Raw genomic sequence first — 72,089 nt, 5'->3', positions numbered from 1 at the left:
ATGGTAAAGTAAAGGAGATCTCTTTTCTTGATCATGTGACCACACTACAGTAGGTTTAAGATATCATGGCCATACTACAGGACTGTGGTTTGTGCTCTGTAAAGTCTCTTTAGCTAGAGCTTTAGTATAGAGGCAGAGTGAAAAGAAGACAGATGGACATCCACATCTTCAAAAAACATGTTTATGAGGTCAAAGCCATGGTACCTGATGAAGAAGAGGGAGAACGGAAGGATGAGAGAGAGGGTCACAAAGCAAAGGTCCTAATCTAAGTCTGCCTCTGGAGCAGATAAGATGAGCTGGACAATTCAGCCTTTGTCATGTGACCAGCATAGGATGTGGTTCCCACAGAGATCAAAAGTGGGTGTGCAGGGGGGCAACTACAGGTAAATTCCAGCAGTCAGTCTTTCACAGAGAGGTCCTTTGATGGAGACCCTGCACCAGGTGAATGAGGAGGCGGGGCTCACGAGCCTTTAAACTCACTCACTGTGCTTTTGAATGCAGTCTAATTTAAAGAAAAATGTGACAGGGAATTTTCCAGCCAACCATTATTCTCAGCAGTCACACATTTGTTTATACACTGCAACTTGAACCAGAACCTTAAGAGTTTAAAGGCAGATCTGGATAATTCCAGGTGCAAACGACACACTGGTTTTATTCAGTTAAACCTTTTGTATATGCCTTTGCACTGTAGCAGTTTGTTTGAGGTTTTAATGACTCAGGAAATCACTTGTCAGGAAGTGAAACAATTGCAGATTAACTTTCACTGCACATTTAGCTTCCACATTTACAGAAGACGATTGGGGCCCGCATGTGGGGCCACACTCACTCACGCAGAAAAGGGAAGAAACAAAAAAAAGTCAGTCCATCTCAATTTAGAACTTTATTGAACTTACAAAATGCAAAATTCCTGATCTAAAAGCACAATCATGTTTACATTAGTCACATTTTTCCCAGCTGTTTGAAACAAAAAACTTTAAACTTGTTTACAATGACTTTAAGGTCTGAAGCCTGAATCAAGTATCCATAATATGATTTCTTTTAAGGAGCACAGGTAGCACGAATTACATGTTAAAAATATATAGAAGACACCTAAACCAAGAGACGGGTGTTGAAGCTGAATTTTAATGTAGTCCATGAAAGGCCCCTGCAAGAAGTGGCTATAACGACTAAGAGCATCAAGGCGTGTCCTCGGTTGTTGAACTGCACGTCCCAACGGCAGTGTGCGCTCCTTCCAAAACAAATTCCTCAGGGTGAGTAAAAAAAAAAAAAAAAATCTTTGAAAGAACTTTGATTAACTCCGTGCCTCCAACCTTCACGACGGTGTATAGTGTGGAGAGCCATCAGTCCGGTTACTGGGACCAACGAACGTGGAGCACAGAAGCCAGAGCCAGCGGGAGCAGCAGCATGAGGTAGGCGGTCCTCTCGGAGCTGGCGTGGTTCGTCGCGTTTGTGGCCGTCGCGTTTTTGTCAGACGCCCAGGCCATCTGCAACACAGGACCACACATCATTTCCTCTTACACATACAAGGGAGTTCATGCGGGACGGTGGCCGTAGCACATTTGGTATAATGAGAAACGTAAACTATGCCTATAAATCTTTTAAGGAAACTTTCGCGCACATGCGTAACTTTTATAGGGCGCAGCCGTGATGCCAGATATGGTCATTCACCAGCAGACAGTGGGTGAAACTGTTGCCAAATACATGACCCAAAAAAATAATAAATAAAAATTAAATTAAAATAAATCCACCGACTTATAAATTGTTTAACATTTTTCTCAACCCATAATGCACATCATAAGTCTTCAACTTATGAAAAAATTCTTAAGGGGTCTCAGTGACGCCTTAAGAACGTGGCGCTCAACATTCAGGAATAGAGTTTCTTACTTACGGAATAATTTACTTATACCATCAAAGCTTCTTCTAAAACCTAATATAAAAAAATGAGGGTTGGTTGTTCTTGAAAATCCAAATATATTCCCAGATGAAATTAAAAACAAACCTTTTAATCTCATCTCAACTTCTTTACGATACAAGCAACTGAATCGCATTTTAAAGTTTTTTTCTTTTTTTTTTTTTTTTTTAAAGCAGCCTAGAATGAAAGAAATGTTTTTTAAAATATCTACAGACTTAATACATACCACTCATTTACAGCCAAAACATCCTTTAATTGGAAATGAAGGCCACCCGTGACACTGGATCTTGTTAGGAAGTCTACCGAGATTAGTAAACCCTTAAAAGTTCTAAAAGTTATACTAACCTCTAATGACAGATGGAAAACCAGAAGCAGAAGTCCAAGGGAAGCGATACCCAGCTTATTCATCTTTGCGTCTTGCTGCTCCGCTCACGTCCAGTGGTTCAGAGAAGTGATGAATGAAAGGAGAAAGGCTGCAGAGTGTTTTTTATATCCCCGGTGACATCATCAGCCCAGTCAGTACCACCTGCTGCTGCAGCCTACATGATGAGACATTCAGGTGCTGTTGGAAATACCCCCCATCATTTACATTTCTGTATGCACACATCTGGGCTAGTGTTGTGTGGCATATAAAGGTGTTAGTGTGAAACTCTCACATTAGGTTGTTGTTGACTCTAAACAGCACCTAATCACAAGATACCTCGGAGGAAAATAACTTTAAAAAAAACAGAAAACTTTATTTAAAAATTCGTATAAACTATATGTAAATGTTAGATACATCCCACTAAACATTAGACGTCTGATGGACGTGCAGATCGTGTCTATATTGCGTCCATCGGTCCATGACCAGTTCTGGACATTTACAGGACGTGCAAACTAGGTCCGATAATTGGACGTCTAACCACGACCCCACTTGGATGTCAATATGCAGATCAACATTTGAACGTCGGACTAGGTAACTTTTTTGGACGTCACGTGGACGTCTAAGACAGGTGCAGGAAATTGGCATTATTAATGAATGTAATTTTTTTAATGACAAATATCAACATTGTTGTTATCAACATGAGTAATGAATACGATTATAGATTATTTGTGATCAAACATTATTTGTTAGTAATTATTTATTTATTATTTGTTTATGTTTTTATTCATATTTTTATTTGGAAATGCAACTTGTTGGAAATTAGGCTTCAGAAAATAATTTCATGGTACATAGGAGCCTTGATTTTATAACTCTTATGAGTTCAACCAGTTAACGCCACTCCGATTGGATGAGGCAGCATGTCGTCATGAGCCAACCAGTAAACGGCACCCTGATTGGCCGAGGCAACACGCCAAGCTTTTGGCGCGATTCTTTAAATTTCATCACCGTCCCTCCGCCTCTGGTTTCATCTCTGTGGAAGCAAGTGGCCGTTCGGCTCTGTTCAGCGTACACCAAAACCACCGTTTTCCCACTAAGTTGCAAGTAAGTTGGTCATGTTTGATCATTTTATGTTCATTTATGTATTTATAGTGTTAGCTGTTCTAGCTTTGTTGTTTAACTACCTAAAACTGCTGTGGCTACAATTAGCATTGCATGTCATCGTATCAGCTAACGTTAGCTAAACATTGGCCATAGTTTAACCCTCCTGTTGTCGAAGACAACAGGAGGGTTAAATGGAATTGGAATTACTTTTGGAAACGACTGTGCCTAAAAATATTCACGTTAGCTGAAGCATTAACGTGAACAAGCATTGTTAAGTCGCTAAGTCACTGCTCACTAACCAGAGCTAGACTGATAGCTAGCTTAAGCTAAATACGCTAAGCTAGCGAAAAGAACAAGCTGTAAACTTTATATCTAGCGGCTCTCTCATGGCAGGGAATATGCTTTTTACATGCTAGCGAGCCACGAAGATATAGGCAGGTGGTGATGTAGCTGTATTATTCCAGTATTGGTAGTGGATGCACAGGTAACATATTTTTGCTTACAAATATGGGGATTTGGTGTACGCGTGCTGTCTTTAAAGGTTAAAAGTAATATTTAAAGTTCATAAGTTAAAAGTTATAAAAATGTAAAATGTGTATTTTCTTTTGGTTCATGGAACTTGTATCAGAGTGAGTGTTCTGTACTTTTCTTAGTTTTTGGAAACGGCGACATAGTGATTGCTCTTTCTGTTAATGATCCAATTCGCATCTTTGCCGCTCTGCTCCGTTTCTTCAGTCAGTAAGTTAGGTAACATAGAGATGGGCTCGTAAAGTTGAATGTGGTTGCACACATTTCAGCCAGGGAACGTACAGTCTGTAAGTATTGTGTGCATGCAGTTTTCAAAGTGGTATGTTTATTGTGTTGTATTGTTAGCATTGTTTAGTGGAGTTTGTTTGCTAGCCGCATTACATTTTGCGAAATGTCCTGTTATTTGTGTATTTATGTAGTCACCGTATTTTTGCGTTAGGGTACGCGTGGTGAGAGCAGTACAGTATGAGTGCAGACTGCCTTTACATATTTCTAATTATTTGTCTTTTTCTGCTCGTGCAGTTGGATTTATGAAATTTGATGACACAGAGGACAGAGGATGAAGCAAAGGACCGCAAAGAAGTGGAGGTGGAGGATGCACAGCAGTCACCCAGGACTGATTATCCATTGTGGAGAATGTTGTCACAGCTTTTGTGCATTGTCTTCTGTATTCAGAATAATTCTGGTTGGATTTTACCTCAAAACACATTGTTTAGCAGTTTTTATTGTTTAAATTTTCTGTTGTTGTATATGTATCTTTATTTGTTGTGATACAGACCCAAGCAAGGTGGGCTGTGTAATTTATTTAATAGTTTTTATATTTATTTATTTATTTATTTGTATTTTTCTATTACTGGTAGTTATTGGCTATCACTTTAATTTAGTTTCGGCAGATAATCAAAAGTAAAGCATGTTGGCTTCAACTGATGAACACTGAAGCAATGTCCACATGCAAGCCATGAAATTCATGTTCCTTGTCTTACTGCTAGTTGGCAGGAAATTCAACAGAAGTCAAAAGCTTTATTATTGACATGCTTGTGCCAGTGATTGACAAAAATAAAAATGGAAATAAATAAGTGGGGATTGAATTGTGATTTATTGTAAACCTCTGTGTATAACTGTAGTCCCACGTGTTTCCAAAAGGTGGAGGACCCGTTTCATGTACCAGTTAATTTTCCTGTAGCTTCGTTGGCTCGGCAGCAGGTTTAAACTGGAAATGCATTACGCCTTTGTATGCATTTCCAGTTGTCACCTGCTGCTGAGACAAATGAAGCTATAGGAAAATGAATTGGAACAGTGTGCCAATACTGGTATTGACAAATAAGGGAGCGTTATTATATTAATATTCATACCAGTGTACTTTATACCGGTATCTATAACCCTCATGCATAATAATATTCTTGTTTATATCACTGTTAATGTAAATATTACAAATGCATAAACAGCGCACCCCAGCGACTGTTTGCACGACATTACAGTTAAAACGTCAGTGATTGCATTGCTGTGACCCCACTGGGTTTCCGTAGTTGTCCGTTCTTTTATTTCTTCCGGAATGAACACGGTACTCCTGGAAGGGCGGAATACAGCCGCACGGTAACTGCACATTGTTACAATAAAGAAACAATCGCAAAGTTATTTTTTTGTGGTTTTACTTCAGTTTTGTGGTCACCGAGCTGACTCACCTCTCCATGCTGCTGTGCCGGGTTTCGGCAGTAAGTCATGCGCTAGCGAGATGGGGACGGAGGTCACACCGGGGAGACGGCCTCCTCCTCCGCGCTCTCTCCTTCAGCTCCAGCCGCTGTCGTGGTGTCAGTTCAGGAGAAGGCAGCGCTCAGCCCTCAGAGACAGGTTCTGCTCAGGCACTGTACCGAGACACAGTTCTCCTTCCCCGGACTGAGTTCCCAGCTAAATTGACCGGACAGAAGCTGCTGGACCGAGAAGTCGAAATACAGCAGGTGAGACAACCAACAGAGGCTGCCGAGCCTCCACTCAAAATCTCTCAAGTTAAGTTTTCCTTGCTTGCTGACAGCTAGTCAGACATGTTAGCTCATGACCTAACATTTTCTACATTTCTTTAGAATCCAGCTTTTAATTCGGCTTTATTCACATATGGCAGGTGGCTCTTATATTGAAGAGAATCAGACATGAAGCTAGACTATGCAGACTGGAAATAATGACTATCACTTAAGTGGCTTATCACATCTTCTGGGTGTCTTTGGTCTGTGTGTGTGCATGTTTATATTTTCATAACAGATAAATTAAGGAGTGAGAGCTGTTACAGACATCTCCTTCATTATGATGTTTTGTTTTTGCAGTATCAAAAATATAAAACCTCTCCTCCTCTGTGTGTTGCAGGAGTGTGGATTTGCAGATTTGTACTCCTGGCAGAGACAGAGGAAGGCCAAGAAGGAGTTCTGCCTTCATGATGGACCTCCGTATGCCAATGGAGACCCTCATGTAGGACATGCACTCAATAAGGTGATATATTTATAGCGATCTTTTCTTATTTCAGGTATTTTCTCTTGACTTTTAATACGGGTGCTGCTGACAGCTGCAACATGATGTGATTTCTCTTGTAAAAGTGAAAGCTTTCTGGCAGCACTGACTGCTCAAACGCTGGCAAAGTAATTATTCAGTTCATCTAATTGTATCTTGTTTGATACAGATCCTGAAGGACATCCGTAACCGATTTGAGATGTTGAGGGGGCGACAGGTCCACTACATCCCGGGCTGGGACTGCCATGGCCTGCCCATCGAGCTGAAGGCTCTCGGAGAGCTGGGGAGCAGCGGCCTCACTCCACTACAGATCAGACAGAAAGGTTAGAAAGGACAGATAGGTGCCCAAACATGAGCCCAGTTAGATTTGCGACTGCTGCTCTAATGTTTTGTTTCTATCTCATCCAGCGCGGGACTTTGCGAAGGGGGCCATAGCTCGTCAGAAAGCTGCTTTCCAGCGCTGGGGGGTGATGGCTGACTGGGACCAGTGCTACTACACTTTTGATGGAGCCTACGAGGCAGCTCAGCTGAAAGTCTTCCAGGAAATGCACAGCAAGGTAGACAATAATAAACTGTACAGCCAGTGCTTTTTGCCATGGTTCATGCCCAGATTTAAAATGTTCAGTAGTTATTAGCCTTAATAGTAACATCACCAGTGACAATCTAAAACCAACAGGAAACTACGGTAGTAACCAAAGAAATGGAACTGAAACTGACTTTCGCCTCTCAGTGGTTATTGGTAGATTTCACCAGACTGTTTGATATAATATTCTTTTCCCACTGTGTTTTTCTTCAGGGGCTCATTTACCAGGACTACAAGCCGATCTTTTGGTCTCCGTCATCAAGGTACTGAGTTGATATGCTTATCACATTTGAATTTCTCTAGTCTATATCAACGTTTAATAACTTCTTGTAAGCTTTGATCCTGTCTCTGTGCCATGTCTAGAACGGCCCTAGCAGAGGCAGAGTTGGAGTACAACCCTGAACATGTGAGCAGAGCCATTTATGCCACGTTTCCCCTGATCACACTTCCACCCAAGATAGCTTCAGAAAAAGGTAACACAGACACACACACGTACAGGTAATTCAGAGCTTTAAGGGCAGTCTCTTATTTGTGTGTGGGTGCATGTGTGCCTCGGCAGGTCTGGAAGGTGTCTTTGTGTTGGTGTGGACCACCCAGCCTTGGACCATTCCTGCGAACGAGGCCGTATGCTACATGCCCAATGCCCAGTAAGTACCTACATGTAAAAACTACATTTACACATTGGCTGTTTTGGGACATCTCAAACTCTAATCTTAACCTAAGCTGTGCTTTGTCAGGCTTAGGTAAACACTGATGTGCCTCAGCTGTCCTCAGCTCTCAGACTCCACTGTCCCCCTGTAGGCCTGCAGCTTATTGTCATCATCATAGATTAATCTGCCAATTATTGTCTCAATTATTGTTTTTTTTTATATATTATGAAATGTCAGGAATTAATGTAAAATAAATACTTTAAATGTCTTTTATTATCACAAAAGACCAGGAAAAACATCAAATGTTTGTGTTTGAGAAGCTGTGTATTTTTTTCATCTTAAAATTGATTCAAAACAATTAATCAGTTACTTGAATAGTCGCATCACATTTACTGATGTGCCACACATGACCACACATCAGTGGTATTGATGGGCTTGTTTTTGGCTACCCTGGCTTGTTTTTCTGTCCCAAAGAGGATGTTGCAGCATTTCCTCTTTCTCCTCTGGTTGCTGCTGCAGTACATTTGTATTGAGGATTAATAGGAGCTGAGAAATAGCTGAGGGACTTTGCCCCTTTTTAAAAATAAAACCTTTGATCACAGTGGAAGAAAAGCCCCCCCTCTTCTTGTTTTGTGCCATGTAGGTACTCAGTGGTGAAGAGGGCGGACAACTCACAGCTACTCCTGGTGGCCACTGAGCGCACAGCCAGCACGGCAGCACTGCTGGGCACAGAGCTGGAGACCGTAGGCACCTTCACAGGTAATGTCTCATTAACACATACAGTCACACAGCAGAGTTTATGGCGTGTCTTGTCAGTTTCAAACGTAACCATGCAACCGTCCCCTGTCTCTCTCCTCCAAGGCTCCCAACTTGAAGGTGGGATCTGCAAACACCCCACAATTCCTGACAAGGAAGTGCCACTATTGCCAGCCAATCATGTGACTATGGCAAAAGGAACAGGATTGGTCCACACAGCACCAGCTCACGGCATGGAGGATTACAGTGTGGCCTCACAGTTTAAACTGTCTGTGGTATGTTCTGTTTTTTTAAAAAACTCCACCTCTCAGGAATTAGGGAAAGCTTGACCATTCATACAACTGGTTTTTTTTTATAGTTTACAGACAGATATATTGGGTCAGATTTAGTCCTGAAATGATTCACTGGTCAACAGAAAAGTTGTCAACAACAATTTTGTCAATCAGTTAATTGTTTCAATAATTTTTTGAGGAAGAAACAAAACCTTTCTTGGTTCCAGATTTGCTGCATTTCTCAGTTTATTATAAATTGTTTTTTAAACCTAAGATTCAGCTTAATCAAAGAAAGATGACTTGGGACCTCTGTGTGATGTTTTTTCGGTTGTACATATTTTGGTATAATTATGCTGCTGATACACTGTATGTCGTGGTTGAATGTTTTGCTTCTGCCTCAGGAGTGTATTGTGGATGAGGATGGCAAGTTCACGGAAGCAGCCGGCCCTGAGCTACAGTATCTGTCAGTGATGACAGAAGGCACTGATAAAGGTACAGACTAATATAAGAAAGAGAATGTAGCGCTCTCTCATAGCCTGTGTGTGTGTGTGGTGTTTGTTTTTTTTTTCAGATTGTCTGTGTGTGTTTTCTCTTTCATGCATGTATCTGTGAATCACCTGGCTGCCTCTGTTAGTGATCTCCATGCTGAAGGAGTGTGGGGCTCTGGTGAAAGAGGAGCAGTGTGTCCACAGCTACCCATACGACTGGAGGACAAAGCAGCCTGTTGTCATCAGGCCCAGTAAGCAGTGGTTCATCAACACAGCATCACTCAAAGACAAAGCCAAGGTAAGACAGACAGCCATATTATTGCCAGACTGTTTTTTTTTTTATTGAGTTCCTGTTAGCCATGAGAAAAAAGAAGTCTGTTCCTGGTGCACAGACAGGAGAGCTTTGTAATTTTCCAGGAGATAATGTGGTATATGCTTCCAGGAAGGTTCTTGCTTCACATTTACAGTTTGTTTCCAAAGACAATAAAGTCTGTGTGTGTGTGTGTGTGTTTTTCCAGGAGGCACTGCAGAAGGTGCGTGTTTTGCCAGACTCGGCGAAGGGCAGCCTGCTGGCCATGCTGGACAGACGGACGTACTGGTGCATCTCCAGACAGCGAAGCTGGGGCGTCCCAATCCCCGTCTTCTACCACAGAGAGACCGGAGAGGCTCTCATCAACAAGTAAACCAATACACAGCACACATGCAGGCAAACAGGCTCGGACGCATATTTGAATGCACACACATCCACTGTTTTTTTTTTTTTCTTCCTGTCTCCGGTGTCTGCAGATACACAGTGTCCCACATAGCAACGCTCTTCAAAGAAAAGGGCAGCGACTGTTGGTGGGAGCTTCCCACTGAGACTCTGCTGCCACCAGAGGTCCTGAAGAAGGTGAGTATACGTGTGTCAGTGTGTGTTGAGGTGTTTGAACCAGTGTCAGTTTCCAGTCCACTGGTTGCTGCACATTGTGATGAACTGATCTCACCACAGTGTTTAGCCATTTAAATGCTGCTGTCACTGGACCTTATCAGCAGCTGTTTAAAAGGGTTAAAATGAACGAAAGGATTAAAGCTGCATTAATCAATGAATCACTTTATATGTTAATAATGAATCAAATGGCCACGTGTAACGTTAAAGAGTTTGCTCACTGTCACAAACTCACTTTGAGCTCATGAGTTTGGTTTAATGACACATTCAGTGAATGATAAAGTCCTGCAGAAAGAGACAAACAGTCGCTAAAGACAGATATTCTGGTCAGAGTGAATGCTGGGAATTATACAGGGTGAGAATGTCAGGGCTGGGGATGTGTTTTAGAATTCTTCTGCCCCTAGTGGTCAAAAATCAACCAATGTAGCTCTAAGTAATCCATCATCCAAACTCTGATCTGTGTGTTGAGTAATTAATAAACCGTTCACTTGTGTTTTGTCTCTGTCAGAGTAAAGCCGGTCCAGTGACTGACTACATTCGTGGAGAGGACGTGCTGGACATCTGGTTTGACAGTGGAGCATCATGGGCTGCTGTTCTAGAAGGTACAGCTGACACCTCTTCAGTCTGTCCTGTTCATACTAATAATCCTCCCCAGCTGCAAATGTTTTCTTCTCCAATTTTCATCATCTAAAAGAAAGTGACTACTTTGATGTAAGATTGTGCATTTATATTTTATATTGTACACTGTTGTGGTAAAGCTGCTCCTTCACACTCCTCCCTCTCCTGTGACATTCATCAGGGATGTTCTGAGAGTAGCAGCAGTTAAGTCTCCAGCTCTGTTCCATGACAGCCAGCTTTCCAAACGCCTTTAATCGGGTCTCCTTTAATTAGTTTTATTGGAGAGAAAGCTACTTAAAGCCACCGTGCATAGTCCACCGTATCAGTTAAGTTGCTTTGCGTAGTGTATTGTAAGCAGAAGCAGTAGCTTGCTGACCACAGACCTGGATTAGAAGCCAGTGCAGTCTCAGCAAACCAGGGTCACCGTGCTACGTGTTTTCACCTCAGCAGCAGTCGAGCTGCACTGTGATCACTCTGGTGATCCCTTAACTTTTAAGTTTACTTTGGTTTATGAGCAAAAACCTGCAAAACTCATGATTTTCCCACCAAGCCTCTGTGCTTTGTGCTTAGTGTTACTTCATGTCAGGCTAAACCGAGATGGTGAACAGCTTACCTGCTGCTAGCATTTAGCTCAAAGCCCCTCTGTGCCTGTGTGTACGGCCTCGCAGGGCCGCATGGCTGTCGACTGTTATTCCAAGTCATGGTGTTGTAGATAGACATCAGGCAGATAGACATGATACCAAATGTCTTGCCAAAGCAGACATATTTTGCATTGTCTGTATTTGGTTGTGTTTTCATTTCCAGAGGAGATGGAGGGAGATTCTGAGGAGCCTGAGTCACGCCTCAGCTGGCTCCCCGCCTCGCTACGCAAACCTCTGGTCACAGGTTATTTGACCATCCGCCTGCTGTGGATGACACAGCAGCGTTACATCGTCTTACCTGTCGTTTACTCCTGTTGTCTCACTCTACTCTTCCTTCCTCTTTTTGCTTTCAAATGGTCTTGGACATGCTGTAATCATGAGTTGGGAATGACACAGCACCTCTCCTGCATCTGGTTATTAAAAATCAGGCGTTCTGTTCCAGTTCAGCAAATTAAATCCAAAAGCATTTGAATGTGGTTTGAGGAGTATTTAAGAATACCAATCAATGGAAGTAAGGAGATATAAAGGAACTCCTCAATGCAGCATGGCCTTCAGCCCACCCTCTGCCTCTCCTTCTCTCCCTCCTTTGCATGCAGGATTTAAACAGAGCGTCTGGCTTTGAAGAACACGGTGGGAGTTTGGTTCTTTTTTTTTTTTCCAGGGATGGCCCAAAGTCTTCCTCTCTGCTTTTATGTTTTCTCAGGTTGAAAACTGTTTATGTCTGTGATGCCATGGCTGCAACACCTGTCTGTTTGAAGGGCTGCCTATAGGAAACCTATAACCATCCTAGATCATTTGGACACAGCATGTTTGTTGAGCCTCGAGCAGCAGTTACCTTTCAGCGCACACCATAAGCTGTAGCAGTTTCCCCTCTAACACTGGCTCGTCTCTCTTATCTTTTCTAGATGTTCTTCACAAATGCTAACCATTTGTTTTACCAAATAGTTTATTTGTGTGGTGTATTATTGACTTATTTCTTTTTTGTTTGCCTCGTTTGCCACCTCCTCCTCCAGAGTCTGACTCCAGGGCAGATGCGTACGTGGAGGGAAAGGACCAGATTGGAGGCTGGTTTCAGTCGTCACTGCTCACCAGTGTCGCCGTCAGGAACAAGGCACCTTACAAGTGAGTAAGGCTGATTAGAAATGCTTGTGTATATGTACTGTGAATATTTGTATCACAGTCATGGAAAAAAAAACCTACAACAGTGTAATGTACTTACACTTATTATTCACAAGTAAATCAGTTCAGAGTTAATGAATTAGCTTTAGTGACAATTTAATGTAACTTATTTTATTTAATAAACAAACAAGACACAGAAATAATAATTAAAAGTGTTTTTAAATGTATTTGCCATAAGTGAACTAATGATATATGAATCATGAATGTATGTATGTATGTATGCAGGTCTCTGGTGGTCCATGGCTTTGCTGTCAGTGAGAAGGGAGAGAAGATGTCCAAGTCTCTGGGCAATGTTGTGGATCCTGATGTAGTCATTAATGGAGGGAAGGTGAGCTGATGAAATGAAATAACATGTTTTAGGCTTTTGATAAAGTCTCCGTTACTTTGCAGAAATGTGCAGCAGGAGTGTTGAGGCTCGTCCTCCCTGTCACTGACAACCTTCCTTTTTCTCTCCGTGTCTTTTGTCTTTCTCAGGACCCAGCTATGCCAGCCTACGGGGCGGACGTGCTGCGTTGGTGGGTGGCAGAGTCAAACATCTTCACTGAGGTCCAGATCGGGCCCACTGCACTCAACTCAGCCAGGGACAGCATCAACAAGGTACCACTGCAGTGGAACATAACCTTTCGTGTGGATTTTTTTCTGAGCGTGTTTACTCACTGTTTTCTGTCCCTCTGTGTTTCTCTCCCAGTTAAGGAACACTCTGAAGTTCCTGCTCGGCAACCTGCGCGGCTTCGATCCACTGTCTCAGGCCGTGGACTCCAAACAGATGCACTACATTGATCAGTACATGCTGCACCTGCTCCGTGAATACAGTATGAAGGTGTGTATGAGAGCAGGGCAGTGTAGCTTATTATTCTGCGTCCAAACGTTTTGAGCTCAAGCGAGTGTAGCAGCGAAAGCCACTGAAGTCTGCGTGTGCGTGTGCGTGTCTGCATTTGCAGGTTACAGACGCCTACAGTGAGTTCGATGCCGGCAGGGTCATCCGTGTCCTCCAAGCCTTCATCGCCAGAGACCTCTCCAGTTTTTACTTCAGCATCATCAAAGACAGGTAAAAGTTTTCCCCCCGACATGAAAACCACTCCTGGTTTCGGCTGTGCTTGTGTGCCGCCTCTTTAACCTCTGACCTGTCTTTAAATCAGGTTGTACTGTGATGCGGAGGACTCGCTGGGCAGGAGATCATGTCAGACCGTTTTAGAGGAAGTTCTGGACGGAGTTACCAGATCCATAGCTCCCATCCTGCCACATCTGGCTGAAGAGGTCTATCTGCATGCACCGGGACATGACAGTATGTGCCTGTTGCCTTGTGTTGTGTGACTTTTGCAGTGACCCCTGCGTTGCTGCACTATCCATGTAGATGTGTTGCATTTGCTTTCTAACAGAAGTATTGGCAAACTGTGTGTTTCTGCAGAAGGGGAGGCGTTATTCAAGAGCGGCTGGATAAAAAGCAGTTCTGTGTGGCGGCGACCAGGACTGGAGGAGGCAGTGGAAGGAGCGTGTGCCATCAGGGACTCCTTCCTGTCCTCCATTCCGGGCAAGAACGCCGCAGGGTACGACCTCACTATTGCCATTGAGCCTGGTTTGCTGTTTGAACTGATGGAGGTAAGTTTAATCTCGGCTCTAAAACATTTTATATAGGTGTGAATACAGACTTCCAGTACTATAATATTATCATACACAGAACATGTATATGTACATATTATTATTTTGTAAGTCCATTTAAATGGACAATACAAACCTATACCCTCCCTGACCTCACTTCCAGTCTCTCCAAGAGGACCCTACGTCCACTTCCTCCCAGCTGGCTGAGCTGATGATGGCAGCGCGCGTCAACCTGACCAGTGAGCTGCCCCGCGACCTGCCCCCAGACGTCCTACAGAAACACGGCACCTTCCTCATCAACCTGGAGGGTGAGGAACGTCGGCACTAATGTTAATCAACCAGAATTAGAGTCAGTGTGATAATCAGCCTTTCTCAGCTGTCAGACACAGGTCTAACTGATAACACTGCCAGCTTCACTGGCCTTTTAAGCACAGCTGAACATACTGAAAATATCAGCCATGTTTTAAACAGTAATAATTACTCTTATTTACAACCTTATTTTTTTTTTTTAAATCGTTGGATATTACTCCCCCTTCATGCTCCGTATGTGTGTCTACCTGTCCTGTCAGGTGGTGTTATCCGTGAGGACAGTGCCTACAGTATAGCAGTGGTGCCCACCTCTGCCGCCCGGTGCCCACGGTGCCGACGCTACACTGCTGAGTCAGCGGACTGCCTGTGCCCGCGCTGCCAGACCGTCGTTTCACAGGTTCGCTGACAGGGCCAGACACTCTCACCTTAATGAGCAGACAACATCACACCAGTGCTACTTCATCTCGCTGCTTTTGGTTTTTACTCTTCCTGTCACCATCAGGTTGAGAAGTTAAAAAAAAAAAGTGACTCCAAATCAGATTCCGCCTCAGTCAAGAGTTTTCCTAATTGTTAACGAGAAGGGAAAACTGGTTTGGCACAGGGTTAGGCAGTGTGAGAGAGTGCACTGATAGCAGATAACCAAACATACTGTTTCTAAATGTGCTTCAGGCTTTACCTCTTTTTATTTATCCATCTCACACACTTTGTTAAAAACAGCATGTGGGAACTGGCAGTCCAAATCCAAAATATTCGGGTCAGTCCCAGTCACTTGGCCGGTTGGAGTGCCGGTTATACATTTGATTTTGAACCACCAAGCAGCCAGATGCAGCATGGGAAAGATCGTTTACTGTATCATTTGTAATTGAAGACACGGGGGGGGGGGGGCTTTCAGAGGACTAACTGTTGTTTTCCTGTGTAAATATATAGAAAGGGAATTCACTACAATGGGTGTCACTATGTGACAACAGTAGAGAATCTATAGTCCAGAAAAGGTGACACTGGTGAGTTTTCATGAACGTATACCTTTGTCTGATAAATCCTGTTCCTTGTTAACTTTCCTATAAAACTGAGGGTATATGGAAGAAGTGTTTCTGAATTCTAAATAAATGGAGTCTGTATCTGGAACGTGTTTTGGAGTCAAGCAGCCACGGACGTCTAAGCTTTTCAGAAACCTCTTTATTCTGCACTGGATAAGCCCAGTGAGAGCAGCTGGACGTGGGATTACAGAAAAGGAGGCGTACAGGCACAGCTAGTAAAGTACTGTCTGCTTATATAAATAAAAAATAAAGGTCCATATTTCTTTATGATACATTTCTTGTCCATGAGAGGGGAAAAAAAGGAGAAAAGTTAAACAGAAGTCTGATATGGCACACAGGACACCCACATACTGAATTTAAAGGCAAACAGACTGAAAATAAGGGTGAGGTGACAGAAAGGAGACATGCCCTATTCCTTAATAACATCTCAGATACTTATCCTCCTAACAATACTTTTCAATAACAGGTATTCAGTCTAATTTATGTTAAAGGCGCAAAAAAATTTGATAAAAAAAAATTAAAAGCTTAACATACTCTGTGTATATCACTGCTTTCTACAGCTGTGAGGATGAATTCATCATATTAACATAAGCTGACAAAACACAAAACCTCCCCCGTGATCATGATGAAAGAGTGTGAGAAGGCCTTCATCTTTTTTTTTTTTTCTTTGTTGACAGTGTCTCATAAGCTGCATATGAGTAGGCTTCACTACAAACCACATTCTGAAGTGGTACCTGGAGTACTCCGGCGGGTGGTGGTGGTGGTGGTGGATGTGAGGGTGGATGTCTCCATACTCCCCTCTCCCTCTCAGGGTCAGTCCTCAGTGGTGAGGGTTTCCACGGCCTCTAGAAGGTGCAGGGCCAGGCTGTACTGGGCGTGGTTCTCTGGCAGGGTTTCAATGAGACGGCTGACCAGCCGGCTGGTCTGGGGCAGGGGGACTAGGGGGCACCGCAGCTCACTGGGGTCCTGCAGGACACCAAAACATCAATCATATTGCAGGCATTGTTAAACAGGCAGACAGGCCTTTCAGTGATCAACTGTGTAGCTTTAAATGAGCTGATGTCAATATTTATTTGATGAAAACAGGTGTCAGGGTTTGGGTTAACTTCTCCTGTACTCCGTCAGCTCTTGCAGGTTTTATTAGCTATAGTAAATACTGATTTGAGGATATGTGGTTCAGGGTACAGGACAGAGGTCAGCGTGGTTGCTGGGTGTCTCACCATAGCCTTGAGCCATGTGCAGAGGGTGGGGGGCAGGCGGGCCAGCAGCTCCATAGCAGCCTGTGTCTGGCTCTGGCTGTGGAGCAGTGAGTAGCTCAGCCTCTGTCCGGTCAGCACCAACAGCTGGGAGCCCAGCACGTCCTTATCCTCCACCTCTAACATCACCTGAGGGACAGGATGCAAAAACCAAACCAGAGAGATGAGCACTGTGAAAGTTTGAACAAAAGAAGTGTCATCCTTATTTTTAGCTTGTGTCTGCAGCAAATAAAGAACAAAGCACATTTCCCTGACCTCTTCTGCCCGGAGGTCCAGGCCTTGGTTGTAGAGCTCACAGACGAGGTGCCGTCGCAGGATGTCGGGGTTGACCTGCAGCAGGGAGCCCAGCTCCAGACACAGAGATGGCCACCAGTCAGCCCTGGGGCCACTAGAGGGCAGAGCGGGGCACCCGCCCCCAGAGGATGAGCTGGAAAGATCATCTATAGCCTGCACCCAGCCAGTCAGCACCCGTAGGAGGAACTGATGCAGAGAGAGGATGTGGGAAAAGAAAAGGATGAGACAAGGAGCATGGAGACTCATTTTCATAGTTTTTGTCTTATCCTCTGCGTTTCAATCCACCTCTCACCTCTTGTCGTAGTGAGACCAGGCCCGGGTCCATGTCTCCACTGGGCATCAGCTGGATTGTGGTCAGGTCTCTGAAGAAAGCATTCTTACCCTGGAACACAGATAAATGTATTGGTGTAAACATGAATCTGGACTGCAGAGTTTCATTTTTTAAATTTCTTTACACATTTAACTACAGCTCTACATATCAAGGTCATGTATGATACATTAAACTTACTTAGGCAGACAAACCTTCATAGGAAACAAGGGTATCTGTGTGTGTGATGTTTTCCTCACCTTGCTGTCAAACAGGCTGAGTGGTTTGACCCTCAGACTGAAGGTCATGGTCGCATGTAGCAGGGAGGCCAACAGGCAGTGGTGCTGGACCAAGGGGTAGTGGACGCCTCTCTGCTCCAGGGCCAGTTCGGCTATGGAGGCGGGGCCCTCAGCTCCGCACCACGCCTCCTCCACGGACAGCTCCGGAGGGGGCACCTCCTCCACCGCAGAGTCCGCCTGCACGAAACAGAGCAGGAGAGGTGATGACGAGAGAGTCTGTGAGCCTGTGGATCATTTACATGGTAATCACTCAGTTATCACAGTTAATAGAGCACATGCACAAATCTTTTTTTTTTTTTTTTTTTGCTTATTGCCACTTCAGCTGGATGATGGAGCTTCTCTGAGCAGGATGATGTACGTGCAGTCTGACATTAGAAAGCTGTTTTCACATTCATCAGCTGAGGGAGGAACGTTTCTCTGTGTCCACCTTAAACCTCAGTTTAACACACAGTTTGTGTTTGAAAGCCAATCATGGTCTAGTTCACAGGAATGATGTGCAAACATGAAACCTCGTTGGACTTTTCAACGAGGGAGAAGGTGGAGATGATATAAGACTAAGACACAAATTTATATTTTTTACATGACTTAGCACATAGCTAGCTGATAAATTTGAGTGTAGGTGTGGTTTAGGAGGGGTAGTGATAGAGGTAATACCATGAGTGGTAGTAGTAACAGTGATATGGTAAGTATTAGCAGTAGTAGTACATTAGTAGCAACAGTTGTAGCAGCAGTAGCTATAAAATCTAGTACATCAACTGCATTAATGATGTTAATGACAATTACATCTTAGGTATCAACTATTAAAAATGTACTTTCAAAACTGATTTTTGTGTAAATCAATAAATCTCACTTCCTTTAACTGTCAGTCAACACACACGTCCTAATGCTTTCTCACTTAAAAGCCTCAAATCTGACTCCAAATGTTTAAAAAAAAGAAAAAAAAAAAGAAAAGAGCAACACAAAGCACTGACTGCGTTGGCCACGCATCACTGACCATGCTTTGTGCTGGACTTATGTGAGGCGCTGGTCATTCTCCATGCTTTTTTTTTTTTTTTTTTCCTCTACTGGAATCTTTTTACTTACATAGTAATTGATAAAAGACAAAGGGCACTGATTCTTAACCAATACTCCAGTCACCTCCATGAGGATCTGCAGCAGCTGGACACAGCAGCCCAGGAAAGACGTCACGGCTTTGTCTCCCATCCCGACGTCCTGCACACCAACACACACGCAAGTACTGCATGTTATCTCCAGTATGCAGCTTTTTCTGTACTTTTTCTGAATCTGTACTGAAACACACACTTACCCGTCGACACAGACGATCTTTGGGTGCTTTCCCCACCTTGGAAAAAACAAGTGTAAACATTTTACATATTTCTCCACAGACTCAACAACGCCTTCCCACGGATACACACCGGTTACTGTATGTGTACGACTCACCTTCTCCATGAGGAAGGCTGCTGCTGAGAATCGTTTGACGATGAACGTACTCCACATCATTGTAGCAATACCTGTGAGGAAGATTCAGTAAAGTCCAGTTACACATTAATAATCATCACATTAGGAAGGTTCTTATTGACAAAGTGGGAACACTGACATGGCTCCTGGTAATATAGCGTGAGTGCTGAGGTCAAATTTGAGCTGAGCCACCAACCTAGTTGGATATGTGGACTGGCGACCATCTTCAAATGTTCCACAGCCCAGCACAAGCATCGAGCCTCCTACGAAGAGAAGCAGGTGTGTGTGAGTCCAGGTGTAAGAACAAAGGTGACATCCTATAGTCCCTGGACTGCCTCTCCCCTTTAGGGGATAATATAAACCAAAGTAACACAACTAAGAATCCAACAATCCAAGGAAGATAAAACTCATTTTTTAAACATTTAATGCTAGCTGTGCTTCTTTGGAACTATAGTTGTAATAAATACAAAAACCTGTCCATATGTTAGTTCATATACTGTATAATATTTGTGCGTTTGTGTGTATGTGCACCTCTGGGTCTTTGTTCCACTGCACCACGTATTCCCAGCAGCAGTGGGCGAAGAGCAGGTCAGGTGAGAGGGAGTGTGGGAACCGCTGGCACACTGCCGCCATCAGCTCTGGAAAGGCAGTGGACAGTGTTAGACTTAGACGTCAGCTCAGTGTGTAAACTTATGAACTTATAGTTAAGGCTGTTTAATGTGAGAACCAATGTGTGATTTAATATCCTAATTTAAGTATTTCAAAGGCCAACATTTGACTACTGTTTTGTCCAGCTGCAAGATGTTTCTTAGTCCTGACCTGCTGTCCTGTCTGTGTTCTCCTTGCTCTGCTCTTTCTCATCATTTCCTTCTTCTCCTGCCTTCTGCTGCAATTTGTCATCTGCGTCTTGGTCTTCTCTCCTTTGGAGGATCTCCTTCAGTCGCTCAGGGGCCATGTTCTGCCTGAAAACCCACTTGGAGACGCTGTCGGCAATGCCACCTTTACAGACAGATGTGAAGAGAAAGACATAAAAAATATGATACTCTGTCTTATTTCAGTCAACACTCTAATGGCATGGGCAGGCGACATGAAATATTCCTGAGGCGGCCTACCAGTGCCTCCCTCCAACAGCGTTTTGACGGAGCACTGTGCTGCAGCGCCCCCTGCTGCTCCCTGAGGAGGAGGCACCAACAGCAGAGTCTGCAGCACCAGCACATCCTCCAGCTGCCGAACACACACCACCCACTGCTCCAACTCCAGGGACACCGTCTCCCACTCTGACTGCAGCTGTCACACAAACAGATAAAACAGAGCAAGGGAGTGTTAGTGTCTTTTTAATGGTTGACAATATTAAGCCTAGAAGAAGGAAACACATGCTGTTGTTGCCGTGCTGCATGATTTGACTGAGTTTTTCCATTTTGGCCAAATGAGGGCGCTCACGCATATGTGTGTGTGTGTGTGTGTGTGTTTTCGACACTCCTCTACCTTGCTGTCAGCCTGGCTGGTGATGCTAGCCTTAACAGCACGGTGAGCGACGAAGGCAGCCAGCAGAGCTGCGGCGGCATTATGGGACTGGATGCATGTGGAGCGAACTTGCTGCCACCAGGGGGAGACAGACTGGGGGTCCCACGACTCTTCAACTGCACCTGAGGAGAAGAAGAATCAGTGGTAATTCTTTTCTCAGCCTTCTTTATTGACTTGAACTGTAACCAAGCTAAGACGTGATGTGTCCTCCATCAAAGAGACACACGTGCAAAAAGGCTAGAACACACACCTTCCATGTTGCTGAGGGCGATGAGTAGTGTGTGTAGGTTTCTAACAGTTTCCTCTGATTTCTGTAGCACCTCCTTCTCCCTTTGCAACCACACGTTCAGCAGCAGAGACTGACAGAAGACAAACAGGAAAAATTAAAAATGAAATCTTATAGAAAATAAAACAAGAAAAATACATTGCTTCAGTGTCCATGCTTCAAATGTCCATGCGATTTCCAGTGTTGGACTAACTGGGTAAAATGAACTGACCAAAAGGCTGGTGGTATGGTTATTTTGATTATTATAAATCATAATAACATTTGATTGGTGAGTAAGAGTTAATGAAGCTAATTTTTTATCCAGTGGTGTACTTTTGTAGCAAGGGTAACAAGGTTAAATCATCATCCAATCAATCAGTTTTTTTCCTCCATCTTACCAGTAGCTGCTGTGGACTGATGCCAGCCTGCTGTAGTGTGTCACAGACTTTATGGAGTGGACTTTTCCCACACAGACAACCCCAGAACAGAAAGTTCCCTGCAAAGACACACAAGTGCAAAGTCCTGAGTCTGGATTTGTGTGGTGTGCTCACCACATGCAATAAAACAGAAAACAGTGACATAGATTAGATTAGTAAAATTAGATTTTATACTATTTATACTTTATATTTATTTATAAGAATTACACTCACTGTACAACATGGTGCATGTAACATCAGTTGGAAACTTTCCTTTGAGATCTCTGACAGATTGCACTCAAACCAACAATCATGTCACAGTCAAACCCACTGAGATCACATTTTTTCCCTCATTCTGATGTTTGATGTGAACATTAACTGAAGCTCCTGACCTGTATCTGCAGGATTTCATGCATTGCAGCGCTGCGACATGATTGGCCGGTTGAATATTTACAAGACTAAGAATTAAGTGCTCATTCTGTGTGTGTATCAGGGTCACAGGGTGAAAGTCACAGCATAAAGTGAGCACACTTATGTTGCCATACCTAGCTGGTTCCATTCTGTTTCAGCCCCGCGGATCACCTTCAACCCCCCATCATCAGAGCACTCCATCTGGGAGAGAAAGGCTTGGACGGACAAGGGTGAGTCAGGGGAGTCCTGAGCAAAAGAAACGCTGGGTCTGGAGGTGAGCTGGGCGTAGCGTTGCAAGATGGGGCCAACACGGGACAATTCATCCTTAATGCCTTCTAGGGAGTCCTGTGGAGTGGAGAGAAAACATAAATCAGAGCACAGATACATGTGCTTATAGAGTTAGGAGGAACAATCACAACACTGACCTAACCAGCAAATTTACCACAAACTTCAGGTTAGCCTGTATCATATTATGATGTATTACAGTTTATGTGAGTACCATTAACAAAGTGTGTGTGTGTATGTGTGCTCACATTTTCAGAGCAGGCCTCTGTGCCTGCAGCAGAGTGCAGCTGCTGGATGCCAGTGTAGAGCTGAAGCAGTTTCAGCTGTGAAGAGCAGAGCTGGAGTAATGCTGTATCCGCTTCCTCAGGGTCTGTAATGCAGAAACAAGGCACCATAAATAAAGAGCGAAAACCTGCTGACATATGGATGATATGCAGTATAAAGCAAGAACTCTCTCCACAACCACAGAACATTTTAAAGCAACCTAACATCTCAGGCATTTAGCTGAGCAATAATCTGGCGACCAGTTCATGACAGTTCAACTTTAGTTTTCTCTTACCAATGAACTGACACATACCTTGTTGCTTCAGAGAGTCATATAAGGTGCTTGTGATGTTAGTAAGACAAGAGACAGGAGCATTCTTATTTGACAGCAGAGACTCCAGAGCCTAGGAGGAAATACAAAGACTGCAGTTGGAATACTGACTGCTGAACACACTGAGCCCATCTATTAGTGTGTGAGGAAATTTGTACTGATCTGGACTCATACCTGCTTTTTAATGGCAGGGTGTTTAATATCCAGCAGCACACTTTTGGCTTCGCTCTCCAAAATATCTGCAAACAAAAGGTGAGTTAACACACAGAGGAAGAAAAATTCAAACCTCTTTCATCTAATAAAGTTATATCTATATCTCTAATCAGCTCCTACTCTTGTTATTTCTTACCAGGCTCCACCTCTCTGCTCCTTAGTATAGTAGTCAGTCTCTTTAACAGGTGCATATCTTTGGCTCGCTCGCTCTTCTTGTCACTGAAATGGATAGGACACACACAAAGAAGGGGTTTGGATGGATTGCTGGGAGCCCTGAATTCAACCTGTAGTCCATTCCCTTAATGTTCTCCAGCAGTATTTAAATAGGGTGCATGAGTTGTGAGTGAGTAAATTAAGTTAAAAAGAAAAAGAAAAAAGTAAGATATTTCTAGAGCTGAGGTATACTATACAGATATATTACTAGAACTGTGATTCTTACAAACAGGAACCAAAACCTAAACAGGTCATGAACAAATCTAAGTCTCAGTATAAAAAGTATCCCTGCCCCACTTATGTCTCACCATTTATGAAAATGTCAGTTGATTCCTTTAAAAATTCCACAGCTAATCTACAACATCTTTAAAATTAATGTAAGTGTGTGTTTCTCTGTCTGTTTACCGACCTGAGGGCCAGGTGAAAGGGGATGTTCACTGTCCTCAGTGCTCCTGTGATGGGATCTAACAGACACACCTGCTGGGTGTGGAGCTGCCAGCCCTGACTGGTCACACTGTTCACCCCCATCAGACGGTATCCAGCGTACAGTAACCTGAAAGTGCACAGACACAAACAAACACACACATACCAGAATCAGAATCATATTTTGATGCCTTACGGCTGTATGATGTTTTTTATGACATTTTGAGGTCATACTAAAGTATGACTTTTTTTGGCCGATTTTGATGCCATACTATACTATGACGTTTTTTATGACATTTTGAGGTCATACTAAAGTATGACTTTTTTTGGCCGATTTTGATGCCATACTATACTATGACGTTTTTGGGCACATTTTGAGGTCATACTAAAGTATGACTTTTTTTGGCCCATTTTGATGCCATACTATACTATGACGTTTTTTATGACATTTTGAGGTCATACTAAAGTATGACTTTTTTTGGCCCATTTTGATGCCATACTATACTATGACGTTTTTTATGACATTTTGAGGTCATACTAAAGTGTGACTTTTTTTGGCCGATTTTGATGCCATACTATACTATGACGTTTTTTGGCACATTTTGAGGTCATACTATAGTATGACTTTTTTTGGCCCATTTTGATGCCATACTATACTATGACGGTTTTTGGCACATTTTGAGGTCATACTATAGTATGACTTTTTTTGGCCCATTTTGATGCCATAGTATACTTTTTTTGGCCGATTTTGATGCCATACTAAAGTATGACGTTTTTTTATGACATTTTGAGGTCATACTAAAGTATGACTTTTTTTGGCCCATTTTGATGCCATAATATACTATGACGTTTTTTATGACATTTTGAGGTCATACTAAAGTGTGACTTTTTTTTGGCCGATTTTGATGCCATACCATACTATGCCGTTTTTTATGACATTTTGAGGCCAGAAAAAATTTTGACTTTTTTTGCCCGAAAAAAATGCCATACTATACTATGACGTTTTTATGACATTTTGAGGTCATACTAAAGTATGACTTTTTTTGGCCCATTTTGATGCCAGACTATACTATGACGTTTTTTGGCACATTTCGAGGTCATATTATAGTATGACTTTTTTTGGCCGATTTTGATGCCATACTATACTATGACGTTTTTTGGCACATTTTGAGGTCATACTATAGTATGACTTTTTTTGGCCCATTTTGATGCCATACTATACTATGACGTTTTTTATGACATTTTGAGGTCATACTAAAGTATGACTTTTTTTGGCCGATTTTGATGCCATACTATACTATGACGTTTTTTATGACATTTTGAAGTGAAAAATTTTTTTGACTTTTTTTGCCCGATTTTGACGCCATACTATACTATGACGTTTTTTATGACATTTTGAGGCCAAAAAAAATTTTAAATTTTTTTGACCGAAAAAAACGCCAATACTATACTATGACGTCTTTTATGACATTTTGAGGCCAAAAAAAATTTTGACTTCTTTTAGCTGATTTTGATGCCAGACTATACTATGACGTTTTTTGGCACATTTTGAGGTCATACTATAGTATGACTTCTTTTGGCCCATTTTGATGCCATACTATACTATGACGTTTTTTATGACATTTTGAGGTCATACTAAAGTATGACTTTTTTTGGCCCATTTTGATGCCATACTATACTATGACGTTTTTTATGACTTTTTGAGGTGAAAAATTTTTTTGACTTTTTTTGCACGATTTTGACGCCATACTATACTATGACGTTTTTTATGACATTTTGAGGCCAAAAAAAATTTTGACTTTTTTTGCCCCAAAAAAAAGGCCATACTATACTATGACGTTTTTTATGACATTTTGAGGTCATACTAAAGTATGACTTTTATTGGCCGATTTTGATGCCATACTATACTATGACGTTTTTTATGACATTTTGAGGTCATACTAAAGTATGACTTTTATTGGCCGATTTTGACGCCATACTATACTATGATGTTTTTTATGACATTTTGAGGCCAAAAAAAATTTTGACTTTTTTTTGCCCAAAAAAAACGCCATACTATACTATGATGTTTTTTATGGCATTTTGAGGTCAAAAAAAATGTTGACGTTTTTTGCCCGAAAAAAACGCCATACTATACTATGACGTTTTTTATGACATTTTGAGGCCAAAAAAAATTTTGACTTCTTTTAGCCGATTTTGACGCCATACTATACTATGACGTTTTTTATGACATTTTGAGGCCAAAAAAATTTTTGACCTTTTTTGCCCAAAAAAACGCCACACTATACTATGACATTTTTTATGACATTTTGAGGCCAAAAAAAATTTTGACGTTTTTTGCCCGAAAAAAACGCCATACTATACTATGACGTTTTTTATGACATTTTGAGGTCATACTAAAGTATGACTTTTTTTGGCCCATTTTGATGCCATACTATACTATGACATTTTTTGGCACATTTTGAGGTCATACTAAAGTATGACTTTTTTTGGCCGATTTAAACGCCATACTATACTATGATGTTTTTTATGGCATTTTGAGGTCAAAAAAAATTTTGACGTTTTTTGCCCGAAAAAAACGCCATACTATACTATGACATTTTTTATGACATTTTGAGGTCATACTAAAGTATGACTTTTTTTGCCCGATTTTGACGCCATACTATACTATGACGTTTTTTATGACATTTTGAGGCCAAAAAAAATTTGGACTTTTTTTGCCCGATTTTGACGCCATACTATACTGTGACGTTTTTAATGACATTTTGAGGCCAAAAAATTTTTTGACTTTTTTTGCCCGAAAAAAACGCCATACTATACTATGACGTTTTTTATGACATTTTGAGGTCATACTAAAGTGTGTCTTTTTTTGGCCCATTTTGATGCCATACTATACTATGACGTTTTTTATGACATTTTGAGGTCATACTAAAGTATGATTTTTTTTGGCCCATTTTGATGCCATACTATACTATGACATTTTTTGGCACATTTTGAGGTCATACTAAAGTATGACTTTTTTTGGCCGATTTAAACGCCATACTATACTATGATGTTTTTTATGGCATTTTGAGGTCAAAAAAAATTTTGACGTTTTTTGCCCGAAAAAAACGCCATACTATACTATGACATTTTTTATGACATTTTGAGGTCATACTAAAGTATGACTTTTTTTGCCCGATTTTGACGCCATACTATACTATGACGTTTTTTATGACATTTTGAGGCCAAAAAAAATTTGGACTTTTTTTGCCCGATTTTGATGCCATACTATACTATGACGTTTTTTATGACATTTTGAGGCCAAAAAAAATTTGGACTTTTTTTGCCCGATTTTGACGCCAGACTATACTATGACGTTTTTTGGCACATTTTGAGGTCATACTATAGTATGACTTTTTTTGGCCCATTTTGATGCCATACTATACTATGACGTTTTTTATGACATTTTGAGGTCATACTAAAGTATGACTTTTTTTGGCCGATTTTGATGCCATACTATACTATGACGTTTTTTATGACTTTTTGAGGTGAAAATTTTTTTTGACTTTTTTTGCCCGATTTTGACGCCATACTATACTATGACGTTTTTTATGACATTTTGAGGCCAAAAAAAATTTAAATTTTTTTTGACCGAAAAAAACGCCAATACTATACTATGACGTCTTTTATGACATTTTGAGGCCAAAAAAAATTTTGACTTCTTTTAGCCGATTTTGACGCCATACTATACTATGACGTTTTTTATGACATTTTGAGGCCAAAAAAAACTTTGACTTTGTTTGCCCCAAAAAAAAGGCCATACTATACTATGACGTTTTTTATGACATTTTGAGGTCATACTAAAGTATGACTTTTATTGGCCGATTTTGATGCCATACTATACTGTGACGTTTTTTATGACATTTTGAGGTCATACTAAAGTATGACTTTTATTGGCCGATTTTGACGCCATACTATACTATGACGTTTTTTATGACATTTTGAGGCCAAAAAATTTTTTGACCTTTTTTGCCCATAAAAACGCCATACTATACTATGACATTTTTTTATGACATTTTCAGGTCATACTAAAGTATGACTTTTTTTGGCCCATTTTGATGCCATACTATACTATGACATTTTTTGGCACATTTTGAGGTCATACTAAAGTATGACTTTTTTTGCCCGATTTTGACGCCATACTATACTATGACGTTTTTTATGACATTTTGAGGCCAAAAAATTTTTTGACTTTTTTTGCCCAAAAAACACGCCATACTATACTATGATGTTTTTTATGGCATTTTGAGGTCAAAAAAAATTTTGACGTTTTTTGCCCGAAAAAAACGCCATACTATACTATGACGTTTTTTATGACATTTTGAGGTCATACTAAAGTATGACTTTTTTTGGCCGATTTTGACGCCATACTATACTATGACGTTTTTTATGACATTTTGAGGCCAAAAAAAATTTGGACTTTTTTTGCCCGATTTTGACGCCATACTATACTATGACGTTTTTTATGACATTTTGAGGTCAAAAAAAATTTTGACGTTTTTTGCCCGAAAAAAACGCCATACTATACTATGACGTTTTTTATGACATTTTGAGGTCATACTAAAGTATGACTTTTTTTGCCCGATTTTGACGCCATACTATACTATGACGTTTTTTATGACATTTTGAGGCCAAAAAAAATTTGGACTTTTTTTGCCCGATTTTGACGCCATACTATACTATGACGTTTTTTATGACATTTTGAGGCCAAAAAAAATTTGGACTTTTTTTGCCCGATTTTGACGCCATACTATACTGTGACGTTTTTAATGACATTTTGAGGCCAAAAAATTTTTTGACTTTTTTTGCCCGAAAAAAACGCCATACTATACTATGACGTTTTTTATGACATTTTGAGGTCATACTAAAGTGTGTCTTTTTTTGGCCCATTTTGATGCCATACTATACTATGACGTTTTTTATGACATTTTGAGGTCATACTAAAGTATGATTTTTTTTGGCCCATTTTGATGCCATGCTATACTATGATGTTTTTTGGCATATTTTGAGGTCATACTAAAGTATGACTTTTTTTGGCCCATTTTGATGCCATACTATACTATGACGTTTTTTGGCATATTTTGAGGTCATACTAAAGTATGACTTTTTTTGGCCCATTTTGATGCCATACTATACTATGATGTTTTTTATGACATTTTCAGGTCATACTAAAGTATGATTTTTTTTGGCCCATTTTGATGCCATGCTAAACTAGCAGAGGGAACTGGCTACAACATCTGTCAGCACAATCCACGGGAAGCCAGTAGAGATAGTAGAGGAGTACAAATTTCTGGGAACAATATTTGACAACTACTTAACTTTCACTGCTAACACCGAGGAGATCCTCAGAAGATGCCAGCAGCGACAGTACCTACTGAGGAAACTTAACTCCTTTGGGGTCAACAGCACCATACTGAGGACATTCTACCACTCCTTCATAGAGAGTGTCATGACATTCTCTATAACCTGCTGGTTGCACTCCATCTCTCTTCAGAACAGGAACCGTCTGCAGAACACAGTCAAGGTCTGCTCTAAAATCATTGGTCTTCCACTCAGATCACTGAATACAGTGTGTGAGCAGCAGACACTGAAGACAGCACACAGAATCTTGCAAGACCCCTAACACGCCTTGTTCCCAGCGTTCATATGGCTCCCCTCAGGTCGCTGGCTCCGCTGCCCCAGATGCAGGACTCAAAGGAGAAGGACAACCTTCATTTCAAGAGCTGTGCTGCTCCTCAACTCACTGCCATCCCTGCCCCGCCCCCCCACGCACCCACCAACTCACTCCTCTCGAACTGTGATTCCCTCCCACCACACTGATAACACTCTAACCTGCTATCACAGCACATTCTGAGTTTTGATTCTATTGTTTATTATTTATTCCTTGCCATCTTTTTATTCCATGCTATTTTTGTGTTATGTGTAAATGTTCACGTGCCTTGAATTGCCCACCCAGGGGAAAAATAAAGTTATTGATTGATTGATTGATTGATTGATTGATTTTGAGATCATACTAAAGTATGACTTTTTTTGGCCGATTTTGATGCCATACTATACTATGACGTTTTTTGGCACATTTTGAGGTCATACTAAAGTATGACTTTTTTTGGCCGATTTTGATGCCATACTATACTATGACGTTTTTTGGCACATTTTGAGGCCAAAAAAAATTTAGGCTTTTTTTGACCGAAAAAAAAGTCATACTATACTATGACGTTTTTTATGACATTTTGAGGCCAAAAATTTTTTTGACTTTTTTTGCCCGAAAAAAACGCCATACTATACTATGATGTTTTTTATGACATTTTGAGGTCATACTAAAGTATGACTTTTTTTGGCCGATTTTGATGCCATACTATACTATGACGTTTCTTATGACATTTTGAGGCCAAAAAATTTTTTGGCTTTTTTTGCCCGAAAAAAACTTCATACTATACTATGACGTTTTTTATGACATTTTGAGGCCAGAAAAAATTTGGACTTTTTTTGCCCGAAAAAAATGCCATACTATACTATGACGTTTTTTATGACATTTTGAGGTCATACTAAGGTATGACTTTTTTTGCCCGGAAAAAACGCCATACTATACTATGACGTTTTTTATGACATTTTGAGGTGAAAAAATTTTGACTTTTTTTGCCCAAAAAAAACGCCATACTATACTATGACGTTTTTTATGACATTTTGAGGTCATACTAAAATTTGATTTTTTTTGGCCGATTTTGATGCCATACTATAATAGGACGCTTTTTGGGACATTTTGAGGCCAAAAAAATTTTTGACTTTTTTTGCCCAAAAAAAACGCCATACTATACTATGACGTTTTTTATGACATTTTGAGGCCAGAAAAAATTTGGACTTTTTTTGCCCGAAAAAAATACCATACTATACTATGACGTTTTTTATGACATTTTGAGGTCATACTAAAGTATGACTTTTTTTGGCCGATTTTGATGCCATACTATACTATGACATTTTTTGGCACACTTTGAGGTCATACTAAAGTATGACTTTTTTTGGCCGATTTTGATGCCATACTATACTATGACGTTTTTTGGCACATTTTGAGGCCAAAAAAAATTTAGGCTTTTTTTGCCCGAAAAAAACGGCATACTATACTATGACGTTTTTTATGACATTTTGAGGCCAGAAAAAATTTGGACTTTTTTTGCCCGAAAAAAACGCCATACTATACTATGACGTTTATTATGGCATTTTGAGGTCAAAAAAATTTTTGACTTTTTTTGCCCAAAAAAAATGCCATACTATACTATGACGTTTTTTATGACATTTTGAGGCCAGAAAAAATTTGGACTTTTTTTGCCCGAAAAAAATACCATACTATACTATGACGTTTTTTATGACATTTTGAGGTCATACTAAAGTATGACTTTTTTTGGCCCATTTTGATGCCATACTATACTATGACGTTTTTTGGCACACTTTGAGGTCATACTAAAGTATGACTTTTTTTGGCCCATTTTGATGCCATACTATACTATGACGTTTTTTATGACATTTTGAGGTCATACTAAAGTATGACTTTTTTTGGCCCATTTTGATGCCATACTATACTATGACATTTTTTATGACATTTTGAGGTCATACTAAAGTATGACATTTTTTGGCCCATTTTGATGCCATACTATACTATGACATTTTTTGGCACATTTTGAGGTCATACTAAAGTATGACTTTTTTTGGCCGATTTTGATGCCATACTATACTATGACGTTTCTTATGACATTTTGAGGCTAAAAAATTTTTTGGCTTTTTTTGCCCGAAAAAAACTTCATACTATACTATGACGTTTTTTATGACATTTTGAGGCCAGAAAAAATTTGGACTTTTTTTGCCCGAAAAAAATGCCATACTATACTATGACGTTTTTTATGACATTTTGATGTCATACTAAAGTATGACTTTTTTTGCCCGGAAAAAACGCCATACTATACTATGACGTTTTTTATGACATTTTGAGGTCATACTAAAATTTGATTTTTTTTGGCCGATTTTGATGCCATACTATAATAGGACGTTTTTTGGGACATTTTGAGGCCAAAAAATTTTTTGACTTTTTTTGCCCAAAAAAACGCCATACTATACTATGACGTTTTTTATGACATTTTGAGGCCAGAAAAAATTTGGACTTTTTTTGCCCGAAAAAAACGCCATACTATACTATGACGTTTTTTATGACATTTTGAGGTCATACTAAAGTATGACTTTTTTTGGCCGATTTTGATGCCATACTATACTATGACGTTTTTTATGACATTTTGAGGTCATACTAAAGTATGACTTTTTTTGGCCCATTTTGATGCCATACTATACTATGACGTTTTTTGGCACACTTTGAGGTCATACTAAAGTATGACTTTTTTTGGCCGATTTTGATGCCATACTATACTATGACGTTTTTTGGCACATTTTGAGGCCAAAAAAAATTTAGGCTTTTTTTGCCCGAAAAAAAAAGTCATACTATACTATGACGTTTTTTATGACATTTTGAGGCCAAAAATTTTTTTGACTTTTTTTGCCCAAAAAAAACGCCATACTATACTATGACGTTTTTTATGACATTTTGAGGCCAGAAAAAATTTGGACTTTTTTTGCCCGAAAAAAACGCCATACTATACTATGACGTTTATTATGGCATTTTGAGGTCAAAAAAATTTTTGACTTTTTTTGCCCAAAAAAAATGCCATACTATACTATGACGTTTTTTATGACATTTTGAGGCCAGAAAAAATTTGGACTTTTTTTGCCCGAAAAAAATACCATACTATACTATGACGTTTTTTATGACATTTTGAGGTCATACTAAAGTATGACTTTTTTTGGCCCATTTTGATGCCATACTATACTATGACGTTTTTTGGCACACTTTGAGGTCATACTAAAGTATGACTTTTTTTGGCCCATTTTGATGCCATACTATACTATGACGTTTTTTATGACATTTTGAGGTCATACTAAAGTATGACTTTTTTTGGCCCATTTTGATGCCATACTATACTATGACATTTTTTATGACATTTTGAGGTCATACTAAAGTATGACATTTTTTGGCCCATTTTGATGCCATACTATACTATGACATTTTTTGGCACATTTTGAGGTCATACTAAAGTATGACTTTTTTTGGCCGATTTTGATGCCATACTATACTATGACGTTTCTTATGACATTTTGAGGCTAAAAAATTTTTTGGCTTTTTTTGCCCGAAAAAAACTTCATACTATACTATGACGTTTTTTATGACATTTTGAGGCCAGAAAAAATTTGGACTTTTTTTGCCCGAAAAAAATGCCATACTATACTATGACGTTTTTTATGACATTTTGATGTCATACTAAAGTATGACTTTTTTTGCCCGGAAAAAACGCCATACTATACTATGACGTTTTTTATGACATTTTGAGGTCATACTAAAATTTGATTTTTTTTGGCCGATTTTGATGCCATACTATAATAGGACGTTTTTTGGGACATTTTGAGGCCAAAAAATTTTTTGACTTTTTTTGCCCAAAAAAACGCCATACTATACTATGACGTTTTTTATGACATTTTGAGGCCAGAAAAAATTTGGACTTTTTTTGCCCGAAAAAAACGCCATACTATACTATGACGTTTTTTATGACATTTTGAGGTCATACTAAAGTATGACTTTTTTTGGCCGATTTTGATGCCATACTATACTATGACGTTTTTTATGACATTTTGAGGTCATACTAAAGTATGACTTTTTTTGGCCCATTTTGATGCCATACTATACTATGACGTTTTTTGGCACACTTTGAGGTCATACTAAAGTATGACTTTTTTTGGCCGATTTTGATGCCATACTATACTATGACGTTTTTTGGCACATTTTGAGGCCAAAAAAAATTTAGGCTTTTTTTGCCCGAAAAAAAAAGTCATACTATACTATGACGTTTTTTATGACATTTTGAGGCCAAAAATTTTTTTGACTTTTTTTGCCCAAAAAAAACGCCATACTATACTATGACGTTTTTTATGACATTTTGAGGCCAGAAAAAATTTGGACTTTTTTTGCCCGAAAAAAACGCCATACTATACTATGACGTTTTTTATGACATTTTGAGGTCATACTAAAGTATGACTTTTTTTGCCCGGAAAAAACGCCATACTATACTATGACGTTTTTTATGACATTTTGAGGTCATACTAAAGTATGACTTTTTTTGGCCGATTTTGATGCCATACTATACTATGACGTTTTTTGGCACACTTTGAGGTCATACTAAAGTATGACTTTTTTTGGCCGATTTTGATGCCATACTATACTATGACGTTTTTTATGACATTTTGAGGTCATACTAAAGTATGACTTTTTTTGGCCCATTTTGATGCCATACTATACTATGACATTTTTTGGCACATTTTGAGGTCATACTATAGTATGACTTTTTTTGGCCCATTTTGATGCCATACTATACTATGACGTTTTTTGGCACACTTTGAGGTCATACTAAAGTATGACTTTTTTTGGCCCATTTTGATGCCATACTATACTATGACGTTTTTTATGACATTTTGAGGTCATACTAAAGTATGACTTTTTTTGGCCCATTTTGATGCCATACTATACTATGACGTTTTTTATGACATTTTGAGGTCATACTAAAGTATGACTTTTTTTGGCCGATTTTGATGCCATACTATACTATGACGTTTTTTGGCACACTTTGAGGTCATACTAAAGTATGACTTTTTTTGGCCCATTTTGATGCCATACTATACTATGATGTGTTTTATGACATTTTGAGGCCAGAAAAAATTTAGGCTTTTTTTGCCCGAAAAAAACGCCATACTATACTATGACGTTTTTTATGGCATTTTGAGGTCAAAAAAAATGTTGACTTTTTTTGCCCAAAAAAAAACGCCATACTATACTATGACGTTTTTTATGACATTTTGAGGCCAGAAAAAATTTGGACTTTTTTTGCCCGAAAAAAATACCATACTATACTATGACGTTTTTTATGACATTTTGAGGTCATACTAAAGTATGACTTTTTTTGGCCCATTTTGATGCCATACTATACTATGACGTTTTTTGGCACACTTTGAGGTCATACTAAAGTATGACTTTTTTTGGCCCATTTTGATGCCATACTATACTATGACGTTTTTTATGACATTTTGAGGTCATACTAAAGTATGACTTTTTTTGGCCGATTTTGATGCCATACTATACTATGACATTTTTTATGACATTTTGAGGTCATACTAAAGTATGACTTTTTTTGGCCGATTTTGATGCCATACTATACTATGACATTTTTTGGCACATTTTGAGGTCATACTATAGTATGACTTTTTTTGGCCGATTTTGATGCCATACTATACTATGACGTTTTTTATGACATTTTGAGGTCATACTAAAGTATGACTTTTTTTGGCCCATTTTGATGCCATACTATACTATGCCGTTTTTTATGACATTTTGAGGTCAAACTAAAGTATGACTTTTTTTGGCCGATTTTGATGCCATACTATACTATGACATTTTTTATGACATTTTGAGGTCATACTAAAGTATGACTTTTTTTGGCCCATTTTGATGCCATACTATACTATGACATTTTTTGGCACATTTTGAGGTCATACTATAGTATGACTTTTTTTGGCCGATTTTGATGCCATACTATACTATGACGTTTTTTATGACATTTTGAGGCCAGAAAAAATTTGGACTTTTTTTGCCCGAAAAAAATACCATACTATACTATGACGTTTTTTATGACATTTTGAGGTCATACTAAAGTATGACTTTTTTTGGCCGATTTTGATGCCATACTATACTATGACGTTTTTTATGACATTTTGAGGTCATACTAAAGTATGACTTTTTTTGGCCCATTTTGATGCCATACTATACTATGACGTTTTTTATGACATTTTGAGGTCATACTAAAGTATGACTTTTTTTGGCCCATTTTGATGCCATACTATACTATGACGTTTTTAATGGCATTTTGAGGTAAAAAAAATTTTTGACTTTTTTTGCCCGAAAAAAACGCCATACTATACTATGACGTTTTTTATGACATTTTGAGGTCATACTAAAATTTGATTTTTTTTGGCCGATTTTGATGCCATACTATAATAGGACGTTTTTTGGGACATTTTGAGGCCAAAAAAATTTAGGCTTTTTTTGCCCGAAAAAAAAGTCATACTATACTATGACGTTTTTTATGACATTTTGAGGCCAAAAATTTTTTTGACTTTTTTTGCCCAAAAAAAACGCCATACTATACTATGACGTTTTTTATGACATTTTGAGGCCAGAAAAAATTTGGACTTTTTTTGCCCGAAAAAAACGCCATACTATACTATGACGTTTTTTATGACATTTTGAGGTCATACTAAAGTATGACTTTTTTTGGCCCATTTTGATGCCATACTATACTATGACGTTTTTTATGACATTTTGAGGTCATACTAAAGTATGACTTTTTTTGCCCGGAAAAAACGCCATACTATACTATGACGTTTTTTATGACATTTTGAGGTCATACTAAAGTATGACTTTTTTTGGCCGATTTTGATGCCATACTATACTATGACGTTTTTTGGCACACTTTGAGGTCATACTAAAGTATGACTTTTTTTGGCCGATTTTGATGCCATACTATACTATGACGTTTTTTGGCACATTTTGAGGCCAAAAAAAATTTAGGCTTTTTTTGCCCGAAAAAAACGGCATACTATACTATGACGTTTTTTATGACATTTTGAGGCCAGAAAAAATTTGGATTTTTGCCCGAAAAAAACGCCATACTATACTATGACGTTTTTTATGGCATTTTGAGGTCAAAAAAAATTTTGACTTTTTTTGCCTAAAAAAAACGCTATACTATACTATGACGTTTTTTATGACATTTTGAGGCCAGAAAAAATTTGGACTTTTTTTGCCCGAAAAAAATACCATACTATACTATGACGTTTTTTATGACATTTTGAGGTCATACTAAAGTATGACTTTTTTTGGCCCATTTTGATGCCATACTATACTATGACGTTTTTTGGCACACTTTGAGGTCATACTAAAGTATGACTTTTTTTGGCCCATTTTGATGCCATACTATACTATGACGTTTTTTATGACATTTTGAGGTCATACTAAAGTATGACTTTTTTTGGCCGATTTTGATGCCATACTATACTATGACATTTTTTATGACATTTTGAGGTCATACTAAAGTATGACTTTTTTTGGCCGATTTTGATGCCATACTATACTATGACATTTTTTGGCACATTTTGAGGTCATACTATAGTATGACTTTTTTTGGCCGATTTTGATGCCATACTATACTATGACGTTTTTTATGACATTTTGAGGTCATACTAAAGTATGACTTTTTTTGGCCCATTTTGATGCCATACTATACTATGCCGTTTTTTATGACATTTTGAGGTCAAACTAAAGTATGACTTTTTTTGGCCGATTTTGATGCCATACTATACTATGACATTTTTTATGACATTTTGAGGTCATACTAAAGTATGACTTTTTTTGGCCCATTTTGATGCCATACTATACTATGACATTTTTTGGCACATTTTGAGGTCATACTATAGTATGACTTTTTTTGGCCGATTTTGATGCCATACTATACTATGACGTTTTTTATGACATTTTGAGGCCAGAAAAAATTTGGACTTTTTTTGCCCGAAAAAAATACCATACTATACTATGACGTTTTTTATGACATTTTGAGGTCATACTAAAGTATGACTTTTTTTGGCCGATTTTGATGCCATACTATACTATGACGTTTTTTATGACATTTTGAGGTCATACTAAAGTATGACTTTTTTTGGCCCATTTTGATGCCATACTATACTATGACGTTTTTTATGACATTTTGAGGTCATACTAAAGTATGACTTTTTTTGGCCCATTTTGATGCCATACTATACTATGACGTTTTTAATGGCATTTTGAGGTAAAAAAAATTTTTGACTTTTTTTGCCCGAAAAAAAGGCCATACTATACTATGACGTTTTTTATGACATTTTGAGGTCATACTAAAATTTGATTTTTTTTGGCCGATTTTGATGCCATACTATAATAGGACGTTTTTTGGGACATTTTGAGGCCAAAAAAATTTAGGCTTTTTTTGCCCGAAAAAAAAGTCATACTATACTATGACGTTTTTTATGACATTTTGAGGCCAAAAATTTTTTTGACTTTTTTTGCCCAAAAAAAAACGCCATACTATACTATGACGTTTTTTATGACATTTTGAGGCCAGAAAAAATTTGGACTTTTTTTGCCCGAAAAAAACGCCATACTATACTATGACGTTTTTTATGACATTTTGAGGTCATACTAAAGTATGACTTTTTTTGGCCCATTTTGATGCCATACTATACTATGACGTTTTTTATGACATTTTGAGGTCATACTAAAGTATGACTTTTTTTGGCCCATTTTGATGCCATACTATACTATGACGTTTTTTATGACATTTTGAGGTCATACTAAAGTATGACTATTTTTGGCCCATTTTGATGCCATACTATACTATGACATTTTTTATGACATTTTGAAGCCAGAAAAATTTTTTGACTTTTTTTGCCCGAAAAAAACGCCATACTATACTATGACGTTTTTTATGACATTTTGAGGCCAGAAAAAATTTGGACTTTTTTTGCCCGAAAAAAATGCCATACTATACTATGACGTTTTTTATGACATTTTGAGGTCATACTAAAATATGACTTTTTTTGGCCGATTTTGAGGCCAAAAAATTTTTTGACTTTTTTTGCCCGGAAAAAACGCCATACTATACTATGATGTTTTTTATGACATTTTGAGGCCAGAAAAAAATTTGGACTTTTTTTGCCCAAAAAAAAAACGCCATACTATACTATGACGTTTTTTATGGCATTTTGAGGTCAAAAAAAATTTTTACTTTTTTTGCCCGAAAAAAAACGCCATACTATACTATGACGTTTTTTATGACATTTTGAGGCCAGAAAAAAGTTGGACTTTTTTTGCCCGAAAAAAATACCATACTATACTATGACGTTTTTTATGACATTTTGAGGTCATACTAAAGTGTGACTTTTTTTGGCCGATTTTGATGCCATACTATACTATGACGTTTTTTGGCACATTTTGAGGTCATACTAAAGTATGACTTTTTTTGGCCCATTTTGATGCCATACTATACTATGATGTTTTTTGGCACATTTTGAGGCCAAAAAAAATTTGGACTTTTTTTGCATGAAAAAAACGCCATACTATACTATGACGTTTTTGGCACATTTTGAGGTCATACTAAAGTATGACTTTTTTTGGCCGATTGTGATGCCATACTATACTATGACGTTTTTTGGCACATTTTGAGGTGACACTATAGTATGACTTTTTTTGGCCCATTTTGATGCCATACTATACTATGACGTTTTTTGGGACATTTTGAGGTCAAAAAAAATATTTGCTTTTTTTACCCGAAAAAAACGCCATACTATACTATGACATTTTTTATGACATTTTGAGGCCAAAAAAGAACATTGACTTTTTTTGCCCAAAAAAAAACGCCATACTATACTATGACGTTTTTTATGACATTTTGAGGCCAGAAAAAATTTGGACTTTTTTTGCCCCCAAAAAAAACGCCATACTATACTATGGCGTTTTTAATGGCACTTTGAGGCCAAAAAAAATGTTGACTTTTTTTGCCCGAAAAAAACGCCATATTATACTATGACGTTTTTTATGACATTTTGAGGTCAAAAAAAAATTTTGACTTTTTTTGCCCGAAAAAAAAACGCCATACTATACTATGACGTTTTTTATGACATTTTGAGGACAAAAAAAATTTAGACTTTTTTTGCCCGAAAAAAACGCAATATTATACTATGACGTTTTTTATGACATTTTGAGGTCATACTAAATTTTGACTTTTTTTGCCCGAAAAAAACGCCATACTATACTATGACGTTTTTTATGACATTTTGAGGTCATACTAAAGTATGACTTTTTTTGGCCCATTTTGATGCCATACTATACTATGACGTTTTTTATGACATTTTGAGGTCATACTAAAGTATGACTTTTTTTGGCCCATTTTGATGCCATACTATACTATGACGTTTTTTGGCACACTTTGAGGTCATACTAAAGTATGACTTTTTTTGGCCCATTTTGATGCCATACTATATTATGACGTTTTTTGGGACATTTTGAGGCCAAAGAAAATATTGGCTTTTTTTTACCCGAAAAAAACGCCATACTATACTATGACGTTTTTTATGGCATTTTGAGGTCAAAAAAAATTTTGACTTTTTTTGCCCGAAAAAAACGCCATACTATACTATGACGTTTTTTATGACATTTTGAGGTCATACTAAAGTATGACTTTTTTTGGCCCATTTTGATGCCATACTATACTATGACGTTTTTTTATGACATTTTGAGGTCATACTAAAGTATGACTTTTTTTGGCCGATTTTGATGCCATACTATACTATGACGTTTTTTATGACATTTTGAGGCCAGAAAAAATTTGGACTTTTTTTGCCCAAAAAAACGCCATACTATACTATGACGTTTTTAATGGCATTTTGAGGTCAAAAAAAATTTTGACTTTTTTTGCCCGAAAAAAACGGCATACTATACTATGACGTTTTTTATGACATTTTGCGGTCATACTAAAGTATGACTTTTTTTGGCCCATTCTGATGCCATACTATACTATGACGTTTTTTATGACATTTTGAGGTCATACTAAAGTATGGCTTTTTTTGGCCGATTTTGATGCCATACTATAGTATGACGTTTTTTATGACATTTTGAGGTCATACTAAAGTATGACTTTTTTTGGCCCATTTTGATGCCATACTAAAGTATGACTTTTTTTGGCCGATTTTGAGGTCATACTAAAGTATGACTTTTTTTGGCCAATTTTGATGCCATACTATACTATGACGTTTTTTTATGACATTTTGAGGTCATACTAAAGTATGACTTTTTTTGGCCGATTTTGATGCCATACTATACTATGACGTTTTTTATGACATTTTGAGGCCAGAAAAAATTTGGACTTTTTTTGCCCAAAAAAACGCCATACTATACTATGACGTTTTTAATGGCATTTTGAGGTCAAAAAAAATTTTGACTTTTTTTGCCCGAAAAAAACGGCATACTATACTATGACGTTTTTTTATGACATTTTGCGGTCATACTAAAGTATGACTTTTTTTGGCCCATTTTGATGCCATACTATACTATGACGTTTTTTATGACATTTTGAGGTCATACTAAAGTATGGCTTTTTTTTGCCGATTTTGATGCCATACTATACTATGACGTTTTTTATGACATTTTGAGGTCATACTAAAGTATGACTTTTTTTGGCCCATTTTGATGCCATACTAAAGTATGACTTTTTTTGGCCGATTTTGAGGTCATACTAAAGTATGACTTTTTTTGGCCCATTTTGATGCCATACTATACTATGACGTTTTTTGGCACATTTTGAGGTCATAGTAAAATATGACTTTTTTTGGCCGATACTACCGTTTTTTGGCCATTTTTTATGACATTTGAGGTCATACTAAAGTATGACTTTTTTTGGCCCATTTTGATGCCATACTATACTATGACGTTTTTTGGCATATTTTGAGGTCATACTAAATTTTGACTTTTTTTGCCCGAAAAAAACGGCATTCTACACTATGACGTTTTTTATGGCATTTTGAGGTCAAAAAAAATTTTGACTTTTTTTGCCCGAAAAAAACGCCATACTATACTATGACGTTTTTTATGACATTTTGAGGTCATACTAAATTTTGACTTTTTTTGCCCGAAAAAAACGGCATACTATACTGTGACGTTTTTTATGACATTTTGCGGTCATACTAAAGTATGACTTTTTTTGGCCCATTTTGATGCCATACTATACTATGACGTTTTTTATGACATTTTGAGGTCATACTAAAGTATGGCTTTTTTTGGCCGATTTTGATGCCATACTATACTATGACGTTTTTTATGATATTTTGATGTCATACTAAAGTATGACTTTTTTTGGCCGATTTTGATGCCATACTATACTATGACGTTTTTTATGACATTATGAGGTTATACTAAAGTATGACTCTTTTTGGCCGATTTTGATGCCATACTATACTATGACGTTTTTTATGACATTTTGAGGTCATACTAAAGTATGACTTTTTTTGGCCCATTTTGATGCCATACTATACTATGATGTTTTTTGGCACATTTTGAGGTCATACTAAAGTATGACTTTTTTGGCCCATTTTGATGCCATACTATACTATGACGTTTTTTGGCATATTTTGAGGTCATAGTAAAATATGACTTTTTTTGGCCGATTTTGATGCCATACTATACTATGACGTTTTTTATGACATTTTGAGGTCATACTAAAGTATGACTTTTTTTGGCCCATTTTGATGCCATACTATATTATGACGTTTTTTATGACATTTTGAGGTCATACTAAAATATGACTTTTTTTGGCCGATTTTGATGCCATACTATACTATGACGTTTTTTATGACATTTGAGGTCATACTAAAGTATGACTTTTTTTGGCCCATTTTGAGGTCATAGTAAAATATGACTTTTTTTGGCCGATTTTGATGCCATACTATACTATGACGTTTTTTATGACATTTTGAGGTCATACTAAAGTATGACTTTTTTTGGCCCATTTTGATGCCATACTATACTATGACGTTTTTTATGACATTTTGAGGTCATACTAAAATATGACTTTTTTTGGCCCATTTTGATGCCATACTATACTATGACGTTTTTTATGACATTTTGAGGTCATACTAAAGTATGGCTTTTTTTGGCCGATTTTGATGCCATACTATACTATGACGTTTTTTATGATATTTTGATGTCATACTAAAGTATGACTTTTTTTGGCCGATTTTGATGCCATACTATACTATGACGTTTTTTATGACATTTTGAGGTCATACTAAAGTATGACTCTTTTTGGCCGATTTTGATGCCATACTATACTATGACGCTTTTTATGACATTTTGAGGTCAAAAAAAAATTTGACTTTTTTTGCCCAAAAAAAAACGCCATACTATACTGTGACGTTTTTTATGACATTTTGAGGTCATACTAAATTTTGACTTTTTTTGCCCGAAAAAAAACGTCATACTATACTATGACATTTTTTATGGCATTTTGAGGTCAAAAAAAAATTTGACTTTTTTTGCCCGAAAAAAACGCCATACTATACTATGACGTTTTTTATGACATTTTGAGGCCAAAAATTTTTTTGACTTTTTTTGCCCAAAAAAAACGCCATACTATACTATGACGTTTTTTATGACATTTTGAGGCCAGAAAAAATTTGGACTTTTTTTGCCCGAAAAAAACGCCATACTATACTATGACGTTTTTTATGACATTTTGAGGTCATACTAAAGTATGACTTTTTTTGGCCCATTTTGATGCCATACTATACTATGACGTTTTTTATGACATTTTGAGGTCATACTAAAGTATGACTTTTTTTGCCCGGAAAAAACGCCATACTATACTATGACGTTTTTTATGACATTTTGAGGTCATACTAAAGTATGACTTTTTTTGGCCGATTTTGATGCCATACTATACTATGACGTTTTTTGGCACACTTTGAGGTCATACTAAAGTATGACTTTTTTTGGCCGATTTTGATGCCATACTATACTATGACGTTTTTTGGCACATTTTGAGGCCAAAAAAAATTTAGGCTTTTTTTGCCCGAAAAAAACGGCATACTATACTATGACGTTTTTTATGACATTTTGAGGCCAGAAAAAATTTGGACTTTTGCCCGAAAAAAACGCCATACTATACTATGACGTTTTTTATGGCATTTTGAGGTCAAAAAAAATTTTGACTTTTTTTGCCCAAAAAAAAACGCCATACTATACTATGACGTTTTTTATGACATTTTGAGGCCAGAAAAAATTTGGACTTTTTTTGCCCGAAAAAAATACCATACTATACTATGACGTTTTTTATGACATTTTGAGGTCATACTAAAGTATGACTTTTTTTGGCCCATTTTGATGCCATACTATACTATGACATTTTTTATGACATTTTGAGGTCATACTAAAGTATGACTTTTTTTGGCCCATTTTGATGCCATACTATACTATGACATTTTTTGGCACATTTTGAGGTCATACTATAGTATGACTTTTTTTGGCCGATTTTGATGCCATACTATACTATGACGTTTTTTGGCACACTTTGAGGTCATACTAAAGTATGACTTTTTTTGGCCGATTTTGTTGCCATACTATACTATGATGTTTTTTATGACATTTTGAGGTAATACTAAAGTATGACTTTTTTTGGCCCATTTTGATGCCATACTATACTATGACGTTTTTTATGACATTTTGAGGTCATACTAAAGTATGACTTTTTTTGGCCCATTTTGATGCCATACTATACTATGACGTTTTTAATGGCATTTTGAGGTAAAAAAAAATTTTGACTTTTTTTGCCCGAAAAAAAACGCCATACTATACTATGACGTTTTTTATGGCATTTTGAGGCCAGAAAAAATTTGGACTTTTTTTGCCCGAAAAAAATACCATACTATACTATGACGTTTTTTATGACATTTTGAGGTCATACTAAAGTATGACTTTTTTTGGCCCATTTTGATGCCATACTATACTATGACGTTTTTTATGACATTTTGAGGTCATACTAAAGTATGACTTTTTTTGGCCCATTTTGATGCCATACTATACTATGACGTTTTTTATGACATTTTGAGGTCATACTAAAGTATGACTTTTTTTGGCCGATTTTGAGGCCAAAAAAAATTTTGACTTTTTTTGCCCGGAAAAAACGCCATACTATACTATGACGTTTATGACATTTTGAGGTGAAAAAATTTTGACTTTTTTTGCCCAAAAAAAACGCCATACTATACTATGACGTTTTTTATGGCATTTTGAAGTCAAAAAAAATTTTGACTTTTTTTGCCAGATAAAAACGCCATACTATACTATGTCGTTTTTTATGACATTTTGAGGCCAAAAATTTTTTTGACTTTTTTTGCCCGAAAAAAACGCCATACTATACTATGACGTTTTTATGACATTTTGAGGTCATACTAAAGTATGACTTTTTTTGGCCCATTTTGATGCCATACTATACTATGACGTTTTTTGGCACATTTTGAGGTCATACTAAAGTATGACTTTTTTTGGCCCATTTTGATGCCATACTATACTATGACGTTTTTTATGACATTTTGAGGTCATACTAAAGTATGACTTTTTTTGGCCGATTTTGATGCCATACTATACTATGACATTTTTTATGACATTTTGAGGTCATACTAAAGTATGACTTTTTTTGGCCCATTTTGATGCCATACTATACTATGACGTTTTTTATGACATTTTGAGGTCATACTAAAGTATGACTTTTTTTGGCCCATTTTGATGCCATACTATACTATGACGTTTTTTATGACATTTTGAGGTCATACTAAAGTATGACTTTTTTTGGCCGATTTTGATGCCATACTATACTATGACGTTTTTTGGCACACTTTGAGGTCATACTAAAGTATGACTTTTTTTGGCCGATTTTGATGCCATACTATACTATGACGTTTTTTGGCACATTTTGAGGCCAAAAAAAATTTTGGCTTTTTTTGCCCGAAAAAAACGCCATACTATACTATGACGTTTTTTATGACATTTTGAGGCCAAAAAATTTTTTGACTTTTTTTGCCCAAAAAAAACGCCATACTATACTATGATGTTTTTTATGACATTTTGAGGCCAGCAAAAATTTGGACTTTTTTTGCCCGAAAAAAATGCCATACTATACTATGACGTTTTTTATGACATTTTGAGGTCATACTAAAGTATGACTTTTTTTGGCCGATTTTGAGGCCAAAAAAAATTTTGACTTTTTTTGCCCGGAAAAAACGCCATATTATACTATGACGTTTTTTATGACATTTTGAGGTCAAAAAAAATTTTGACTTTTTTTGGCCCATTTTGATGCCATACTATACTATGACATTTTTTATGACATTTTGAGGTCATACTAAAGTATGACTTTTTTTGGCCCATTTTGATGCCATACTATACTATGACATTTTTTATGACATTTTGAGGTTATACGAAAGTATGACTTTTTTTGGCCCATTTTGATGCCATACTATACTATGACATTTTTTGGCACATTTTGAGGTCATACTATAGTATGACTTTTTTTGGCCGATTTTGATGCCATACTATACTATGACGTTTTTTATGACATTTTGAGGCCAGAAAAAATTTGGACTTTTTTTGCCCGAAAAAAATACCATACTATACTATGACGTTTTTTATGACATTTTGAGGTCATACTAAAGTATGACTTTTTTTGGCCGATTTTGATGCCATACTATACTATGACGTTTTTTGGCACATTTTGAGGTCATACTAAAGTATGACTTTTTTTGGCCCATTTTGATGCCATACTATACTATGACGTTTTTTATGACATTTTGAGGTCATACTAAAGTATGACTTTTTTTGGCCGATTTTGATGCCATACTATACTATGACGTTTTTTGGCACATTTTGAGGCCAAAAAAAATGTAGGCTTTTTTTGCCCGAAAAAAACGCCATACTATACTATGACGTTTTTTATGACATTTTGAGGCCAAAAATTTTTTTGACTTTTTTTGCCCAAAAAAAACGCCATACTATACTATGACGTTTTTTATGACATTTTGAGGCCAGAAAAAATGTGGACTTTTTTTGGCCCGAAAAAAACGGCATACTATACTATGACGTTTTTTATGACATTTTGAGGTCATACTAAAGTATGACTTTTTTTTGCCGATTTTGAGGTCATACTATACTATGAGGTTTTTTGGCACATTTTGAGGTCATACTAAAGTATGACTTTTTTTGGCCGATTTTGATGCCATACTATACTATGACGTTTTTTATGACATTTTGAGGTCATACTAAAGTGTGACTTTTTTTGGCCCATTTTGATGCCATACTATACTATGACGTTTTTTGGCACATTTTGAGGTCATACTAAAGTATGACTTTTTTTGGCCCATTTTGATGCCATACTATACTATGACGTTTTTTATGACATTTTGAGGTCATACTAAAGTATGACTTTTTTTGGCCGATTTTGATGCCATACTATACTATGACATTTTTTATGACATTTTGAGGTCATACTAAAGTATGACTTTTTTTGGCTCATTTTGATGCCATACTATACTATGACGTTTTTTATGACATTTTGAGGCCAGAAAAAATTTGGACTTTTTTTGCCCGAAAAAAATACCATACTATACTATGACGTTTTTTATGACATTTTGAGGTCATACTAAAGTATGACTTTTTTTGGCCCATTTTGATGCCATACTATACTATGACGTTTTTTATGACATTTTGAGGTCATACTAAAGTATGACTATTTTTGGCCCATTTTGATGCCATACTATACTATGACATTTTTTATGACATTTTGAGGCCAGAAAAATTTTTTGACTTTTTTTGCCCGAAAAAAAACGCCATACTATACTATGACGTTTTTTATGACATTTTGAGGCCAGAAAAAATTTGGACTTTTTTTGCCCGAAAAAAATGCCATACTATACTATGACGTTTTTTATGACATTTTGAGGTCATACTAAAATATGACTTTTTTTGGCCGATTTTTAGGCCAAAAAATTTTTTGACTTTTTTTGCCCGGAAAAAACGCCATACTATACTATGACGTTTTTTATGACATTTTGAGGTCATACTAAAGTATGACTTTTTTTGGCCGATTTTGATGCCATACTATACTATGACGTTTCTTATGACATTTTGAGGCCAAAAAATTTTTTGGCTTTTTTTGCCCGAAAAAAACTTCATACTATACTATGACGTTTTTTATGACATTTTGAGGCCAGAAAAAATTTGGACTTTTTTTGCCCGAAAAAAATACCATACTATACTATGACGTTTTTTATGACATTTTGAGGTCATACTAAAGTATGACTTTTTTTGGCCCATTTTGATGCCATACTATACTATGACGTTTTTTATGACATTTTGAGGTCATACTAAAGTATGACTTTTTTTGGCCCATTTTGATGCCATACTATACTATGACGTTTTTTATGACATTTTGAGGTCATACTAAAGTATGACTTTTTTTTGCCGATTTTGAGGTCATACTATACTATGAGGTTTTTTGGCACATTTTGAGGTCATACTAAAGTATGACTTTTTTTGGCCGATTTTGATGCCATACTATACTATGACGTTTTTTATGACATTTTGAGGTCATACTAAAGTGTGACTTTTTTTGGCCCATTTTGATGCCATACTATACTATGACGTTTTTTTGGCACACTTTGAGGTCATACTAAAGTATGACTTTTTTTGGCCCATTTTGATGCCATACTATACTATGACCTTTTTTATGACATTTTGAGGTCATACTAAAGTATGACTTTTTTTGGCCGATTTTGATGCCATACTATACTATGACATTTTTTATGACATTTTGAGGTCATACTAAAGTATGACTTTTTTTGGCCCATTTTGATGCCATACTATACTATGACGTTTTTTATGACATTTTGAGGCCAGAAAAAATTTGGACTTTTTTTGCCCGAAAAAAATACCATACTATACTATGACGTTTTTTATGACATTTTGAGGTCATACTAAAGTATGACTTTTTTTGGCCCATTTTGATGCCATACTATACTATGACGTTTTTTATGACATTTTGAGGTCATACTAAAGTATGACTATTTTTGGCCCATTTTGATGCCATACTATACTATGACATTTTTTATGACATTTTGAAGCCAGAAAAATTTTTTTGACTTTTTTTGCCCGAAAAAAACGCCATACTATACTATGACGTTTTTTTATGACATTTTGAGGCCAGAAAAAATTTGGACTTTTTTTGCCCGAAAAAAATGCCATACTATACTATGACGTTTTTTATGACATTTTGAGGTCATACTAAAATATGACTTTTTTTGGCCGATTTTGAGGCCAAAAAATTTTTTTGACTTTTTTTGCCCGGAAAAAACGCCATACTATACTATGATGTTTTTTATGACATTTTGAGGCCAGAAAAAAATTTGGACTTTTTTTGCCCAAAAAAAAACGCCATACTATACTATGACGTTTTTTATGGCATTTTGAGGTCAAAAAAAAATTTTACTTTTTTTGCCCGAAAAAAACGCCATACTATACTATGACGTTTTTTATGACATTTTGAGGCCAGAAAAAAGTTGGACTTTTTTTGCCCGAAAAAAATACCATACTATACTATGACGTTTTTTATGACATTTTGAGGTCATACTAAAGTGTGACTTTTTTTGGCCGATTTTGATGCCATACTATACTATGACGTTTTTTGGCACATTTTGAGGTCATACTAAAGTATGACTTTTTTTGGCCCATTTTGATGCCATACTATACTATGACGTTTTTGGGCACATTTTGAGGTCATACTAAAGTATGACTTTTTTTGGCCCATTTTGATGCCATACTATACTATGACGTTTTTTATGACATTTTGAGGTCATACTAAAGTATGACTTTTTTTGGCCCATTTTGATGCCATACTATACTATGACGTTTTTTATGACATTTTGAGGTCATACTAAAGTGTTTGGCCCATTTTGATGCCATAATATACTATTTGAGGCCAAAAAAAATTTGGACTTTTTTTGCATGAAAAAAACGCCATACTATACTATGACGTTTTTGGCACATTTTGAGGTCATACTAAAGTATGACTTTTTTTGGCCGATTGTGATGCCATACTATACTATGACGTTTTTTGGCACATTTTGAGGTGACACTATAGTATGACTTTTTTTGGCCCATTTTGATGCCATACTATACTATGACGTTTTTTGGGACATTTTGAGGTCAAAAAAAATATTTGCTTTTTTTACCCGAAAAAAACGCCATACTATACTATGACGTTTTTTATGACATTTTGAGGCCAAAAAAGAACATTGACTTTTTTTGCCCAAAAAAAAACGCCATACTATACTATGACGTTTTTTATGACATTTTGAGGCCAGAAAAAATTTGGACTTTTTTTGCCCCCAAAAAAAAACGCCATACTATACTATGGCGTTTTTAATGGCACTTTGAGGCCAAAAAAAATGTTGACTTTTTTTGCCCGAAAAAAAACGCCATATTATACTATGACGTTTTTTTATGACATTTTGAGGTCAAAAAAAAATTTTGACTTTTTTTGCCCGAAAAAAAAACGCCATACTATACTATGACGTTTTTTATGACATTTTGAGGACAAAAAAAATTTAGACTTTTTTTGCCCGAAAAAAACGCAATATTATACTATGACGTTTTTTATGACATTTTGAGGTCATACTAAATTTTGACTTTTTTTGCCCGAAAAAAACGCCATACTATACTATGACGTTTTTTATGACATTTTGAGGTCATACTAAAGTATGACTTTTTTTGGCCCATTTTGATGCCATACTATACTATGACGTTTTTTATGACATTTTGAGGTCATACTAAAGTATGACTTTTTTTGGCCCATTTTGATGCCATACTATACTATGACGTTTTTTGGCACACTTTGAGGTCATACTAAAGTATGACTTTTTTTGGCCCATTTTGATGCCATACTATATTATGACGTTTTTTGGGACATTTTGAGGCCAAAGAAAATATTGGCTTTTTTTACCCGAAAAAAACGCCATACTATACTATGACGTTTTTTTATGGCATTTTGAGGTCAAAAAAAATTTTGACTTTTTTTGCCCGAAAAAAACGCCATACTATACTATGACGTTTTTTATGACATTTTGAGGTCATACTAAAGTATGACTTTTTTTGGCCCATTTTGATGCCATACTATACTATGACGTTTTTTTATGACATTTTGAGGTCATACTAAAGTATGACTTTTTTTGGCCGATTTTGATGCCATACTATACTATGACGTTTTTTATGACATTTTGAGGCCAGAAAAAATTTGGACTTTTTTTGCCCAAAAAAAACGCCATACTATACTATGACGTTTTTAATGGCATTTTGAGGTCAAAAAAAATTTTGACTTTTTTTGCCTGAAAAAAACGGCATACTATACTATGACGTTTTTTATGACATTTTGCGGTCATACTAAAGTATGACTTTTTTTGGCCCATTCTGATGCCATACTATACTATGACGTTTTTTATGACATTTTGAGGTCATACTAAAGTATGGCTTTTTTTTGGCCGATTTTGATGCCATACTATAGTATGACGTTTTTTATGACATTTTGAGGTCATACTAAAGTATGACTTTTTTTGGCCCATTTTGATGCCATACTAAAGTATGACTTTTTTTGGCCGATTTTGAGGTCATACTAAAGTATGACTTTTTTTGGCCAATTTTGATGCCATACTATACTATGACGTTTTTTTATGACATTTTGAGGTCATACTAAAGTATGACTTTTTTTGGCCGATTTTGATGCCATACTATACTATGACGTTTTTTATGACATTTTGAGGCCAGAAAAAATTTGGACTTTTTTTGCCCAAAAAAACGCCATACTATACTATGACGTTTTTAATGGCATTTTGAGGTCAAAAAAAATTTTGACTTTTTTTGCCCGAAAAAAACGGCATACTATACTATGACGTTTTTTATGACATTTTGCGGTCATACTAAAGTATGACTTTTTTTGGCCCATTTTGATGCCATACTATACTATGACGTTTTTTATGACATTTTGAGGTCATACTAAAGTATGGCTTTTTTTTGCCGATTTTGATGCCATACTATACTATGACGTTTTTTATGACATTTTGAGGTCATACTAAAGTATGACTTTTTTTGGCCCATTTTGATGCCATACTAAAGTATGACTTTTTTTGGCCGATTTTGAGGTCATACTAAAGTATGACTTTTTTTGGCCCATTTTGATGCCATACTATACTATGACGTTTTTTGGCACATTTTGAGGTCATAGTAAAATATGACTTTTTTTGGCCGATACTACCGTTTTTTGGCCATTTTTTATGACATTTGAGGTCATACTAAAGTATGACTTTTTTTGGCCCATTTTGATGCCATACTATACTATGACGTTTTTTGGCATATTTTAAGGTCATACTAAATTTTGACTTTTTTTGCCCGAAAAAAACGGCATTCTATACTATGACGTTTTTTATGGCATTTTGAGGTCAAAAAAAATTTTGACTTTTTTTGCCCGAAAAAAACGCCATACTATACTATGACGTTTTTTATGACATTTTGAGGTCATACTAAATTTTGACTTTTTTTGCCCGAAAAAAACGGCATACTATACTATGACGTTTTTTATGACATTTTGCGGTCATACTAAAGTATGACTTTTTTTGGCCCATTTTGATGCCATACTATACTATGACGTTTTTTATGACATTTTGAGGTCATACTAAAGTATGGCTTTTTTTGGCCGATTTTGATGCCATACTATACTATGACGTTTTTTATGACATTTTGAGGTCATACTAAAGTATGACTTTTTTTGGCCCATTTTGATGCCATACTAAAGTATGACTTTTTTTGGCCGATTTTGAGGTCATACTAAAGTATGACTTTTTTTGGCCCATTTTGATGCCATACTATACTATGACGTTTTTTGGCACATTTTGAGGTCATAGTAAAATATGACTTTTTTTGGCCGATACTACCGTTTTTTGGCCATTTTTTATGACATTTGAGGTTATACTAAAGTATGACTCTTTTTGGCCGATTTTGATGCCATACTATACTATGACGTTTTTTATGACATTTTGAGGTCATACTAAAGTATGACTTTTTTTGGCCCATTTTGATGCCATACTATACTATGATGTTTTTTGGCACATTTTGAGGTCATACTAAAGTATGACTTTTTTGGCCCATTTTGATGCCATACTATACTATGACGTTTTTTGGCATATTTTGAGGTCATAGTAAAATATGACTTTTTTTGGCCGATTTTGATGCCATACTATACTATGACGTTTTTTATGACATTTTGAGGTCATACTAAAGTATGACTTTTTTTGGCCCATTTTGATGCCATACTATATTATGACGTTTTTTATGACATTTTGAGGTCATACTAAAATATGACTTTTTTTGGCCGATTTTGATGCCATACTATACTATGACGTTTTTTATGACATTTGAGGTCATACTAAAGTATGACTTTTTTTGGCCCATTTTGAGGTCATAGTAAAATATGACTTTTTTTGGCCCATTTTGATGCCATACTATACTATGACGTTTTTTATGACATTTTGAGGTCATACTAAAGTATGGCTTTTTTTGGCCGATTTTGATGCCATACTATACTATGACGTTTTTTATGATATTTTGATGTCATACTAAAGTATGACTTTTTTTGGCCGATTTTGATGCCATACTATACTATGACGTTTTTTATGACATTATGAGGTTATACTAAAGTATGACTCTTTTTGGCCGATTTTGATGCCATACTATACTATGACGTTTTTTATGACATTTTGAGGTCATACTAAAGTATGACTTTTTTTGGCCCATTTTGATGCCATACTATACTATGATGTTTTTTGGCACATTTTGAGGTCATACTAAAGTATGACTTTTTTGGCCCATTTTGATGCCATACTATACTATGACGTTTTTTGGCATATTTTGAGGTCATAGTAAAATATGACTTTTTTTGGCCGATTTTGATGCCATACTATACTATGACGTTTTTTATGACATTTTGAGGTCATACTAAAGTATGACTTTTTTTGGCCCATTTTGATGCCATACTATATTATGACGTTTTTTATGACATTTTGAGGTCATACTAAAATATGACTTTTTTTGGCCGATTTTGATGCCATACTATACTATGACGTTTTTTATGACATTTGAGGTCATACTAAAGTATGACTTTTTTTGGCCCATTTTGAGGTCATAGTAAAATATGACTTTTTTTGGCCCATTTTGATGCCATACTATACTATGACGTTTTTTATGACATTTTGAGGTCATACTAAAGTATGGCTTTTTTTGGCCCATTTTGATGCCATACTATACTATGACGTTTTTTATGATATTTTGATGTCATACTAAAGTATGACTTTTTTTGGCCGATTTTGATGCCATACTATACTATGACGTTTTTTATGACATTTTGAGGTCATACTAAAGTATGACTCTTTTTGGCCGATTTTGATGCCATACTATACTATGACGCTTTTTATGACATTTTGAGGTCAAAAAAAAATTTGACTTTTTTTGCCCAAAAAAAAACGCCATACTATACTGTGACGTTTTTTATGACATTTTGAGGTCATACTAAATTTTGACTTTTTTTGCCCGAAAAAAACGTCATACTATACTATGACATTTTTTATGGCATTTTGAGGTCAAAAAAAAATTTGACTTTTTTTGCCCGAAAAAAACGCCATACTATACTATGACGTTTTTTATGACATTTTGAGGTCATACTAAATTTTGACTTTTTTTGCCCGAAAAAAACGGCATACTATACTATGACGTTTTTTATGACATTTTGCGGTCATACTAAAGTATGACTTTTTTTGGCCCATTTTGATGCCATACTATACTATGACGTTTTTTATGACATTTTGAGGTCATACTAAAGTATGGCTTTTTTTGGCCGATTTTGATGCCATACTATACTATGACGTTTTTTATGATATTTTGATGTCATACTAAAGTATGACTTTTTTTGGCCGATTTTGATGCCATACTATACTATGACGTTTTTTATGACATTTTGAGGTTATACTAAAGTATGACCCTTTTTGGCCGATTTTGATGCCATACTATACTATGACGTTTTTTATGACATTTTGAGGTCATACTAAAGTATGACTTTTTTTGGCCCATTTTGATGCCATACTATACTATGATGTTTTTTGGCACATTTTGAGGTCATACTAAAGTATGACTTTTTTGGCCCATTTTGATGCCATACTATACTATGACGTTTTTTGGCACATTTTGAGGTCATAGTAAAATATGACTTTTTTTGGCCGATTTTGATGCCATACTATACTATGACGTTTTTTATGACATTTTGAGGTCATACTAAAGTATGACTTTTTTTGGCCCATTTTGATGCCATACTATACTATGACGTTTTTTATGACATTTTGAGGTCATACTAAAATATGACTTTTTTTGGCCGATTTTGATGCCATACTATACTATGACGTTTTTTATGACATTTGAGGTCATACTAAAGTATGACTTTTTTTGGCCCATTTTGAGGTCATAGTAAAATATGACTTTTTTTGGCCGATTTTGATGCCATACTATACTATGACGTTTTTTATGACATTTTGAGGTCATACTAAAGTATGACTTTTTTTGGCCCATTTTGATGCCATACTATACTATGACGTTTTTTATGACATTTTGAGGTCATACTAAAATATGACTTTTTTTGGCCGATTTTGATGCCATACTATACTATGACGTTTTTTATGACATTTGAGGTCATACTAAAGTATGACTTTTTTTTGGCCCATTTTGATGCCATACTATACTATGACGTTTTTTGGGACATTTTGAGGCCAAAAAAAATTTTGGCTTTTTTTGCCTGAAAAAAACTTCATACTATACTATGACGTTTTTTATGACATTTTGAGGCCAAAAAAAAATTTGACTTTTTTTGGCCGATTTTGATGCCATACTATACTATGACGTTTTTTATTACATTTTGAGGTCATACTAAAGTGTGACTTTTTTTGGCCCATTTTGATGCCATACTATACTATGACGTTTTTTGGCATATTTTGAGGTCATACTAAAGTATGACTTTTTTTGGCCCATTTTGATGCCATACTATACTATGACGTTTTTTATGACATTTTGAGGTCATACTAAAGTATGACTTTTTTTGGCCGATTTTGATGCCATACTATACTATGATGTTTTTTGGCACATTTTGAGGTCATACTAAAGTATGACTTTTTTTGCCCATTTTGATGCCATACTATACTATGACGTTTTTTGGCACATTTTGAGGTCATTGTAAAGTATGACTTTTTTTGGCCCATTTTGATGCCATACTATACTATGACGTTTTTTATGACATTTTGAGGCCAGAAAAAATTTGGACTTTTTTTGCCCAAAAAAAACGCCATACTATACTATGACGTTTTTAATGGCATTTTGAGGTCAAAAAAAATTTGGACTTTTTTTGCCCGAAAAAAACGCCATACTATACTATGACGTTTTTTATGGCATTTTGAGGTCAAAAAAATTTTTGACTTTTTTTGCCCGAAAAAAACGCCATACTATACTATGACGTTTTTTATGACATTTTGAGGTCATACTAAAGTATGACTTTTTTTGGCCCATTTTGATGCCATACTATACTATGACGTTTTTTGGCATATTTTGAGGTCATACTAAAGTATGACTTTTTTTGGCCGATTTTGATGCCATACTATACTATGACGTTTTTTATGACATTTTGAGGTCATACTAAAGTATGACTTTTTTTGGCCGATTTTGATGCCATACTATACTATGACGTTTTTTGGCACATTTTGAGGTCATAGTAAAGTATGACTTTTTTTGGCCGATTTTGATGCCATACTAAAGTATGACTTTTTTTGGCCCATTTTGATGCCATACTATACTATGACGTTTTTTATGACATTTTGAGGCCAGAAAAAATTTGGACTTTTTTTGCCCAAAAAAAACGCCATACTATACTATGACATTTTTAATGGCATTTTGAGGTCAAAAAAAAATTTGACTTTTTTTGCCCGAAAAAAACGCCATACTATACTATGACGTTTTTTATGACATTTTGAGGTCATACTAAAGTATGACTTTTTTTGGCCCATTTTGATGCCATACTATACTATGACGTTTTTTATAACATTTTGAGGTCATTCTAAAATATAATTTTTTTGGGCATATTTTGATGCCATACTATACTATGAGGTTTTTTATGACATTTTGAGGTCATACTAAAGTATGACTTTTTTTGGCCCATTTTGATGCCATACTATACTATGACGTTTTTTATGACATTTTGAGGTCATACTAAAGTATGACTTTTTTTGGCCCATTTTGATGCCATACTATACTATGACGTTTTTTGCCACATTTTGAGGTCATACTATAGTATGACTTTTTTTGGCCCATTTTGATGCCATACTATATTATGACGTTTTTTAGGACATTTTGAGGTCTTACTAAAATGTGACTTTTTTTGGCCCATTTTGATGCCTTACAGCCGTATGACGTTTTTTTATGACATTTTGAGGTCTTACTAAAATATGACTTTTTTTGGCATACTTTGATGCCTTACTCTACTACGACACTGCACGGTTAGCTCAGTTGGTAGAGCACGAGACTCAATCTCTCAGGGTCGTGGGTTTGAGCCCCACTCTGGACGGCACCACCTCCCATGGGCTCACCAGCTGTGGGAGGTGCCTTAGGACGTTGGTGTATTGTGGACTGGCTGGGAGTTGGCCCTGCGATCTGGGCCTAGACCCAGATAAGTGGCTGATGATGACTATACTCTGATGTTTTTTATGACATTTTGAGGTCTTACTAAAATATGATTTTTTTGGGCATATTTTGATGCCATACTATACTATGACGTTTTTTATGACATTTTGAGGTCATACTAAAGTATGACTTTTTTTGGCCCATTTTGATGCCATACTATACTATGACGTTTTTTATGACATTTTGAGGTCATACTAAAGTATGACTTTTTTGCCGATTTTGATGCCATACTATACTATGACGTTTTTTATGACATTTTGAGGTCATACTAAAGTATGACTTTTTTTGGCCGATTTTGATGCCATACTATACTATGACGTTTTTTATGACATTTTGAGGTCATACTAAAGTATGACTCTTTTTGGCCGATTTTGATGCCATACTATACTATGACGTTTTTTATGACATTTTGAGGTCATACTAAAGTATGACTTTTTTTGGCCCATTTTGATGCCATACTATACTATGACGTTTTTTGGCACATTTTGAGGTCATACTAAAGTATGACTTTTTTTGGCCCATTTTGATGCCATACTATACTATGATGTTTTTTGGCACATTTTGAGGTCATACTAAAGTATGACTTTTTTTGGCCCATTTTGATGCCATACTATACTATGACGTTTTTTGGCACATTTTGAGGTCATAGTAAAGTATGACTTTTTTTGGCCGATTTTGATGCCATACTATACTATTACGTTTTTTATGACATTTTGAGGTCATACTAAAGTGAGACTTTTTTTGGCCCATTTTGATGCCATACTATACTATGACGTTTTTTATGACATTTTGAGGTCATACTAAAGTGTGACTTTTTTTGGCCGATTTTGATGCCATACTATACTATGACGTTTTTTATGACATTTTGAGGTCATACTAAAATATGACTTTTTTTGGCCGATTTTGATGCCATACTATACTATGACATTTTTTATGACATATGAGGTCATACTAAAGTATGACTTTTTTTGGCCCATTTTGATGCCATACTATACTATGACGTTTTTTGGCATATTTTGAGGTCATACTATAGTATGACTTTTTTTGGCCGATTTTGATGCCATACTATACTATGACGTTTTTTATGACATTTTGAGGTCATACTAAAGTATGACTTTTTTTGGCCCATTTTGATGCCATACTATACTATGACGTTTTTTGGCACATTTTGAGGTCATACTATAGTATGACTTTTTTTGGCCCATTTTGATGCCATACTATACTAGGACGTTTTTTGGGACATTTTGAGGCCAAAAAAAATTTTGGCTTTTTTTGCCCGAAAAAAACTTCATACTATACTATGACGTTTTTTATGACATTTTGAGGCCAAAAAAATTTTTGACTTTTTTTGGCCAAAAAAAAACGCCATACTATACTATGATGTTTTTAATGGCATTTTGAGGTAAAAAAAAATGTTGACTTTTTTTGCCCGAAAAAAACGCCATACTATACTATGACGTTTTTTATGACATTTTGAGGTCATACTAAAGTATGACTTTTTTTGGCCCATTTTGATGCCATACTATACTATGACGTTTTTTTATAACATTTTGAGGTCATACTAAAGTATGACTTTTTTTGGCCGATTTTGATGCCATACTATACTATGACGTTTTTTATGACATTTTGAGGTCTTACTAAAATATGACTTTTTTTGGCATACTTTGATGCCTTACTCTACTACGACACTGCACGGTTAGCTCAGTTGGTAGAGCACGAGACTCAATCTCTCAGGGTCGTGGGTTTGAGCCCCACTCTGGACGGCACCACCTCCCATGGGCTCACCAGCTGTGGGAGGTGCCTTAGGACGTTGGTGTATTGTGGACTGGCTGGGAGTTGGCCCTGCGATCTGGGCCTAGACCCAGATAAGTGGCTGATGATGACTATACTCTGATGTTTTTTATGACATTTTGAGGTCTTACTAAAATATGATTTTTTTGGGCATATTTTGATGCCATACTATACTATGACGTTTTTTATGACATTTTGAGGTCATACTAAAGTATGACTTTTTTTGGCCCATTTTGATGCCATACTATACTATGACGTTTTTTATGACATTTTGAGGTCATACTAAAGTATGACTTTTTTGCCGATTTTGATGCCATACTATACTATGACGTTTTTTATGACATTTTGAGGTCATACTAAAGTATGACTTTTTTTGGCCGATTTTGATGCCATACTATACTATGACGTTTTTTATGACATTTTGAGGTCATACTAAAGTATGACTCTTTTTGGCCGATTTTGATGCCATACTATACTATGACGTTTTTTATGACATTTTGAGGTCATACTAAAGTATGACTTTTTTTGGCCCATTTTGATGCCATACTATACTATGACGTTTTTTGGCACATTTTGAGGTCATACTAAAGTATGACTTTTTTTGGCCCATTTTGATGCCATACTATACTATGATGTTTTTTGGCACATTTTGAGGTCATACTAAAGTATGACTTTTTTTGGCCCATTTTGATGCCATACTATACTATGACGTTTTTTGGCACATTTTGAGGTCATAGTAAAGTATGACTTTTTTTGGCCGATTTTGATGCCATACTATACTATTACGTTTTTTATGACATTTTGAGGTCATACTAAAGTGAGACTTTTTTTGGCCCATTTTGATGCCATACTATACTATGACGTTTTTTATGACATTTTGAGGTCATACTAAAGTGTGACTTTTTTTGGCCGATTTTGATGCCATACTATACTATGACGTTTTTTATGACATTTTGAGGTCATACTAAAATATGACTTTTTTTGGCCGATTTTGATGCCATACTATACTATGACATTTTTTATGACATATGAGGTCATACTAAAGTATGACTTTTTTTGGCCCATTTTGATGCCATACTATACTATGACGTTTTTTGGCATATTTTGAGGTCATACTATAGTATGACTTTTTTTGGCCGATTTTGATGCCATACTATACTATGACGTTTTTTATGACATTTTGAGGTCATACTAAAGTATGACTTTTTTTGGCCCATTTTGATGCCATACTATACTATGACGTTTTTTGGCACATTTTGAGGTCATACTATAGTATGACTTTTTTTGGCCCATTTTGATGCCATACTATACTAGGACGTTTTTTGGGACATTTTGAGGCCAAAAAAAATTTTGGCTTTTTTTGCCCGAAAAAAACTTCATACTATACTATGACGTTTTTTATGACATTTTGAGGCCAAAAAAATTTTTGACTTTTTTTGGCCAAAAAAAAACGCCATACTATACTATGATGTTTTTAATGGCATTTTGAGGTAAAAAAAAATGTTGACTTTTTTTGCCCGAAAAAAACGCCATACTATACTATGACGTTTTTTATGACATTTTGAGGTCATACTAAAGTATGACTTTTTTTGGCCCATTTTGATGCCATACTATACTATGACGTTTTTTTATAACATTTTGAGGTCATACTAAAGTATGACTTTTTTTGGCCGATTTTGATGCCATACTATACTATGACGTTTTTTATGACATTTTGAGGTCATACTAAAGTATGACTTTTTTTGGCCCATTTTGATGCCATACTATACTATGACGTTTTTTAGGACATTTTGAGGTCTTACTAAAATATGACTTTTTTTGGCATACTACTATGACACTGCACGGTTAGCTCAGTTGGTAGAGCACGAGACTCAATCTCTCAGGTTCGTGGGTTTGAGCCCCACTCTGGACGGCACCACCTCCCATGGGCTCACCAGCTGTGGGAGGTCGTTGGTGTATTGTGGACTGGCTGGGAGTTGGCCCTGCGATCTGGGCCTAGACCCAGATAAGCGGCTGATGATGACTATACTCTGATGTTTTTTATGACATTTTGAGGTCTTACTAAAATATGATTTTTTTGGGCATATTTTGATGCCATACTATACTATGAGGTTTTTTATGACATTTTGAGGTCTTACTAAAATATGACTTTTTTGGCATATTTTGATGCCTTACTATACTATGAGGTTTTTTATGACATTTTGAGGTCTTACTAAAATATGATTTTTTTTGGCATATTTTGATTCCTTACTATATTATGACATTTTTTATGACATTTTGAGGTCTTCCTAAAATACGACTTTTTTGGCATATTTTGAGGTCTTACTAAAATATGACTTTTTTTGGCCGATTTTGATGCCATACTATACTATGACGTTTTTTATGACATTTTGAGGTCTTACTAAAATATGACTTTTTTTTTTACATATTTTGATGCCATACTATACTATGATGTTTTTTAAGACATTTTGAGGTCTTACTAAAATATGATGCATATTTCATTGTGTGCTCTTCCCCAGTTTGTCCCCCAGTTTGCCTGTCCTACACTATAAAATAGAATAAAAAGAGCTTCATTTGGAGAGTGCACTGTGCATACCTGCAGTGTTTACCCACGGTGAATGCTCCGACTCGAGGCCCCTGCTGCATCGCCCACACCTCCAGAATTCCCCTGCGGGGGGCGTAGATGACCAGGAACAGAGCGTGCCGTCTGGGCAGGGCAGCAGAGGGGGAGAACTCCCGATCACCTCGCTCCTCTGGAACCTGCAGCCAACCCAGCTGGGCGTCTCTGTAACCTGCAGTCAAGTTAAATAGATGAACAGTGATCTTAATGGCAGGGACACAGTGAACAGCATTTTAAAATGGATGCATGGCTTGGCCTTTACAGAAGGAACAGATCATATGAATGTTTATAAAGTTACAGAAAAGCCAAAGGGAAGCTACAAGAGATATAAAAACTATCTTCTTAGCACATGTTCAACCAATTCAATTCTTTACAGAGATCCCCTTACAAAACTATACTATCCACTTCTTTGTTCTTGTTTTTTTAGCTCTTCTTTTCTCTCACCTTTCCACATGCGGATGGCGATGCCCCTGGCCAGGTCCAGCAGTGTGACTCGACCAAAGTCATCTGTAACTCCAGCCAGCGTGTTGCAGGGGGACAGACAGATGGATTCTCCATGGCGACGAGAGTCTGGGAGACCGAATCTGGAAGAGAGAGGTCGAGTTTAAGAGAAGGGACGAGGGAAGGATACAAACAAGCAAACAGTATCGATGGGGAACAACAGATGCTGCATATGTGTTGCAATATCATGACTGGTACCTGATTCCTAAGGGAGTTGAAGGCTCCACCTTGGGCTTCTGTTTCTGAACAGTCTCCTCTTCGCTCTTGTTCTTGCTCCAACCAAGCCATCCACTGAGAGGAAGACAGGGAGAATGACAGAGAAATTGAACAAGAGACAAACAAGATGATGAAAAAAGAAGAGATTAAGGGAGACTAGAGTATATGAAAAGGAATAAGGTGTAGAGGTGGGTGAGGGAAAGGATAGACAAGAAAGAAGATGAAAGGAGACTCAAGGGAGGATGAAAGCAAACAACCAGTCTGTGTGGATAAAGCTGGCGCTGAGAAGACAATATAATGAGGTGTATGTAATATATTTTTTACACACACACACATACCTGGCAGCGCTAAAGAGGGCTGAGGTGAGTTTACTGGCCACAGCCAGAGCCACATGAGAGAGAAGAGGCTGGGAGCTTCCCTACGAACAGACAGAGAGAGCCAAGGAACAGCCACGTTTATTCAAAATCTCACAAATCAGTTCCTTCACACACACTCTTAGGTTATGTCTCGCACTGTCTGCTACAGGATGTTTGTCAGTGTGACACACACACACACAAACCTCTATAGCATAGTAAAAGCCTGTGTAAGGCCCTCCTCCCACGGTGACATACTGGCTCATGGCAGGGGGGCTGCCCTTGACTGAAGCATTAAACCCCCCCAGGATAGATGCATTCTTCATCTGGTCAAACACACACAGTGTCATAATGCCTAACAGGAGAAAGAATGGACAAACAGACAGAGACAGATAGAGACAGTGCGGTTAGACAGAGACAGGTTGAACAGAGAATCTGGGCCTAAGAAAATGACATTCTTATGATAGTACTTTGCTGTGAAAGTCAATCATTCCTTCAATTTTAAATTGCAGACAGAATATTCCCAGCATATGGCAAATTTTACTTTTTCTTCATTAAAATGCAAATAAAATGAAAAATAAATCTTGCTTGCTTCATCTCCAGGAAGATTTTGTTGTGGAAATACTGTGAATTTTGTGAGAAAGTTATAAAAATGCTGTAAGGCCAAATCAGAATCAGCTCAAATCACGGTAACCATGTGATGGAGTCATAAATCAAAAGGGGAATAACCCATGACCACAAGTCAATCTGTCATAAGCCAATCGGCCACTAATATGAACAAAACCAAATTACTATTTCAGAAACAGTGTCTTACCCACACTACTGTGGTCCACAATGGTGTCCATGTCCTGCAGACCCCACTTCTTGTAGGCCAGAGGTGGAGGCTGGATCACATCACTACCTGCTGCTGCAGCTGGATGAACAGGGATGAAAAGAGTTCAACAACTTCAAAAAAAAAGAGAGCTACCAATTTTTTTTTTTTTTTTTAACAAGGGATTTCATTTTCTATTGGTTGCTTTTAGCTAGTGGGTATGGCTTGCATTTAGCTCCATTTAATACTGTAGCACTGTTTAATAGTAACAAAGACTGCATTCAGCACAGCTTTTGATATGTAGGGTGAGTGGACATATACCCACACACACAGAGTAATACTAAAGGCTCAAAGAAACCCTACAGAAGCTTGGCTACTAATGTTCTAGAGGCTGGATAAGGGTATATGTGTGCATCTGTGTAGGTAGTAGTACAGTATAAGGAGGTCCAGGTCTCCTTAGTACCTGTGTACTTTGTGGCAAACACTATCCACCCAGCCAGCAAGTGGAAAAAAAAGTGTCTGTTAAAACACTGCAACAATCCTATACCATTTAAAACTAGAACCCTGCAGCTATAATTTACACACACAAGCATATACACATGAATACACCCTGGTGCGCGCGCGCACACACACACACACACACACACACACACACACACACACACACACACACATTACCTCTTGCCACCTGGTTCCTGCAGGCACGCAGAGACTGAAAGAGGCTGAAGCCATCGATGGTGACCAGAGCAGCAGGGTAGAGGATGCTCAGCTCCTCATGCTGTGGTAGGATGAAATAAATAACCACTTATTTGCAAAAGAACATGGTGGGATGAGGTTGAACGTTCTGGAAAAGCTAATAAATAAACCCTGAGTGCAGAATATTTTATCAGACATAACTGAAGATCTCCACACTCAGTAGTCATACAATTTGACCCTTTGGGAAATATACGTAGTCACTGTTAAAACCAGTCTCATGTCTGTACAGTAAATATGAAGCAGCAATTATCTTAGATTATCATGAAGACCAGAAATAGGGTGTGTCCAAAGGCAACAAAACAGACCTAACAGCACCTAATTAACGCATTATATATCTTTATATACATTTAAAGTGTCAAAACAACACAATTTATGGACCAGACCCCCCGTCATCCTGTCTCAAACATCCAAACTCCTGTCATCACCACAGCACAGCTAAGCAATGCTAAGTGGTTGCTAGCAGTAGCTTCATCATTGAGAATGATATAGAGCTTCTCGTCTCACCTACCCCCCCCCCACCCCCCCCCCCCCCCCACCCCCCACCCCCACCCCCCACCCAAACAGTGAATAAGCCTGTTTTCTAAAATGTTAAACTATTCCTTTAAATTTGAACATAATTCTCATACACAGTTCTAACAGCCGTGTCCGGTCTGTACATTACCTGCTCAGTTACTCCAGGATGACGGGGGATCTCATATGTCCGACACTTGAGTCTCAACACAGGGTCCTCATGCAGCAGCTGGGCCAGGAGCAGGACCCCATTCTGATGAGACACAATCAGTTTGACATGTGATACTTTCATTCCTCACTATTTCCAAACTGTACAGAATGGTTTCCTGGTTTCCTTTTTCTGTTGACACTGTTAACAAGGTGGTACAAAAAGATGACGTACCTCTGTGTAGAAGCGGACATAGCCAGAAGTGAAACCCACTACTACACATGTCCAGTCAGGCCGCCCTGTGGAGCTCCTGGAAATGTACACACAAACATATACTGTTAAAATGAACCATAATCACACGTATACATATATGCAAGCATCTCCTCTATCACCCACATATTTCTCACCTCTTTTGGCTTGCCAGAGGGATACAGACAGAGCTGCTCACACACTCTCTGGGAGAGAGAAAGCGTCAAACAAAGCAAGGTGAAATGTCAGTGTGACTGAGCTTTTATTTTGTCTTCAAATGTAGTGTCATCCTCCAATCTCCAATATAACTTCATCAGCACTCATTTTCTCTCACCCTTCCTCAGTACTGAGGGTTCCAGTCCAAGACACAGCCAGAGTCATCTCCTCTCTGCCACTGTCATCTGTACGCCACTTAGCTGTAAGAATCAATAAGCATTAACAGTAACATATGACTCCACTGTGCACTTACAGATCAAGATGAGTGTGTGTGTGTTTGAATATCTGACCTGAGAGAAAGACTGCCCTGTGCTCACGGGCCACCACTAGCAGATCGGAGCAGGGCGACAGGGACACAATGCAGTCCTGCAGCCAGGGTCCACTCTGTCCCGTGGTCTCTTCCTCCACCTACAGAGCAAAAGAGGAAGGTCAGTGTGAAGGGATCTTTCCTGGAAACAATGTTAGCAATAAAACTTTGCTTATAAAATACAGGGTATTTGCCTCTACTAGCAACCAAGACAACTTTACAAAACCAAATGGCACCTGCTGCCATATTGTAGGAGAAATATGAGAATAAAGAGATCAGAGAATGAAGTAGAGAAAAAAAAAGATAAACCGTTGTGGCAGACGTGGCTTCCTCTTCTTTGTTGTCGCCAGTATCCCATGCTGACTCCCAGTCAGATGTGTCCCAAGATAGCTGATTATCTGTTGAGGAAAAAGTAAACAAACAGGGAAATGCAATTAAAACTGGGTTGACAGTGCCTGTGCAGTGGTTAGGACTCTCAAAGTCATACACCTGACTTAAGTTAAGTCTTGATTACTTAGGGATCACATCACCACATGATCTTTATCTTAATAAGACTACTGACAGGTTACTCACACTTCTTGTACTGGCCATCACACCGCAAACACAGAACACTGAGTGACCATAAATTCCAAGAGGAGACCAAAGAGACTGATCTGTTATAGAGAGGTGTGTAGCACTGGGGTGGATGGAAGCAATAAAACCAACAGCTAAAAATATTACATGGCCACAGAAATGCAAACAGTGAAAACAAAATAAGAGAGGACAAGAGGGGAAGTGCTGACGAGGGTTGTACTACAGGGAGATAACCTAAACATATTCAAGAGTGGGTGTAAGCCAAATTAACATGGCAAGTAGCAAAAATTCAGGACAAAATCCCACTGCTGCCACAGACATTTGTAATTCATTAGCCACACTGCCTTGGTGCAGTATGTGTGTGTGTGTGTGTGTGTGTGTGGATGTGTAATGTGTGTGGAAATGAAACTTCAAGTGTAATTTCTGTGTGTGCCTGTCCTCTTTAGCTGAGCATCCTGCAGTGATGCGCTCAGGCGCCTCATGTGGGATGACTCATAGCAAAAAGGGCAGGCACATTTCTCCATTTACCCTTTCTGTGCCTTGCTGGTGTTGCAGAGCACAGCTGAAGCTCCATCATCCACTTTACTATTAAATGAGGTGCTTTTATTAGTGCACTCAGATCACTGAAACCTCTCATGATTACCTTATATATTATAAATTATACTGTCACATTAGATGCATGTCAGGTATATGTTAGTTACGACATACTGTTCAGATTTGAGAGGATGGTTCCTCAGCTATAACCCGTAAACACAAATTTAAGCTTAGTTTCCGACGAAACGAACCCCACCCCGACCACTTCTTGCTACCTTTAGCAAGAAATTGTATCTTTAGCTTTTACGTTTAGTTATATTCATAGTCCTTATACTACTTTGCAGTTGCTTTGTTTAAATTAGTGCTCTAAGTACTTCGAGAAGTGCTGCGACTTTAGTTTGCAGTCACACACTGTGCTGCTTGCTGCATGCTACAGACATGCATAATATGTCTTGTTCATCAAGCCTTGGTACCTGTTTGATCCTTCTCCTCCTCTGGCTCGGTTTTCTGGCTGTTGAACAAGTAGTCCCGGACCGTTCTGAGCTCTTGGAGCCGACAGAACTCCAACAAGCTGCAGGACATCTCTCTCCCGTCCCGTCAGGACCAAGCAGACAAGGAATCAGCCAGTTAGCCTTGCTTGCTAACAGTCCAGTTGGGGAAGATCAACGTAGCTAAGCAGTTGGAGTCCGTTTGCAAGTCCTGCTCTCGTGTTAACTTTGTGACAGCTTTTTTACAAAGACAGTATCACGTACTTGTGTCAGACTGTTCCCTACAGAAATAACGATACAGGTCTACCACTCTTATTTTTCCCAATATTTGCAGTTCCCACCCAAGTCCTGATGTGCTGATGACACATCGTTAGCATAATAACACTAGTTTACTTCCGGGTTAAAGCTGAGCCCCAATTTTCAAAATAAAAGCTGAGTGAGATGCATTTGTTTATAAATGAAAACACTAATACTTTGACAGAATAATATAGGCATTTTATAATCAGTATAAAAATCCCAAATGTGAAACCTACAAAAATTGTTATCCTAATCTTCCTGAAGTGTATTGGTATGTTTTTTTCACCAGAGGGCGTTAGAGGAACATTTTTCAGGTGGTCTGATGAGGTGAACACAGATCATCCTCTGCAATTTGAGTAGAAAAAAAAGCAGACTTTGAAAACTGTACGTGAATTTCTGAATATTCTGGTATTTGGAGCACTAGAGCTGCATGGACTCAACAAGTTTGTGCAAAACCTGATGACCCACATTATCCCAATAATGCTAGCATACAAGCCCCTGCTGATCCGGGAAAAACCCACCGTTAGGCAGGTGAGGAAGTGGTCTGGGGGGGCCATGGAGGCACTGCAGGACTGTTTTGAGTGCACAGACTGGGACATGTTCAAAGAGGCTGCAACATACAACAACCAAACTGACATTGATGAGTATGCCATGTCTGTGTCAGCCTACATCAACAAATGCATGGATGACGTCAGTGTCATAAACAGCATCACCACCAGGGCCAATCAAAAACCCTGGATGTCTGAGGAAGTACGCAGAATGCTGAAGGCTCGGAACTTAGCCTTTAAGTCTGGCGATAAGGAGGCTCTGAAGACTGCCAGAGCCAACTTAAACCGTACCATCAGACTTGCTAAACGTACTTACAGCCAGAAAGTACAGGACTTCTTCAATGACCCCACGAACACCAGGAGAATGTGGCATGGCTTACGGACCATCACTAGCTACAAGACCGCCCCTCCTGCGTGTGGAAATGACACTGACTTCCTCAATGACCTGAATAACTTCTTTGGAAGGTTTGAGGCACTAAACAGCACCCCTGCAGAGAAAGGAGTCCCTCTGCAGGAAGAAACAGCATTGTGTCTTGCCTCAGCTGATGTGCGGAGAACCCTGAAAAGAGTCAAGACCCGCAAGGCCCCGGGCCCTGACAACATTCCTGGACGAGTGCTCAGGGAATGTGCTGATCAGCTGGCTTGTGTCCTAACGGACATCTTCAACACCTCACTGAGCCAAGCCAAAGTTCCAACGTGCTTCAAGGCTGCAACCATCATTCCAGTGCCCAAAAAGACACACATCACCTCACTAAATGATTTCCGGCCTGTTGCACTCACCCCCATCATGATGAAGTGCTTCGAGAGACTGGTGAAGGACCACATCATCTCCAAACTCCCCCCCACATTCGACCCGCTCCAGTTTGCCTACCGGCCAAACCGCTCCACAGAGGATGCCATCTGTTCCGCTCTTCACCTGAGCCTGACACACCTGGAGGAGAAGAACACGCATGTGCGGATGTTGTTCCTGGACTTTAGTTCAGCATTTAATACTATCATCCCACAGCATCTGGTGGGCAAACTGGGACTCCTGGGCTTTAGCACTCCCCTGTGCAACTGGCTGTTAGACTTCCTCACTGAAAGACCACAGTCAGTGCGGGTCGGCAAGAACTCCTCCAGCGTCATCACTCTCAGCACAGGCTCCCCCCAGGGCTGTGTCCTGAGCCCTCTGCTGTTCACTCTGATGACACACGACTGTGTCCCAAGGTCTGCCACTAACCATATTGTGAAGTTTGCCGACGACACGACAGTGGTGGGCCTCATCAGAGATGATAACGACCTGGCCTACAGAGAGGAGGTGGAGCAGCTGGTGAGATGGTGTGAAGGCAACAACCTGATCCTGAACGTTGACAAGACCAAAGAGATCATCGTGGACTTCAGGAAGATCCAGCCCAGTCACGCTCCTCTCCTCATCAACAACTCGGCCGTGGAGGTGGTCAGCAGCACTAAGTTTTTGGGGGTGCACATCACAGACGACCTCACGTGGTCGGTGAACTCTGCGTCTCTGGTTAAGAGGGCACAGCAGCGCCTGCACTTCCTGAGACGGATGAAGAGAGCCCACCTGCCCCCACCCATCCTCACTACATTCTACAGGAGTACTGTAGAGAGCATCCTCACCAGCTGCATCTCTGTGTGGTGTGGAGGATGCACTGCTGCAGACTGGAGGAATGTGAGGAGAGTGGTGAGGACAGCTGAGAAAATCATCGGGAGCTCCCTTCCCTCTGTGCAGGACATTGCTTCTCAGCGCTGTGTGTCCCGGGCCAGCAACATCATCAAGGACGCCTCACACCCTCACCATAGACTTTTTTCACTCCTACCCTCCGGAAGAAGATTCTGCAGCATCCGGTGCAGAACCACTAGGTTCAGGAACAGCTTCTTCCCCCTCGCCATCAGACTTTTAAACTCTTAGATTCTATAATCCATAGACTGCACTACTGTCTCTTTCAATCACCGTATTGCACTTTGCACTGTTTTTTTACTGTATTTATATTTTACCTGTGTTTATAGTCCTTATTTATTCATTTCTATTGCCTGTTTCCTCATTTCACTGTCTACATGCCATATCCTTTATCTTTTTATACTGTTGCGAGTAAAATGCAACGAAATTTCGTTCTGTATACATTGTATACCTGAATGACAATAAAGTCTGTCTAAGTCTAAGTCTAAGTCTAAGTCTAAGTCTAACATGATCTGACAATGTTCCAAAGTGCCTCTTGAGATGTCACAGCTTGGCTTTCTCAGTCTTCACCGCGCAAAACATAAACAAATAATGCAAGATATAGCCTACTGCCAGCAAAAGGTGTTTTAAGGGTGATTTTTTTCCTTTTCTGGCTAACTGGCTACATTAAACAGTTCATACCCTATTTAACACTGTCTTGGTCTACATAGGTGCTTCATTATTCTATGAGATAAAAAGCTTAGTGTAAATGTTCCCAAGGCCAAAAACAACAGCTCTTTTAAAGCACTTAGTGATTCTTGGACTCTCTTGACCCCACAGAAAGTACTGCATTGGTGAAGTCTTGTGAGGTCAAAGGTCAGGGTTACTGCTTTCTTCCCTCTGTGAACAAACTGTAATGCATGTGGTCAACAGCACCAGCTGTTAGCAGCATTGTTCAACGCAGCTCAGTGTCTTTCTTTCCCATCCTTTCCTACGCGCTCTTTAAAAAGAAACAGGCATTTTGCCAGTGTACTTCCCGCGTCTTCACTAACAACCCCACCTTGCTCTCACATCCACAACACACACACATGCAAACTTACTGTACAGTGTGTGCACACATAAACACACAAATACAAACTCACCTTTGGGGGGGTGCCCAAAAGTTTCCGGTCCGGAAAGCCGGACACAGAAACTCAGGAAACAATTGGGTGTCAGAAAGGTCCTTGGGCCTGTCTCAGTCACATTTCCCCATCCTGGGCCATTGCTTATTGAGCTGTTGTTGCGTCGGCTGTTTTACAGGCCACAGAAACAACTCTCCATCTGGTTCCCCCTCTTCCTTTGTTGACAAGGAAGTGAGCTGGCATCATTCCGTCCCAGGATGGACGTGTTGTTGATACACAAAGAGACATGGCAGTGATTTATTCATACGCACGGAGGGTTATTCCCTGTTTTAAGACCTTGGGCATTTTGAGGATTCTTTTGTGGTGCAGATCTTTGGACTGAGATGTTCATCTTGATAACTATTCAAGGAAACAACTGAGTGATGTGTAGCGTCATAGGAAATACATTGAGAGTCATATGGTAGAATCTGAATAAATTAAATTAAGAAGAGAATCTTTTAAATTTTTACAGGCATGTAAAAGACAATGATAACCAGTATAAAAGTGATTTGGTTGCTGTATGTTCTGGGTTTACATGTATTTGCCAACCAGTCTTGAACACTGCCTTGCTGTAATCTCTTCACAAGTACACTCTATATCTGGGAAACACAAATTTTGAAGGAAGTAGAGTAGTGTGAAAGAGGGAGGCCGGCATTCAGGCTGGTTTCAGGACTCCTTGCATAATCTAACTGTCCAAATGAATAGTACTCAGACACACACCCACGCAGTCTGAAAACCCTGCAGGTCAGTGGGAGTGCAATATTAGGATTCTTGTCTTAAACTTACGTAAGGAAGAGATTGTGAGTGTGAGAAATTATGTCTCGTATAAACAAGAAATATCAAAGACGATTTGTTGACTTTTCTCGCATTAAATGGTGAGATCATGTGACAGCTTCAGCCCATGATGACTGGCTGTGTTATGCCATTTAGCATATCTGTGTAAAAATTTCAGCAGCTCATCACACCAAGGCTTCATTTTCCAATCTTCTCTTTAGATGTTATGGAAATCATTCTCCTTTTCTATTTTTACACGTACACACTGTTGATTTATTCTACAATTTTATATAAATGGTGGGTAGTTAAAAGAACTGCTGTCGATAACTGGACATCATAAAACTAAATCAAGGTCTAAAGGGGAGTTCCCTGGAATTCAGTATTATTGTTCTTTGAAACTGAAAGTCTTGTGCCAAAGTGGTGTTACTTTTGTACATGACCCACTTTTTACTATGCATCTTACGGAAGTTAGTTTTGTGTTTTTATTTTTTATGTGTTGCAATCAGCATATAAATGTGAATTTATGAAGTTCTATATA

At 37.8% G+C, this 72,089-nt stretch overlaps 2 protein-coding genes and 1 long non-coding RNA gene across 5 annotated transcripts; 1 reads left to right on the top strand and 2 right to left on the bottom strand.

Moving 5' to 3' along the window:
* Positions 1–867: 867 nt before the first annotated feature.
* LOC121196832 lies at positions 868–2,410 on the bottom strand. Its single transcript, XR_005896199.1, has 2 exons — positions 2,258–2,410; positions 868–1,484 (listed from the first exon to the last, which is right to left on the bottom strand). It is a non-coding gene; the product is annotated as an uncharacterized LOC121196832 (long non-coding RNA).
* A 3,047-nt stretch (positions 2,411–5,457) lies between these two features.
* iars2 (isoleucyl-tRNA synthetase 2, mitochondrial) lies at positions 5,458–14,972 on the top strand. 2 transcript variants are annotated; one of them, XM_041060232.1, is made up of 24 exons: positions 5,458–5,860; positions 6,261–6,383; positions 6,571–6,724; positions 6,810–6,958; positions 7,198–7,247; positions 7,348–7,457; positions 7,544–7,631; positions 8,278–8,393; positions 8,496–8,665; positions 9,064–9,154; positions 9,297–9,448; positions 9,669–9,829; positions 9,937–10,039; positions 10,584–10,677; positions 11,498–11,578; positions 12,348–12,456; positions 12,739–12,841; positions 12,988–13,110; positions 13,202–13,333; positions 13,455–13,561; positions 13,653–13,798; positions 13,922–14,112; positions 14,276–14,420; positions 14,682–14,972. In XM_041060232.1, the coding sequence occupies exons 1-24, from the start codon at positions 5,594–5,596 to the stop codon at positions 14,825–14,827; spliced, it is 3,111 nt and encodes a 1,036-aa protein (XP_040916166.1). In that variant the 5' UTR covers positions 5,458–5,593; the 3' UTR covers positions 14,828–14,972. The 2 variants fall into 2 exon arrangements, with proteins under 2 accessions (XP_040916166.1, XP_040916167.1); XM_041060233.1 differs by lacking the exon at positions 11,498–11,578.
* Positions 14,973–15,673: 701 nt separating this feature from the next.
* rab3gap2 (RAB3 GTPase activating protein subunit 2 (non-catalytic)) lies at positions 15,674–67,475 on the bottom strand. Of its 2 annotated transcripts, none has more exons than XM_041060230.1 (35): positions 67,101–67,475; positions 65,830–65,918; positions 65,504–65,621; positions 65,332–65,413; positions 65,156–65,203; positions 64,983–65,058; positions 64,752–64,853; positions 64,013–64,112; positions 63,338–63,436; positions 62,730–62,878; positions 62,509–62,588; positions 62,153–62,245; positions 61,898–62,037; positions 61,430–61,625; positions 23,404–23,547; positions 22,918–23,000; positions 22,743–22,807; positions 22,551–22,641; positions 22,222–22,343; positions 21,823–22,033; positions 21,260–21,357; positions 20,847–20,955; positions 20,558–20,718; positions 20,185–20,359; positions 19,892–20,071; positions 19,604–19,710; positions 19,269–19,335; positions 19,055–19,125; positions 18,921–18,956; positions 18,698–18,826; positions 17,576–17,791; positions 17,301–17,390; positions 16,970–17,194; positions 16,679–16,843; positions 15,674–16,424 (listed from the first exon to the last, which is right to left on the bottom strand). In XM_041060230.1, the coding sequence occupies exons 1-35, from the start codon at positions 67,207–67,209 to the stop codon at positions 16,272–16,274; spliced, it is 4,179 nt and encodes a 1,392-aa protein (XP_040916164.1). In that variant the 5' UTR covers positions 67,210–67,475; the 3' UTR covers positions 15,674–16,271. The 2 variants fall into 2 exon arrangements, with proteins under 2 accessions (XP_040916164.1, XP_040916165.1); XM_041060231.1 differs by having other exon boundaries at positions 18,752–18,826.
* Between the last annotated feature and the right edge of the window lie 4,614 nt (positions 67,476–72,089).

Source organism: Toxotes jaculatrix, chromosome 17 (assembly GCF_017976425.1).
Source record: "Toxotes jaculatrix isolate fToxJac2 chromosome 17, fToxJac2.pri, whole genome shotgun sequence".
Classification (NCBI taxonomy): Eukaryota; Metazoa; Chordata; class Actinopteri; family Toxotidae; genus Toxotes; species Toxotes jaculatrix.
The sequence above is the reverse complement of the archived record's forward strand: the minus strand, read 5'-3'. Positions and strand labels throughout refer to the sequence as shown.

What these genes read in the sequence shown, in the direction of transcription:
- rab3gap2 (XM_041060230.1), bottom strand. Translation starts at nt 67,209, where the DNA reads ATGTCCTGCAGCTTGTTGGAGTTCTGTCGGCTCCAAGAGCTCAGAACG. An exon ending in ACCCTCAGTACTGAGGAAGG is followed by an intron (nt 65,204 to 65,331) that starts GTGAGAGAAAAT and finishes TCTCTCTCCCAG; the next exon opens with AGAGTGTGTGAGCAGCTCTG. An exon ending in CAGTCCACATATCCAACTAG is followed by an intron (nt 19,126 to 19,268) that starts GTTGGTGGCTCA and finishes TCTTCCTCACAG; the next exon opens with GTATTGCTACAATGATGTGG.
- iars2 (XM_041060232.1), top strand. Translation starts at nt 5,594, where the DNA reads ATGCTGCTGTGCCGGGTTTCGGCAGTAAGTCATGCGCTAGCGAGATGG. An exon ending in TAGGACATGCACTCAATAAG is followed by an intron (nt 6,384 to 6,570) that starts GTGATATATTTA and finishes TGTTTGATACAG; the next exon opens with ATCCTGAAGGACATCCGTAA. An exon ending in GCATGCACCGGGACATGACA is followed by an intron (nt 13,799 to 13,921) that starts GTATGTGCCTGT and finishes GTGTTTCTGCAG; the next exon opens with AAGGGGAGGCGTTATTCAAG.